Source organism: Microcaecilia unicolor, chromosome 5, assembly GCF_901765095.1.
Source record: "Microcaecilia unicolor chromosome 5, aMicUni1.1, whole genome shotgun sequence".
Taxonomy (NCBI): domain Eukaryota; kingdom Metazoa; phylum Chordata; class Amphibia; order Gymnophiona; family Siphonopidae; genus Microcaecilia; species Microcaecilia unicolor.
In genome coordinates, this window is record NC_044035.1 from 336,375,706 (window position 1) to 336,447,794 (window position 72,089).

Here is a 72,089-nt window from a genome sequence, read left to right on the forward strand (position 1 = left end):
TTTTCCCCATGAGTGTCTGCCCCGCCCTCGCGTCACAACGTGATGACGTCAAGGGCGTGGCTATGACACTCAGCGAATCGCATCGCCCAGCCCTACACCCCCCCACGTTGCCACCGCTACCACCCTCCACCACCCCCCCAACGTCGCCGCACCCAGTACTCAAGCCTCCACCACAGATCGCCGCCGCTCCCCCCCTCCCTCCGTCCGACATCAGCTGTGTTAAAAAGGAAGCGGGGCACCGCAGGCAGCCATCGCCTCTCCGCTCTGCATCCTCTACTCCTCTCACCTCACTGCCCCTGCAGTACAACCCCGGAGGACCGCACCGACATGACAGGTGAGAGCAGGAAAACCTTGCTAGCGCCCGTTTCACTTGTTTCAGAAACGGGCCTTTCTTACTAGTCAAACATATAAATGGCTAGTGTCGTACTCACTCGCAAATGCGCAGTAGAGACCCTCTCTGCCCCGCCCCCGCTTCAATACGTGATGACGGGGGCGGAACAGAGAGGGTCTCTACTGCGCATTTGCGAGGGACGAAATCGCCGTCGCTAACGCTCCCCCCACCCGGAGTCGCCGCCGCCGCCACCCACCCTCCACCCGGCTGGGCCCTCGCTCCGCTATTGAAACAGCGAGGGAACGCAGCACACAGCTCTGCTGAGCTGCCGTCCTTCCTTCTTCTTCTCTGCCTGTGTCCCGCCCTCGACGACGTTACATCACACGAGGGCGGGACACAGGCAGAGAAGAAGAAGGAAGGCCGAAGGCAGCTCAGCAGAGCAGAGCTGTGTGCTGCGTTCCCTCGCTGTTTCAATAGCGGAGCGAGGGCCCAGCCGGGTAGAGGTAGGTGGCGGCGACTCGGGGGGGGGGAGCTCGGTGGCGGGGGGGCCTTGCAGCGGCGACGGGAAGGGGCTTTCAACCCCCCCCCCCTTTCCTATACGAGCCCGTTTTTACGGGCTCAACGGCTAGTAATAAAATGAAACGAAACTGGGCTTCACATTTTCCCAACATAAGGAAACTTATTTATTTATTTATTTATTACATTTGTACCCCGCGCTTTCCCACATATAGCAGGTTCAATGCGGCTTACATACATAGTAACATAGTAACATAGTAGATGACGGCAGAAAAAGACCTGCACGGTCCATCCAGTCTGCCCAAGATAAACTCATGTGTATACCTTACCTTGATTTGTACCTGTCTTTCTCAGGGCACAGACCGTATAAGTCTGCCCAGCAGTTTTTCCCGCCTCCCAACCACCTGTCCCGCCTTCCATCACCGGCTCTGGCACAGACCGTATAAAAGTCTGCCCTCCCCTATCCTCGCCTCCCAACCACCAACCCCTCTTCCCCCCCACCTGCTCTGCCACCCAATTGTAGCTAAGCTTCTGAGGATCCATTCCTTCTGCACAGGATTCCTTTATGCCTATCCCACGCATGTTTGAATTCCGTTACCGTTTTCATGTCCACCACCTCTCGCGGGAGGGCATTCCAAGCGTTCACCACCCTCTCCGTGAAGAAATACTTCCTGACATCTTTCCTGAGTCTGCCCCCCTTCAATCTCATTTCATGTCCTCTCGTTCTACCACCTTCCCATCTCCGGAAATGATTTGTTTGCGGATTAATACCTTTCAAATATTTGAACGTCTGTATCATATCACCCCTGTTCCTCCTTTCCTCCAGGGTGTACATGTTCAGGTCAGCAAGTCTCTCTTCATACGTTTTGGAACGCAAATCCCATACCATCCTCGAAACTTTTCTTTGCACCGCTTCCATTTTTTTGACATCCTTCGCAAGGTACGGCCTCCAAAACTGAACACAGTACTCCAGGTGGGGCCTCACCAACGTCTTATACAGGGGCATTAAAACCTCCCTTCTTCTGCTGGTCACACCTCTCCCTATACAGCCTAGCAATCTTCTCGCTACAGCCACCGCCTTGTCACACTGTTTCGTCGCCTTCAGGTCCTCGGATACTATCACCCCAAGATCCCTCTCCCCGTCCGTGCCAATCAGACTCTCCCCACCTAACACATACGTCTCCCTTGGATTTCTACTCCCTATGTGCATCACTTTGCATTTCTTCGCATTGAATTTTAATTGCCAAACGTTAGACCATTCTTCTAGCTTCTTCAGATCTTTTTTTTTCTTTTTTTCTAGTAACTAGAATTACAGTGTTTTGAAGGAAATATACAAGTTGTAACAAACATAGTAATAATGGGAATTTAAGGATAAGTAGATTGAACATGGAGAGGTAAACAAGGAGGCGAGGTAAAAGGAAAGGAGATCGAGAACGTATGCAAAACACCTATATTTAGCGGCACAAAGTATTATTTACTGCATCTCAGAACTATCCCAGGTACATTATGCAGAATTAAAGATCCATGACAACCACAGAGATTAAAAAAAAACAAGTGTCGAAAATCGCTAGTTAACTGGTCAAAAGTAAACTTTGGCACCGATGGGATGGGTGATGCATTAATGAAGAACAAGGGCTCCACTGTTGGTCTTTAAAACCTGGCAGCATGAAAGAGCTTTCAGTGTGAGCTTGACACTAGAACATAGAAAACTTGCAAAAGCTTGTGACATATTCCCTATTTGAACAACATCTTCTCAGTGTGCAAAGAAACTCTAGAAATAGGGTGCTTCCATGTTGGCGTCCTGATGCCGTACAGTGAAGGCCTCTTCCATAGTGGCAGCTGGGCATCCAGATTCTATTACAGAATATTCATTAAGGGGCCCTTTTATTAAGCTGTGGTAGGTATAAATTTCTGCCTACGCATTTGCATGCCAGTGGATCTAGTTCTAGGAGCCTATTTTATAACGCCATATAGGCGCCTATCCTGCTTATTTTCGAAGGAGAAGGGCGGCCATCTTCCGACACAAATCGGGAGATGGCCGGCCTTCTCCTAAAGCCGGCCAAATCGGTATAATCGAAAGGCGATTTTGGCCGCCTTCAACTGCTTTCCGTCGCAGGGCCGTCCAAAGTTCAAGGGGGCGTAGGACGGGGGCGTGGTTAACAGATGGCTGGCCTCGGCCGATAATGGAAAAAAGGCCGGCCCTGACGAGCATTTGGCCGACTTTACTTGGTCCCTTTTTGTTCACGACCAAGCCTCGAAAAGGTGCCCGAACTGACCAGATGACCACCGGAGGGAATTGGGGATCACCTCCCCTTACTCCCCCAGTGGTCACCAACCCCCTCCCACCCAAAAAAAAAATTAATCCATTTTTTTGCCAGCCTCTATGCCAGCCTCAAATGTCATACCCAGCTCCATGACAGCAGGGGCATAACCCTAGTAGCGCTCTAGAAATGTTAAGTAGTAGTAGTAGTATGCAGGTCCCTGGAGCAGTTTTTAGTGGGTGCAGTGCACTTCAGGCAGGTGGACCCAGGCCCATTCCCGCCTACCTGTTACACTTTTGGTGGTAAATGTGAGCCCTCCAAAACCCCCCCAAAACCCACTCTACCCACATCTAGGTGCCCCCCTTCATCCCTAAGGGCTATGGTAGTGGTGTACAGTCGTGGGGAGTAGGTGTTGGGGGAGATTGGGGGGCTCAGCACCCAAGGTAAGGGAGCTATGCACCTGGGATCAATTTGTGAAGTCCACTGCAGTGCCCCCTAGGGTGCCCGGTTGGTGTCCTGGCATGTGAGAGGGACCAGTGCACTACAAAAGCTGGCTCCTCCCACAACCAAATGGCTTGGATTTGGCCAGGTTTGAGATGGCCGCCATTAGTTTCCATTATTGGGGAAAACCAATGGCGGCCATCTCTAATGCCGGCGATCTCTAAGCCCGGCCCAAATGTTGAGATTTGGCCGTCCCCGATCGTATTATCAAAACGAAAAATGGCTGGCCATCTTTTTCGATAATACGGTCGGGTACTCCACTTTGCGGGGCCGCCCCCGGAGATGGCTGCCCTTAGAGATGGCCGGCCCCATTCGATTATGCCCCTCGCACGTTGCCTATATAAAATATGATTAAATTGGGTGCCTTTTTTGGACTTCTCAAATAGGTATCCTGTTATAAAATTACCTCTACCTGAGCACACCTTTTTCTTTGTATTTATTTAAAATGCTAAAATAACAAAAAAAAAAACCCACCAATATAAAAATTAAAAACACTTCAAAAAAAGGAACTCTAAATACATGTCAGTCTCAGTCTATTTACGTTGTCAGGATATATATGTATATATCAAGCGTCATATTTTCACGTGTCATTTTCATGTTTTGATACACTTGTGGGAAAAATTATTTGGATCAGGAAATCTCACGTCATATTTATATACACACACAAAAATAAAACATAAATTATAAAACCATATAAGAAGCAGAAAAAGAAACTTATGAAAGAGTCAGAACAAACAAGAGCATGGGCTGAAGAGTCAGAACAAGGGGTTACCTTATACTAAAGCCAGCTGAAATATTTAACACATTTCATGCGCTGGGGAAGGTGCCAGCAGGATTGGCTTTTTGTATAAAGCTGGCTTTAGTCAGTCCTATGCTGAGATGAGACTGTGTGATTTACCGGACTGGGGTGTGAGAGAGAGAGAGAGAGAGAGTCCTGTGTCACTTCTTCCTAGAGCTTCAGAAGAATCATGGCACAAACTGGGCTTCTAATGTTCCTCTGCGTACTGATGCTCCTGGTGGATCAGACCAGGCCTCAGGCTTCCAGACTCAAACCCAAAAAAGATCGCAGATCCAAGGACCGAGGTAATCATTTTGATTTTTGCTTACAGATAACGAGAGGGCGTACAGAGATCTCAGCTCAGAATTAGGCAAGTAATTACTGGCCTGCTTGAAAAGCTATCACCTAGTTTTCTAGAAAGGGTGCTTCGGGAAATTGTAGTGAACAATTAAATTTCTGCAGCTGTGGAATTTGTGATTATCTGCAGTTTCCAGCTGATGGCCAAATATACAGGTATGAAACATTAATGAGATGGCGCATACTTTTCTTCTCTGCCACCTGCAGCGAGGTTCTGTTTTTATTTAAGTGTACTATCACAGCACTTATCATCATCCTGTCTCACCAGTGTGCTTTCTTGTGATACAATAGTGAACAAAGTGAATGAGGAGATTTAGTGCATGTCACTTCTTTTTTTTTAATTATTCCTTTATTATTTTAAATAAATTTACAAGCCATTTTCATACTTGAATAGGAAATTCAGATATAAGAGAAAAAGAAAAAAAAGTTACTTCATAAACATAAGCATAAACATGAAGCAAAAATAATATATCTTATTTAGTCCACCATTTAGGAGGGGCAGGAGCCGATATATACTCAGGAGAAAGAAAAATAGGAAAGCATTAAAGAAAGACTTAGCAGATTATCCACTGTATTATTAATAAATCCTCGTCCTAAAAACAACACTGTTAGAATTCAATCTACATCATGACAATTTCTTCTGATCTATAAATTGTTTCAAGTGAACAGGATTAAGGAAAACATATTTAACATCCAAATATTTTATGTTGCATTTGTATGGATAGTTTAAATTAAATGTGGCTCCCAGCACCAAAGTAGCTGATCTTAATGCTAAAAAGTCCTTTCTTCTGGTCTGTGTGGATTTAGTAACATCTGGGAATACCCGGATTTTCTCTCCATAAAAAGGGACTTGTCAGTTTCTCAGAGCCAATTTTCTGACCAAATCCAGATCTTGCTGAAATACGAATGAGACCAGAAGTGTTTGTCTATCCATTGTTGAAGATAAAGAAGTTTCTAAGAGTTCTGAAACATTCATATCTCTTTGAAGTTGTTGAGCAAGCGGTAAATCTTCACTTACTTTTTTTACAGGTAAATAATAGACTTTATTCAGAGGTGGAATATTGTCAGAGGTAAATTTTAAATTTTCCGTCAAATACCTTTTAAATATATCCAAAGGAGAGTATACTGGAGTACGAGGAAAATTTAACAATCGAAGGTTTAGTCTTCGATTGTAATTTTCAAAATATTCAAGTCTATTATGAATCTGAAGATTATCCTGAATCAATTTTGTAGTTATTTCTTTCATTTTCCTAGAATCATCATTTAGAAGATTTATTTTTTCATTTGTCTCAGTACACATAGTAGTAAATGCAACATTTAAGTTCTGAACATTTTCTGAAAGTGTGTCAATCTTGCCTGATGAAGTTTTCACAGTGTTGTCCAAACGCTGGAGTGCTTCCCATATCGCCTCCAGTGTCACCTTCGCAATTGGGGCCTTAGATATCATAGGCCTCTCTTGCTGGGCTACAATGCCCTTCAACTCCGTTGTCCGGGGAGCTCCAGCAGAAGCTCCGATTTGCTGGCCCAGTGGTTGATCTGTTTCCCCGACTTCCGGGGTCAGCATTCCACCCTCAAAATCAAGTACTGCTGGCTGCAAAGGCGGGAAGAGTATCGGGGGAGACAACGACGTGTCAATTCCCTGGCTATCGGCGTCTCCCAGTGCCGATAGATCAGCGGGACCTCCCGAAGCTTGCATAGTGGACTGTCGCGTGAGAAACCGTTCCATCGTCTGCTGGTCGGGCGTTGAAGTTAGGGACGACTGGGCACGCACCCTAACGGTCCCTTTTCTCTTAGTATGTGGCATTTCCAAAAGGTTTGAGGTAAGTTTTCCAAGAAGAAATCACTAAGAAAAATCGTAGCGTTCCAGCAGTGTTGGACTAGTTGCTGACGCGAACTGCTGGTGCTGCCGCCATCTTGCTCCAGCCCTCTTTTCCCAGTATCTAGTGCATGTCACTTCTAAATCAATCAGGCATCATAAGAACATAAAAACAGCCATACTGTGTAAGACCAGGGCTTTTTTTTGAGGGGGTACTTGGGGGTACTGAGTACCGGCACCTTTTTCCACTGTCTGCTAAAATTGACCCATGTTTCTCATATTTTAATGGAAGAGCTCAGGTTCTACATACAAATTCTGCCTTGTCATAGATTCTGTGTCTGGTTGCAGGGGGCCTGGCTATTGTGGGGTGGGTCCCTCAATGATCACTCTGTCCCTGAAGGGTGCCCTGGCATTTGAGTACTGGCACCTTTTTTGCTAGACAAAATGCACTGTGTAAGACAAACAGTCCATCCAGCCTAGTATCCTGCTTCCAAAAGTGGAAAATTCAGGTCACAAGTACCTGACAGAATCCCTAATAGTAGTAAGATTCATGCTACTGATCCCAGGGATAAGCAGTAGCTTTCCTCATGTTTATTTTAATAGCAGACTATGGACTTTTCCTCCAGGAACTTGTCCAAACCTTTTTTTTTTTAAACCAGATACACTAACTGCTGATACCACATCCTCTGGCAATGAGTTCCAGAGCTTAACTATTCATTGAGTGAAAAAAAATATTTCCTCCTGTTCATTTTAAAAGTAGTACCTTGCAACTTCCTTGAGTATCCCCTAGTCTTTGTACTTTTTGAAAGAGTAAAAAAATCAATTTACGTTTACCCATTCTACACCATTCAGTATTTTGTAGATCACTATCACATCTCCCCTCAGCCATCTCTTTTCGAAGCGGAAGAGTCCTAACCTCTTATGTCTTTCCTCATATGAGAGGAGTTCCACCCCCTTAATTATTTTGGTTGCCCTTCTTTGAAAGTTTTCTAATTCTGCTATATCGTTTATAAGATATGGTGACCAGAATTGCACACAACACTCAAGGTGTGGTCACACCATGGAGTGATACAGAGGCATTATAATATTCTTTGTCTTTATTTCTATCCCGTTCCTATTAATTCCTAGCATTCTGATTGATTTTTTGGCCGACGCCACACACTAGGCTGAAGATTTCAACGTATCGTTGCTGCCTCCTAGGGTTGAACTTAGCATCAAATAATTATGATACTACTACTACTACTTAACATTTCTAGAGCGCTACTAGGGTTACGCAGCGCTGTACAAATTAATAACTAAGGACGGTCCCTGCTCGGAAGAGCTTACAATCTAAAGGGCGAAATGTCAAGTTGGGTAGTCTAGATTTCCTGAGTAGAGGTGTTGTGATTAGGTGCCGAAGGCGACATTGAAGAGGTGGGTTTTGAGCAATGATTTGAAGATGGGTAGGGAGGGGGCCTGGCGTATGGGCTCAGGGAGTTTGTTCCAAGCATGGGGTGAGGCGAGGCAGAAAGGGCGGAGCCTAGAGTTGGCGGTGGTGGAGAAGGGTACTGAAAGGAGGGATTTGTCTTGAGAGCGGAGGTTACGGGTAGGAGTGTAAGGGGAGATGAGGGTAGAGAGGTAAGGAGGGGCTGCAGATCGAGTGCATTTGTAGGTTAGTAGGAGAAGCTTGAACTGTATGCGGTATCTGATCGGAAGCCAGTGAAGTGACTTGAAGAGAGGGGTGATATGAGTATATCGGTCAAGGCGGAAGATGAGACGTGCGGCAGAGTTCTGGATGGACTGAAGGGGGGATAGGTGGCTAAGTGGGAGGCCGGTGAGGAGTAGGTTGCAGTAGTCAAGGCGAGAGGTAATGAGAGAGTGGATGAGAGTTCGGGTGGTGTGCTCAGAGAGGAAGGGGCGAATTTTGCTAATGTTGTAGAGGAAGAAGCAACAGGTCTTGGCTATCTGCTGGATATGCGCAGAGAAGGAGAGGGAGGAGTCAAAGATGACGCTGAGGTTGCGGGCAGATGAGACGGGGATGATGAGGGTGTTATCAACTGAGATGGAGAGTGAAGGGAGAGGAGAAGTGGGTTTGGGTGGGAAAACAATAAGTTCAGTTTTGGCCATGTTCAGTTTCAGGTGGCGGTTGGACATCCAGGCAGCAATGTCGGATAAGCAGGCCGATACCTTTGCCTGGGTCTCCGCGGTGATGTCTGGTGTGGAAAGAAGCCCTAACTGTTTAACACAACCTAACATGGGAGCATTTACCGCTTTCACTTTAAATGACTATTCACTTTCCTCCACTGAGAGAGTTGGTCATTTAACTCTACTCTCTGTTTTCTATTCATCAACCAATTCATAATCCACAACAGAACACTGCCTTCTGTCTCATGGGTTTTTTAATTTTCTCAGGAGTATCTCATGAGGGACTTTGTCAAACACTTTCTGAAAATCTAGATACATTACATTAACTGGCTTATCTTTATCCACGTGTTTATTCACGCATTCAAAGAAATGAAGCAAATTGGTTGGCAAGGCAAGACTTCCCTTGACTGAATCCATGTTGACTCTGTCCCATTAAACCATGTTTGTTTATGTGTTCAGTGATTTTACTCTTTATAATAGTTTCCACTATTTTGCCCAGCACTAACATCAGGCTCACCTGTCTGTAAATTCGCAGACAACCCCAGAATCCCTTTTTAAAAATAGGTGTTACATTGGCCACCCTCCAATCTTCAGGTACTATGGATGATTTTAATAACAGGTTACAGATCAGTAACAGCAGATCTGCAGTTTTATATATTTCTTTGAATACTCTGAGGTGTATACCATCTGGTACAGGTGATTTACTACTCTTTAATTTGTTGATTTGTCTTAGTACATAAGTACTGCCATACTGAGACAGACTGGAGGTCCATCAAGCCCAGCATCCTGTTTCCAATAGTGACCAATCCAGGTTACAAGTACCTGGCACAATCCCAAAATAGTACAATTTATGCCGCTTATCCTAGAAATAAGCAGTGAATTTTCCCCAAGATAGTGGAATTAGAAAAGGTTCAAAGAAGAGAAACTAAAATGATAAAGGGGATGGAACTCCTCTCATATGAGGAATGGCTAAAGAGGTTAGGGTTCTTCAGCTTAGAAAAGAGACACATGAGGGGAGATATGATTGAGGTCTACAAAATCCTGAGTGATGTAAAGCAAGTAGAAGTACAAAGACTAGGGGACACTTGAGGAAGTTACATGGAAATACTTTTAAAACAAATAGGAGGAAATATTGTTTCACTCAATGAATAATTAAGCTGTGGAGGTAACAGCGGTTAGCGTATCTGGGTTTAAAAAAGGTTTGGACAAATTCCTGGAGGAAAAGTCCATAATCTGCTATTGAGACACACATGGGAAGCAACTGCTTGCCCTGGGATTTGTAGTATGGAGTATTGCCACGATTTGACTTGTGACCTGGCTTGGCTACTGTTTGGAAAACAGGATAGTGGGCTAGATGGACCATTGGTCTGACCCAGTATGGCTACTCTTATGTTCTTATAAAAAGGGGCATGGCCATGGGAGTGGCATGGCTGGGTCAGGGGCATTCACTAAATATGCATTCACTATTATAGAATTCAGAGGAGCTACACCTAATTTAGGCATGGGAATTTACTCCAAGGTTCAGCTGGTGCAAATCCTTGTGCCTAAAAGTTAGGCGATGATCCTGGTACTGCGTGCTATTCGATAAAAGACACCCAACTCTGAGCACTGTTTATATAATAGTGTTTAGTGCACGTTTTTGGGATGCCATTTACAGATTTTAGTCCGGAGGAGTGGCCTAGTGGTTAGAGCACTGGTCTTGCAATCTAGAGGTGGCTGATTCAAGTCCCACCATTGCTCCTTGTGATCTTGGGCAAGTCACTTGACCCTTCATTGCCTCAGGTACAAACTTAGATTGTGAGCCCTCCTGGGACAGAGAAATATCCAGAGTACCTGAATGTAATTCACCTTGAGCTGCTAGTGAAAAAGGTGTGAGCAAAATCTAAATAAATAGTGTGTTAAAAAAAAAAGGCCTACCACAAAATGTGATAAAGAGTTGTGCAGTAATTTGACAGTTTGCACACACTAATCATGCATTAGTTTTTAAAATATTTTTGGAAGGGGCGTGGCATGGCCAAGGAAAGGGCGTGGAAGCATTATATAACTAGCGCATTATGAGTAGCATACCCTAACTGGATAATGCAGGGTTAACGCATGAGTACTTAGCACCTCCTATATAGGAGGCAGCAAGTGTTCCTGTGTTAATTGTTTGCAAGTTCTATATGCTGATGGAAAAAATTGCATGGAACTTGCAAAACAAATATATTTTAAAAGGCTACTTAGCATATAGGAAACTCCTGTGTTTAAACACATTAAGGGGCCCTTTTACTAAGCTGCGATCGGCTCTGCACAAATGCAGCGTGCACCCAAATGAGACTGCCGCCAGGCCAGCGCACCCTCCTGGTGGTAATTTCAGATTTGGTGCGCACCCATAACGTGTGGATGAATTATTTATTACATTCTTCCTACGCGCACCAGTTCCGGTGGTAACCGGCACTTGGCGTGCGCCGACCGCTCACCACGCATGTAGCTTTTACCGCTAGATCAATGGGTGGCATTAAGGGCTCAGGCCGGTTTTAGGCGTGCACTGGTTTCATTTTTACCACTGGCCCTTTTCCCATCCCATTTTTTAAAAAAACATTTTTTTGTAGATGCGGTAAAAACTGGCTCGGCGCGCACGGAGAACAGACAGAGAAAGAGTGAGGAAATACAAGTTGAAGCTAAGTTTCGCTCCTTCCTGTCCTTTTCATTTTCTAGTGCTGGTCCTTTTTGATATATTTTGTATTATTTTGTTCTGTTTGTTTTGCATTTTCTTTAGTGTGTAGTGTTCCTTAGGGTTAGATGTATATGGATTTTCATTAAGGTCTTTTCACACTTCATTTTTGAATTTATTGGTAAAGAAAGTAAAATATTAATAACAAATTTTTGAAAGGGTCATGTAACGAGGAGTCTCGGTGATGTATAGAGCTAGATAGTGAGCCGTTGTTACAGCTAGACTCACTGTAAAATGAAGCTCGGCTGTGGTGACAGCCTATACCGAAGTCTCCTCGTGTTTCCCTTTTTTTTATTCAAAATGTCTTATTGGGTGATTTAAAAGTATGTGATTCCTTTCTGGATTTCCCTGTACATCTCGTTTCTAGGGATTGATTCTTTTTTGCATTATTCATATTCGGCATTTGTATTCAGCTGAATAATATTTTTCATTATTTGACTGAATAGTAAGAAATGCTTAGTGGGCTTTATTATGATTTTATTTTCTATATTCAAACTGGTTTTGAAAATTTGTATTTTTATTTCTCACCGAAAGATAATTCAGGACATTAGTCATTACAAATTACTTCTTATGAGCAATGCTGAACTCTTCATAAAGGAAGACAGAATCTGTATATTAAGTAAATCTTTCTAAAATTCTTTTGAACTAGTGCTTTTTTTTCAGATTGCTTTTATGATGTTCCAAAACCACCGAATATTAGATGAAATAATAGGGAACTGTCCCTTCTTATCAAAATGAAAAATGTATTTGGTGCTCCTGTGCTGCCTCGAGAATGATGTACTTTCTACTATAGAACCGTATCAATCATTTTTTTTCTTTTACTGCATTTTTCATCCTGCAGCTCTTCCTGCTGCTTTGGGTTTCTGGCTCAATTGAAAACAATCTCTACTAGGCAACAGTGTCATGTGCCTCTGTTCACAGCTACCTGTGGGGTTTACTTATTTTATAACCAATATCCACAGGAGAATGTAGTAAAATCAGTTAGCTTAGCGGGGTTTAAAAAAAGGTTTAGATGACTTCCTAAAGGAAAAGTCAATAGACCATTATTAAAATGGACTTGGGGAAAATCCAGTGCTTATTTCTAGGATAAGCAGCATAAAATGTATTGTACTGTTTTGGGATCTTGCCAGGTATTTGTGACCTGAACTGGCCACTGTTGGAAACAGGATGCTGGGCTTGATGGACCTTCGGTCCATCCCAATATGGCAATACTTATGTACTTATATAGTCCAGCTACTGCAATAGTGACCCATGCAGACCTCACTAGCTATAGAACAAGATAACCCTTGAAAGTTTATCAAAAATACATTATTAGCAGTGGCGTTCCGACCCTATCTGACACCCGGGGCGGATCGCCAATGCGCCCCCCCCCCCGGCGAAATGACACCTTTCCCCCCCCCCGGGTGCACGCCACTGGGGGGGGGTGCCGCGGTGCGCGCCTGTTGCCCTGTCTCCAAGAACGTTCGCAATTCGCATGTGTTCACTGCTCCCTCTGAGTCTGCCCCGGAACAGGAAGTAACCTGTTCCGGGGCAGACTCGGAGGGAGCAGTGAACACATGCAAATTGCAAACTTTCTCGGACTGAGACAGGGCAACAGGCGCGCACCGTGGCACCCCCCCCCCCCAGTGGCGTGCACCCGGGGCAGACCGCCCCCACCGCCCCCCCTTGGTACGCCAGTGATTGTTAGCTAATAAATATCACCCACAACTTGGTTGTTAACCCTATTTTTCACAGGTACAAAAGCTAAAAATTTTACCAAATAACTAAACCTGACTTTATCCAATACTGCAAATCTTACTCTTTCTTATCCTAATTTTGGACAAGAAAGTAGTGATATTCAAGTTTTAAAATATTTTGTGTAATGCTTTTATTATTCTTCCTCATTATAGATTTTACCTATGGAAACATCAATTTTAACCTATTTCATAAAATAACTCTTTCTTGCTCAATCCGAACTGGGATACGGCACCGTCAGTCCTCATTCATATCTCCGTGGGGAATTTTCCATATGTAATAGACCCTCCCTCCCTCCCACTGTTCCTAGTCTGGTCATTGTAGTAACAAGTCCCAAAGCCGAGAGCTGTGTACCAGGATGCCTTCCACATCCCTGTAGTACTGGTCCAAAATATGCCCACTAGGTGTCACCCTTTTTTCATTCTTCTTTACTAAAGGTTTTGAAAAAGAACAAGGCAAATAACAAATTAATACAATACGCAAATACCAGGGAGGAAGGACCCAATGTAAAACTACTACTACTACTACTTATCATTATCATTTCTAAAAGAAATGAAGCAATCCATCTTGAGTCGAAATTTGAAAAAAATAAGCATGTAGATTTGTTAGGTTTGCTCAAGAACTGGTTGCCAAATCTTGAGTAGCTTCAATTTTCTGATACTTTCTACAGCTGTCACTGGTTCATATTTATGGACCGTGCATCCAGTGTCACCCTTAACATTAACAATGACTGTGATTTCCACCCCCCCCCCCCCCCCCCCCCACCTCCACAGACCAGGTCAGCTTATATAGACTACTAGTAAGAAATGCCCGTTTCTGTCAAAAATGAAACGGGCGCTAGCAGGGTAATCCCCCCCCCCCCCCGTCCTCCCTCCCTCCCGAGTTGCAGACACCCCCTCCATGCCTCCGTTCCGAGTTGCACACCTCTCCTCTTCGTCCCTTCGTCCCTCAGTGACGTGGTTGCGAGGGCCGCCCCGCCCTCAACGTCATCGCGTTTTGACGCGAGGGCGGAGCTACAGTGACTGGAGCCTGCAGGCCAAACCGGATATCTCAGGCGCCTCAAGTTTCCGGCTTGAGGCTTCAAAGTGCCTTTTATATATATAGATAGGGTCCTTTTATGAAAGAGTGCTAATTCGCCTGTTAACTCAATGCTGTGATATATGATACGTGGAGGGGCATAATCAAACGGGGCACGCAAGTTTTCATGAGGGCGTCCTCGCAAGACGGCCCCGTAAAGGGGCGGGGCAACCCGTATTATCAAAACAAGATGGGCGTCCATCTTTCGTTTCGATAATACGGTCGGGGACGCCCGAATCATGAAATTTAGGTCGACCTTAGAGATGGTCGTCCTTAGGTCGTTTTTGAGATGGTCGTCCCCGGTTTTCGGCGATAATGGAAAGCGAGGATGCCCATCTCAAAAACGACCAAATCCAAGCCATTTGGTCGTGGGAGGAGCCAGCATTTGTAGTGCACTGGTCCCCCTGACATGCCAGGACACCAACCGGGTCACCTATGGGGCACTGCAGTGGACTTCAGAAAAAGGTCCCAGGTGCATAGCTCCCTTACCTTGGGTGCTGAGCCCCCCCAACCCCCCCCAACCCCACTCCCTACAAATGTACACCACTACCATGGCCCTTAGGGATGAAGGAGGGCACCTACATGTGGGTACAGTGGGTTTGTGGTGGGTTTTGGAGGGCTCACATTTACCACAACAAGTGTAACAGGTAGGGGGGATGGGCCTGGGTCTGCCTGCCTGAAGTACACTGCACCCACTACAACTGCTCCAGGTACCTGCATACTGCTGCGATGGACCTCAGTATGGCATTTGAGGCTGGCATAGAGGCTGGCAAAAAAGTATTTTTAAAGATTTTTTTTGAGGGTGGGAGGGAGTTAGTGACCACTGAGGGAGTAAGGAGAGGTCATCCTTGATTCCCTCCGGTGGTCATCTGGTCAGTTGGGGCACCTTTTTGATGCTTGGTCGTGAAAAAAAATGGACCAAGTAAAGTCGCCCAAGTGGACGCCCTTCTTTTTTCCATTATCGGCCGAAGACGCCCATCTCCTAAGCACGCCCCAGTCCTGCCTTCGCTACACTGCTGGCACGCCCCCGTGAACTTTGGTCATCCCCACGACGGAAAGCAGTCGAGGGCAGCCGAAATCGGCTTTCGCTTATGCCGATTTGGGTGACCTTGCGAAAAGGACGCCCATCTCCCGATTTGTGTCGGAAGATGGGTGCCCTTCTCTTTTGAAAATTCACCTGATAATGGTCAGACTACTACTACTACTACTTAACATTTCTAAAGAGCTACTAGGGTTACGCAGCGCTGTACAATTAAACAAAGAAGGACAGTCCCTGCTGAAAAGAGCTTACAGTTTAAAGGACACAAAAATACAGTCAGTCAAATTGGGGCAGTCTAGATTTCCTGAATGGAGGTATCATGGTTAGGTGCCGAAGGCGACATTGAAGAAGTGGGCTTTGAGCAAGGAGGGGCGTATAGGCTCAGGGAGTTTATTCCAAGCATAGGGTGAGGCCTGGAGTTGGCGGTGGTGGAGAAGGGCACTGAGAGGGGGGATTTGTCCTGTGAGCGGAGGTTATGGGTAGGAGTGTAAGGGGAGATGAGGGTAGAGAGGTAATGAGGGGCTGCAGATCGAGTGCATTTGTAGGTTAGTAGGAGAAGCTTGGACTGTATGTGGTACCTGATCGGGAGCCAGTGAAGTGACTTGAGGAGAAGGGTGATATGAGCATATCGGTCAAGGCGGAAGATAAGACACGCAGCAGAGTTCTGAACAGATTGAAGGGGGGATAGATGGCTAAGTGGGAGGCCAGTGAGGAGTAGGTTGCAGTAGTCAAGGCGAGAGGTAACGAGAGAGTGGATGAGAGTTCGGGTGGTGTGCTCAGAGAGGAAAGGGCGAATTTTGCTGATGTTAAAGAGAAAGAAGCGACAGGTCTTGGCTATCTGCTGGATATGTGCAGAGAAGGAGAGGGAGGAGTCGAAGATGACTCCGAGGTTGCGGGCAGATGAGACTATGGGCAAAGAATGGGTATAAACTTCACAATGTAGAGAACGCACGATACCGTAATGAGCACTGTCATCGGTGCAGATAGTGTATATGCACCTAACCCCTCCGAAATAGAAGACAGTAAGTACATTTGCACTATCTACAATACACTTATTGAACAGTAATGCATTTTTCTGTTTAGTAACACCGGGGACATGCTAGGAATGCCCACAACAGTAAGTGCATAGGTATTGCATTTACCACATGGTAATCTGGGCACTTACGCCTGGATTCTATAAATGGTGCCCAAATTTGGGCACCCAAAATTGCATGCCATCCTGAAATTCGCACAGAAATATATTTGTCAGTGAACAATTAAAATCAGTAATTGACTGTTGACAATCAAATATTGATGTTAATTGGCTCTTATTTGGATTTGCGCATGGATCTGGCTGCACACAATTCTATACAGAGCTGCACCCAAATCTTCTCATGTGCAACCCAAGAGGGGTGTGGCCACGGGAGGGGCATGGGTGGGTCAGGGGCGTTCCAAAGAATTGCATGCAGTGAGACAGAGCCGGTGGTAGGAGGCGGGGCTGGTGGTTGGGAGGTGGTTGGGAGGCGGGGCTGGTGGTTGGGAGGCGGGGATAGTGCTGGGCAGACTTATACGGTCTGTGCCAGAGCCGGTGGTGGGAGGCGGGACTGGTGGTTGGGAGGCAGGGATAATGCTGGGCAGACTTATACGGTCTTTACCAGAGCCGGTGTTGGGAGGCGGGGCTGGTGGTTGGGAGGTGGGGATAGTACTGGGCAGACTTATACGGTCTGTCTGTGCCCTGAAGAGCCCCAGAAAACAACAAGGCAACCGATCTGCAAAACCCAATGTGCAAAGCAAACTAGCAGATCAGTATAATATCAAAAAAAACTTTATTGAAGATACCGTGTATGAGACAAATGCCCGACACAGGCCGTGTTTCGCCAAACGACAGGGCTGCGTCAGGGGCTAGTCTGTATCTTTCTTGAATTAGAGCGGTATCAAATAATCTATCAGGACAAGGATATAAGAAATTTTCTTCATAAAAAACCAGCATGAGCAGCTCAAACTAGCATATCCTGCGTGACGCCAGATAGTCAATAGTCAGACAGCAGACTATTTATTGACTATCTGGCATCATGCAGGATATGCTAGTTTGAGCTGCTCATGCTGGTTTTTTATTATACTGATCTGCTAGTTTGTTTTCCGTGTGCCCTGAAGAGGACACTTACAAATCAAGGTAGGGTATACACAAAAAGTAGCACATATGAGTTTATCTTGTTGGGCAGACTGGATGGACCTTGCAGGTCCTTTTCTGCTGTCATCTACTATGTTACCACGTTACAGAACCTGGGGACTGCGTGCCCAAGTTGCATGCCAGGATTTGCACCAGGTTTCAGTTGTTGCATGTGTCAAGGCCTCTTAAAGCGTAATATCTTTGAAGTATAACCTCAGCACACACCTGAAACCTCTTTATTTTCTGAAATGTACTCTATTGAATAAATGTAGCTAGTTTGATCACAGTTGGTAGTTCCTTAGAAGTTATTGCCCCAAGGCAAGAGATCTCGTAGTTCTGACAGCTGTATCAGTGGATGGAGATAGAAATTTGAAGAAAGGAAGCTTTTTTTGCAGAGGTGGGAGAGTGATTAGATAAATGAAGGCAGTTCAGAGATGGGATTTGTGCAATATCTTGAGAGAAAGAATGGGCAAGGTAGAAAGGTGAGTTCACTGCAGGGGGATAGCAGGACAAGTGCTGTCTGAACCTCATGGGCCAGAGAGGCCGCGAAGAACACCCACACATCCAGGGGAGAGAGAGAAACAGGGTTGCCAGGTGGAAAAATTTTTTCCAGCCTAAAGGAGCCCAAAATCCAGCCCAAAACCCGCCCAAACTCAAACCCCGCCCCTGACACCCCCGCCCCCGCGTCATCACCCCCGCCCCCCGCCGTCATCAACCCCGCCCCCGCCGTCATCGGCCCCGCCTCCCCCGTCATCGGCCCCGCCTCCCCGTCACTAACCCCGCCTCCCCCGTCACTAACCCCGCCTCCCACGTCACTAGCCCCGCCCAGAAACGTCATTAACCCCGCCCACCACGGCCGAAAAAAGCCGGCGAAAAAACCGCAAAAGCCGGCGAAAAAACCGCCCCGAAGCCAAAAAGGAGCCCAAAAAACCGCAACCCGCCGCGGGCAAAAATTTCCCGCGGCGGGTCGCGGAAAACCGCCCAATTGGGCGGTAAAACCGCCCACCTGGCAACACTGGAGAGAAAGAAGACCCAATAAGGACAGAGCCTGAGATCAGGTAGCAGAGGTGGTCACAGAGGGCAGCCTTGATTGGAGAGAAAAGTCATAACCTAGCTGACCTATCAGGACAGAGATAGTAAGAATAATCAGGAAATGACTGTAGGTAGACAAAGGAGCCAAGCTTGGCTGAGAAAGGGAGGTCTTTGTAGGAGAATAGACCACTAATAGCAAGCTTTATACAAACAAGCAGAGGTGACTGCATTACATGTGGGACTACGTTACGCACAATGCATTGCTCATATATCTTTGCAGTGAGTGACTGCAGCAGTAAAACTCCTTAGAAGTGAGAACAACAGTGGGGCTAGGTTGAGCGGGGCTAGGTGGGAGCAGGGGGCCCCATCAAACTGGTCTGCACAGGGCCCCGCAATTGCTAAGACCAGCCCTGCCTGGAAGGGAAAATTTTCAACCAAGGACTTCTCATTTTGCCCCTGATTCTCTTCCTCCTTCTTACACTGGGCATGAGTGGACACTAGGCCTTCCAGCCCTGTTAAGTGCTTCTTAAAATAAACCCAGTCCCTCCCCAGAACTAAATTGTATGGAAGCCTAGGAAGGTCTGTCACCTGCACATTTCCCTGCTATGGAAGCCCCAATATATGTACTTAATTCTAACGGTACCCTGGTAACTATTCTCCCCATCTTTTATGCAACTCCTCAACATCTCCCATAATTTCTAGGACATCGAGCAATGGTTAGCGCCAGAGTCTAATAAAGCATTGACAAGAACTCCTTCAATTTTCACCTCTTGGGAGTAAACAGCTGCCTCTGTTCCCTCCTTATCCCCCAGGAAACCCATTTTCACATAACAACCTTTCATCAAATGAATCCCTTTTCCACATTTATAGCACTTCACCCCCCCCCCCCCCCCCCCACCTTAGCCTTTCTCCTGCGCAGGGGGTTCATCAGCTGTCCCACCTGGGAACAAGCTTCTTTTGGAACAAAGGGGTTGAATTGGGCAATCTGGGCCTTGAAATACAACTCAATACACATGATAGAGGCCTCTACTGAGCTAATCCCTTCCTTAATTAACCAAGTTCTCACTTCCCCAGAGATAGCAAAAAGGAACTGTTCAGTGACTGCTTCTTCCACTACTTGGGTCCAGCCACTTGTTGGCCAAATCTTTCAGCCTCTGGGCAATAGCTCGAGGGCACTCCTGCTTGCCTAGAACCATGTCTCTAAACGTTCTCCTGTAGGAATGTTTAGTAAGGCTTAAATGGTCCTTGATGGCAGCCTTAAGTGTTGAATAGTCCGAAGCTTGGGCTGAAGGCAAAGCCCTATAAGCTGCTAACGTTTCTCCAGTTAAGGTGATGGCCAGGTATATAGCCCACTACTCAGGTGGCCAGACAGCTGTTCCTGTCACCCTTTCAAAAGTCGCTAAAAAGTCATCAACATCATCTTTTACTCCCATCTTGCCTAAAGTAAAGGGATCCAAAACCATTAAGAAGGTTATTGGAAAATGCGTACATTTATAGCCACGCTAAAAGTGGCCTCAACATGTGAGAAACCCACGCTCTAGTAATAGCAAAGGCAACTTTTTAGTGCAGCTTAGTAAAATGGCCCCTAAAATTCATTTTATAAGCAAATTTTTGAAAAATTGGACCCTGTTTAAAAAGAAAAACAGGTGGTACTAACTCTCTTGTCGTTTTTCTTTTAAGAAAAGGATGGTGATTTGAAGACTCAGATTGACAAACTCTGGAGAGAAGTCAACTCCCTGAAGGAAATACAAGCTTTGCAGACAGGTAAGCATACCCGATTAGGTTTTACCTGTAAATCCCTTGTACTTTGGAACAGGGGCGTAGCCAGACACCCAATTTAGGGTGGGCCTGGGCCCAGGATGGGTGGGCAGAATAACTTTGTCCTGCCCCACAAGTAATTTGGTCTCTCTCTCTCTCTCGCCTGCATGCCATTTGGTCTCTCAAACATCCTCTCTCCCTCGCATGCAGCAGCTAATATACACTGCTCATGTTGGCCCCACAGCCTTCCCTCTGATGCAACTTCCTGTTTCCGCATAGGTGGGAATACATCAGAGGGAAGGCTGTGGGGCTGGTGCGAATAGTATGTACCAGTCGCTGCTCGCTGCAGGCGAAGATATGCTATTTACAAGGTATGCAGGAGGGACAGTTGTTGGGAGTTTTTGGCTGGTGAGGCTTAAGGATCCCTGCCAGGCCCACCCTTGGCTACGCCACTGCTTTGGAACATGCAGAAAATTCACTTTTTTTAAGTAGTTTGGGAAACATCACATCCTGTAACCACATTGAAACCTTTAACTGAATCCAGTATGTTTTAAGTCACTGGGAATCGTTCTTGCCCTTGGCACACTGGACTCCCTTCCCCCGGTTTACCTTCTTTTCCCATTTTCTAAAAGGCGCCCTGCAGCCGGCACTGGCCTCTTCTCTACTTTGGCCCACCTCTGAGGAAAGTGGAAGTTACATCAGAGAGGTGGGCCACAGTAAAGCAGTGGAGTAGTAGTCAAGGGTGGGCCCAGGTGAGCACACTTATGATGTGGCTGGCAGGGATCTCCAAACCTCACTAGCCGAAAACGCCTCAAAACTGTCCCTCCTGCTTACCTTGTAAATAGCAGATCTTCACCTGCAGCGAGCAGCGACTGATACATACTGTTCGCACCGGCCCCACAGCCTTCCCTCTGATGTATTCCCGCCTATGCGGAAACAGGAAGTTACATCAGAGGGAAGGTTGTGGGGCCAACATGAGCAGCGTGTATTAGTTGCTGCTCGCTGCAAGTGAAAATGTGCTGCTTAAAAGGTATGTGGGGGAGGGGGGATGTTTGAGAGACCATACGGCATGCAGGCAAGAGAGGGAGAGACCAAATCACTTGTGGGACACTTCTTTTGTCCCCTCTCTAGTCCCACCCAAAATACAGCCAGACCATACCCCCTTCCCATATGGATGTGCTGCAGTTTTAGACATGTCTATCCCAGCTTTATAAAATCGGGATTTATATGTCCATTCAATGTGATTTTTAAATACCAGTTTTTGGATGTCTAGAATAAGAATACAGCTTCTAAAGTAATGGCCGTAGTTTATGCACCAGTGTGTGTGTGTATATCAAACATATAAACGGCGAGTGACCATACTCACTCGCAAATGCGCAGTAGAGACTTCCCTCTCTGTCCCGCCCCCGCGTTAATGAGTGATGACGGGGGCGGGACAGAGAGGGAAACTGTGCGAAGCCGCCAAGGTCGCTACCGCTTCCCCCCCCCCCCCCGAGGTCGCCGCTACCGCTCCCCCCACCCGGAGTCGCTGCCGCCACCCCTCCACCCGGCCCGGGCCCTCTCTTCGCTACTGAACTTACATCCATTCGCCGGAACGCAGCACGCACATCAGCTGAGCTGCCATCGGCCTTCCTTCCCTGCCCGTGTCCCGCCCTCGCTGACATTACGTCACACGAGGGCGGGACACAGGCAGAGAAGGAAGGCCGACGGCAGCTCAGCTGATGTGCATACTGCGTTCCGGCAAATGGATGTAAGTTCAGTAGCGAAGAGAGGGCCCAGGCCGGGTGGAGGGATGGCGGTGGCGACTCCGGGGGTGGGGTGAACAGTAGCGGCGACCTCGCGGTGGGGGGGAGCCAGCGTCGACCTCCGAAAACCCCAATACCAGCCTGTTTTTACAGGCTCAATGGCTAGTATATATATATATATATATATATATATATATATATATATATATATATATATATACAAAAAGAGAGGTATGCCCTACTGCGATAAACAACTTAATAAAAAAAAGAGCAGAGGGTGTATGAGCTTACCAATTCAGATGGTACAACATCAAAAGTGTAAGAAATATATAATCATGAGGAAATAAATAAAATAATTTTAAAAAATAGTTAATTTTGTTGACATTTTCCTAGAGACAAATCTTAAAATTAACCAGTTGTCTAATCTATCAAGGAGCTTTTTGAAAATTGACCTAATACTATCAATTAAAGAAATTAGATATAACCATCTATCTATACATATAGTGTGTGTCTCTATATGTATTACAAATGAACTTCTATTAATTGCAAGCAGCATATGGGATGTCTTTCAGGATTTTATCTTCAGGACCGATAAATGGCTTGTGTTCTTCAAGATATGTGCTCTTTGTCTCACTGTACTTTCTTTAAAAAATTGTAAAAGAACATTATTCAGGGTAAAAGGAAATGTATCTGAAAATAAAGTACCAAATAAACAACCATCTTATGTCTAGAGACAAAGTTTTGTTCACTAAGTAAAGAAAAAAATTACTTATGACCACTTGGAGAACTTTAACTTTTTTTTTTTGTCTATTAGATTGTAAGCTCTTTGAGCAGGGACTGTCTTTCTTCTATGTTTGTGCAGCGCTGCGTATGCCTTGTAGCGCTATAGAAATGCTAAATAGTAGTAGTAGTAGTACAAAAAAAAGACCAAGCACAAAAAAACAGCACAAAGGGCTTTTAAAAACAAAAGGGAACACAATTTTTTTTCATTAAAAAAATCCTTTAATAGTGAACTTTGATTGAAGAAAGACCCGACACGGGCCGTGTTTCGGTGCCACCTGCGTCAGGGGTCACACCAATGACAAAGCGGGATTCAATAGACCAATTTCAAAAGGCTGATGCTTTCCAAAATTCTGTGTGATATATTCCTCCGAGTAAAATGTAGTGCGAAGCTCACACAGCAGCAGCATAAATCGTAAATAATATCTGAAAATAGAGTGCCAAATAAACAACCATCTTATGTCTAGAGACAAAGTTTTGTTAACTATGTAAAGAAAAAAATAATTTATGACCACTTGGAGAGCTTGCCACATAACTGGTGAATACAGAAATTTCCTGTTTTGCAACCTTGCACTTGCTTGCTAAAGGTTAAGTGAACTGATAGATAATTCATTTTGCTTTAGCTCTTACATGCCCTGCGTATGAAAAGACCTTTAGATCTCTGCATCTGGAGTTGGGCCAAGTCTACACCTATTTCCTGATCCCTCAGACAGTATTGCCTCGGTATGCAAATATCCTGTTTACTGAAGCAGTCCTAAATGTATTAATAAAAACTTCTATGTAAGATATTAAAATATGTCAAAGACAGCATATGAGGTCCTTTGGAGCAATAGTGTTACAGACAGAGAAGTTAAGGTTGAGTCTGCTGCCCGCTGGAACAAACGAAGACTTTGCAAAGCAAAGGGCTCGAACTCTAGAGAGTAGTATGTTGACTGCCACTAAAAGAGAAACGCTTGCTGGTGGAAGATGTGATGCTAAGAGTTCTGTCATGAAAGAAACGTTAGCTTAGTTACAGACGGCACCTTATTTTCTTGATTCAATCATCTGGGGAGGCAGGGGGGGAATTTCAGCATTAGGTATATCACTCTGTATTTCTTTCCCTCCTTACATTAAGAGTGGAGGAGTGGCCTAGTGGTTAGAGCACCAGTCTCGCATTCCAGAAGTGGCAGGTTCAAATCCCACTGCTGCTCCTTGTGATCTAGTGCAAATCACTTAACCCTCCATTGTCTCAGGTGCCAACTCAGATTGTGAGCCCTTCTGGGACCAAGAAATATCCAGAGTACCTGAATGTGACTCACCTTGAGCTACTACTGAAAAAGGTGTGAGCAAAAAAAAAAATTAAGATGGAAAAAACAATGTTAAGTTTCATTAAAAAATTAAACCTTTTTTGTTTGAGAAGTAATAATTATAGGGCCCTTTTAACAAGCTACTACTACTACTATTTAGCATTTTTATAGCGCTACAAAGCGTACGCAGCGCTGCACAAACATAGAAGAAAGAGCTTACAATCTAATAGACAAAAATAAAGCAAGCAAATCAATTAATGTGTAAAGGAAAGAGGAGAGGAGGGTAGGTGGAGGCGAGTGGTTACAAGTCAAAAGCAATGTTAAAGAGGTGGGCTTTCAATCTAGATTTAAAGATGGTCAAGGATGGGGCAAGACGTAGGGGCTCAGGAAGTCTATTCCAGGCGCAGGGTGCAGCGAGACAGAAGGAGCGAAGTCTGGAGTTGGCAGTAGTGGAGAAGGGAAAAGATAAGAAGGATTTATCCATGGAGCGGAGTGCACGGGAAGGACGAGTGTGGAGAGATACTGGGGAGCAGCAGAGTGAGTACATTTATAGGTTAGTAGAAGAAGTTTGAACAGGATGCGAAAACGGATAGGGAGCCAGTGAAGGGTCTTGAGGAGAGGGGTAGTATGAGTAAAGCAACCCTGGCGGAAGACGAGACGGGCAGCAGAGTTTTGAACCGACTGGAGAGGGGAGAGGTGACTAAGTGGGAGGCCAGCAAGAAGCAGATTGCAGTAGTCTAAACGAGAGGTAAGGGTGTGGTGAGGGTTTTGGTAGAGTGCTCGGAAAGAAAGGGACGGATTTTACGAATGTTGTAAAGCTGTGGTAAAAGAAGCTCTGCGATGGCATCAGTGCATGGATTTGCCACATGCTGAGACCCCTTTTACTGCAACAGGTTTTTTTTTTTAAGGAAATAGCTATGCGATAAATGCAAACTTGCCATACAGCCATTTCGTAGGGGAGCCCTTACCTCTTCCTATTTAGGAGGCGGTACAGGCTCCTGCACTAACCAGGCGGCAACCAGGAAGCATATGCCACTGTCCGATTACTGCCGAGTAAACGCCCAGTGGGAAAAATTAAAATATTTACGGTCGCACTGGAAAGGGTGTGCGGTGGGAGCGACAGTACCGCCAGCTCCCACGGTGGGCCAGCAGTATTGCCAGATTAGCGTGCACCAATGCTGTGTTAGCGTTACTGCGTCGTTGTAAAAGGGTCACCACGTTAGTTATTATTTTCTAGTTGCCTTGTTTAATATTTTTAGTGTTTTTTTTATTATTTTCACATCATTATATGTATTGTAAGGTCTCCACCACTGGGAGACTCTTGGAAAAGTCTCCTGCACCGGGAGACTCTTGAATCCCTCGGCCCTTTAGCTGAGTTGTGTGCTGTAATCCACTGCTAAAGAGCACACGGCAATCCACAAGGTCAGATCATTATACTTTATTGTAATCCCTTTGTGTCAACTGCTCCTCCAAAGGTCATTCTCAAGAAGCATTGCAGTTCAACAGCATAGCATTCAAAACAAAACAAAACAAAACAAAACAAAAAACCCCAAAAGGTTCCAAAATCTCAGCAGTTCATATAAAGCAGTTATGTAAAGCAATTTTTCAAACAAAGCAGCTCAAAAAGGGCTCAAACTCCCAGCAGTTCATGTATAGCAGGTATGTGAAGTAATTCTCCAAACATGGTAGCTCCAGAAAGGGTTCAACCCCTCCCCAGCAGTTCATGTCAGCAGTAAGGCAAAACCATTCCCCAAACACTGCAGTTCAGAAAGGGTTCAAACTCCCAGCAGTTCATGTGTAGCAGTTATGCAAAGTAATTCTCCAAACACGGTAGATCAAAAAGGGTTTAAACTCCCAGCAGTTCATGTATAGCATGTATGCGAAGTAATTCTCCAAACATAGTAGCTCCAGAAAGGGTTCAACCCCTCCCCAGCAGTTCATGTCAGCAGTTAGGCAAAACCATTCCCCAAACACTGCAGTTCAGAAAGGGTTCAAACTCCCAGCAGTCCATGTATAGCAGTTATGCAAAGTAATTCTCCAAACACGGTAGATCAAAAAGGGTTAAAACTTCCCAGCAGTTCATGTAAGCAGTTATGCCCAAAACCACCACTCCTCCTCTCTCCCTTTCAAAAGAAATCAACCTAGGGAGAGTGGCAAGGGTCCCTCCCCAACCAGGCCAGCATTATACCCTGACCACCACCCGCATGACCCTTCCGTGGTAAACCTTTTCTCTCAGCTCCCCTCGTAGGATAGCCGCCTTTTCCCTTCTTCTACCAGGCTCTCCTCCCGAGCAGCCCTCTCCTGTTTCACCTCCTTTCCTTCCAGTTTAGTCAGAGCAGCAATCTCCATCGGCTCCTCTTGCTCTAGTTCTTCCTCCTTTTCTTCCCCTTGCCAGTCCATAGGTTCCTCCCCACACCCATTGCTCAGCTGCTCTCCATTTGCTTGATTGGGCAGGTTCAGAACTCCTTCCCTCATCCTGGCTCTCTGGGACAGGTTTTTCCAACTCCCTTCTCTTGCCCTTCTTCTGACCTCCTCTGGGGGCTGTTGGGGATTGTAGTCTCTGTTTCTACCATGGGGCCTTCTCAGGGGCTGCTGGGAATTGTAGTCTTTTCCTTTTCTCCAATCCCCCAGGGGAAAAGACTCCTTCCTTTCTCTACCCAGTCTCCCTCCCTCTCGAGCCTCCTCGTTCCTCCATGTGCCTTCATTCTCCCTCTCACCCTCATATTCCTCACAGTATTGATTGTTTATTTCAAAGCTTGAATTTCATTGTATTCTTTATGGCCTGTGTTTACAAAGGCGCCTGACGGTAGCTACCAACCCCAGCGTGTGCCATTTCCAGTGCTACAAAAATAGTTTTGATTTTTTTTGTAGCACTGATGCATACTTGGCGGCAATCAGGCAGCAACGTGTGCTGCCTGGCTACCGCCGAGTTAAAGCGGGAGCCCTTACTGCCACCTCAATGAGTGGCAGTAAGTTCTCCCCCCTGAAATGGCCATGCAACAAGTGATTCACTTACCGCACAGCCATTTCTTGTCCTCCGAAAAAGACAGCCTTTTGCCTGCATCAAAAACACACGCTGATGCTAGGGCAGGCCCCCTTTTACCAGAGCTTAGTAAATAGGCCCCTTAGTGCATGCTAATTCCATTAGCACACATTAAGCTTTAGTAAAAGGACCCCAACGTTTATTTATTTGTTTGTTTGTTTGTTTTTTATGAAAATGCAGCTGAAGAGTCAATAGTGTAGTACCTCAATGGCTTATTTGCACAAGTAAAATTGTCCTGACTGTAAGGAATCGATGCATAGAGCCTACCAGGCCAGCAACATGTTTTTAAAACCATTTCCAGATGGTTTAGCGAACATGTTATTCCATTTCCAGATGGTTTAGCAAACATGTTATTCAACGAGAGATGCACAATGGGGTTCTGAGGGCTTTTTACCATGTAGGGGAGCAAACAATGGGAATCCTATGCTAATCTATTTAAATAAGCTATTAAGCATTCAAACATGTATTCAAAGCGTTGCACAGCCATTATCCAAGCGATGCACGAAGCAACTCCTACCTTTACCATGGAAACTTTAACGGGAGGCCTGGAGCTGTCGGTCCTGACAGTTCTTCATTGTTGCAAGTACTCTACAGCCGCTCCAGGGTCTTCTGCCACTCCCGCAGGAGGAGAAGAACCCGCAGAGAGATAAGACACGCTGGAGCAGAGAGATCGCTGACCACAGCAGTGAAGTGTGGGAATGGAGGAGGGAACACTTTTTCCTCACGCCCTCTCTCTCGGTGGTGGGGATGCAGGGAAGACGCCGGAGCCCCAACATGGCAGTCTGCTCGCCAGCCGCTGCTCCAGCCCTGGAAGCATACCCCACAGTAGTTTTGAGAATAAAAAAAAAAAAGCTACACTAGCTTTCATACCCAAAGCTTCTATGCATGAATGAAAGTCATATACAAGCGCTGCCCTGAGAATATGCAGAACAGCCACGCTTATCGATTGGCTGTTCTGCTCATTCTCAGCTGGCTGACTGGCTTCCCTCCTATCGAGCTGCTTGTTGAATTTGGGAGGAGCTCATTTGCATGCAACTTGCTTTGGGACTTGCTCTGTATTTCCAAATTGGTAATTTTTACCGAGGTGGAAATACTGGGCGGTTCTTTCCTGGGACCTTTGTGCATTTCTCTATAAGAGCGCCCTGAGCTAAAAGCAATACAAAAATTAAAACTATTCAACATTTTAAAAATATTATTTTGGATAATAGTTCTGTTGTACATTTATATACCTTTGCTTCTTTATTTGGGTAACCAGTTGTCATCTATCCACAGTCTGCCTCCGGGGCACTAAATTCCACAAGAAGTGCTACCTGGCATTCGATGAGTCCAAGCACTTCCATGAAGCAAACGAAGACTGCATCACCAAGGGAGGGACACTGGCTATTCCCAGAGACAGTGATGAAAATCAGGCTCTTCGTGACTATGGCAAGAAGAGTGTCCCAGGGGCAGCAGAATTCTGGTTAGGTATCAATGATATGGTTAATGAAGGGAAATTTGTTGATGTCAATGGGGTTGCCATAAACTTCTTCAACTGGGACCGATCCCAGCCCAATGGAGGCAAACGTGAAAACTGTGCCCTGTTTTCCCAGTCATCTCAAGGCAAATGGGTGGATGAAGCCTGTCGTAGTATGAAAAAATACATTTGTGAGTTTCTTATTCCATAAGAGGGTATGTTCAAAGGTTGCAATCATGGCTGTTGGTAGGTTCTGCAATATTTTATATTTCTGTATCAAAAACAAATGTCATAATATACTGTAACACATCCCAAGAATAAAATGGGAGAAATATTCAGCCCATGACAGTCAGCGTTTTTTAATAAACTGGCCAACACAGGCTTTTCAATATTCGGATATTCAGTGCTGAGTCATATCCAGATATCGGCACTGAATTTTCAGGTGTATTGTGGCCTCTGGTATTTATCCTGGTACTGGCAATATTCAGCATGGTACCCTGATAACTACCTGAATAAAATTAAGATGGCCTTTTTATTGTCCTAACTTTATCCAGATACTTACCTGTTAGCAGCAAGGAGATTTAATAAGACAGGAGATGGCATGAGCCTATCTGACCCACAAGCCTGCCGCCATACTGAGTGACCCAAAACATTTGCAGATGCTATTGAAAAACAGTAGCCAAACTTGTAATGTTTATATTCTTTTACAAAACCTCATTGGTTTTGCATTCTTTCTGTTAGGAGAGGAGTTTGAGGGGTTGGGGATTTTTCAAGGGGGTTGTTTTGGGTACACCAATATGGCAGCTGCTGGGGAAAAACAGCTTCAACTTTTTGATGTCATGCCGTCTTCTGTCTTATTAAGCCTCCTTGGTTAGCAGACTGAATATTGCTACTGAGTAACTCCTGGCTCTAGACATTTAATAGAACTATCCGGTTATAGCCCAGTATAGCTATATCCCAGTCTGGGTTTGCCCTGATCTGCTCAATTATAGGGAGAAGTTCTCAATATGGGTTATCATTAGTTAGGACGTGTTATTTTACTGTTGACTTGAGTTATTACTTACTAGCAGGCTCATTTTCTAAAGAGAAGGACGCCCATCTTTCAACACAAATCGGAAGATGGGTGTCGTCTCACAGGGTCGCCCAAATCGGTATAATCAAAAGCCGATTTTGGGCGTCCCCAACTGCTTTCCGTCGCGGGAATGACCAAAGATCATGGGGGTGTGTCAGAGGCGTAGCTAAGGCGGAACTTGGGCGTGCCTAATACAGGGACGTCCTCGACCCATAATGGAAAAGAAAAGGGCGTCCCTGACAAGCACTTCGACAACTTTACCTGGTTCTGTTTTTTTTACAGCCAAGGCACAAAAAGGTGCCCAAACTGACCAGATGACCACCGGAGAGAATTGGGGATGACCTCCCCTTACTCCACCAGTGGTTACTAACCCCTTCCCACCCTCAAAAAAAATCTTTAAAAATATTTTGTGCCAGCCTCTATGCCAGCCTTAAATGTCATACTCAGGTCCATCACAGCAGTATGCAGGTACCTGGAGCAGTTTTAGTGGGTGCAGTCCACTTCAGGCAGGCGGACCCAGGCCCATCCCCCCCCTACCTGTTACACTTATGATGGTAAATGTGAGCCCTCCAAAACCCACCAGAAACCCACTGTACCCACATCTAGGTGTTCCCCTTCACCCGTAAGGGCTATGGTAGTAGTGTACAGTTGTGGGTAGTGGGTTTTGGGGGGGATTTGTGGGGCTCAGCACACAAGGTAAGGGAGCTATGTACCCGGGAGCAATTTATGAAGTCCACTGCAGTGCCCCCTAGGGTGCCCGGTTGGTGTCCTGGCATGTCAGGGGGACCAGTGCACTATGAATGCTGACTCCTCCCACAACCAAAGGGCTTGCATTTGGTCGTTTCTGAGATGGGCGTCCTTGGTTTCCATTATCACTGAAAATTAGAAATGACCAAGTCTAGGAACGACCATCTCTAAGGACGACCTAAATTTCAGGATTTGGGCGTCCCCGACCGTATTATCGAAACAAAAGATGGACATCCATCTTGTTTCGATAATATGGGTTTCTCCGCCCCTCCATTGGGACATTTTGCAAGGACATCCTCAGCAAAACTTGGGCGTGCCTTTCGATTATGCCCCTCTAGGACACATTGCATAAAATGGGACCTGTGCTAAAACAGCATGAGTTACTGGTAAAATAACCAAGCTTAATGGTAGTTCATGTTGATAACTTTCTCCCTAAATGCACCTAATGAATTCACATTACTAATAAATATCTATATTTACATGTGTAATATAATAAAGGAATAAAAATAACTATAATTAAACACATATATGCCATAGCAAATTATATATATATACTAGTAAAAAAAGCCCGTTTCTCATTGAAATGAAACGGGCGCTAGCAAGGTAATCACCTTCTGCCATTAATGTTTTTAAGGGACGTTCCAGCATCCCCCCTCCCAATTCCAGGGTCCCCCCTTCTCTCTCTCCCTCCCTCCCTCCCAGTTCCAGGGTCCCTCCCTCCCAGTTCCAGGTTTCCCCCTCCCTTCTTCCCAATTCCAGGGTCGTCATTCCTCCCTCCGAGTTCCAGGGTTGTCGTCCCTCCCTTCCAGTTCCAGGCCCCCTCCTTCCGAATTTTAAAAGTCATCATGACTTACCTCGACGGGGTTACGGCGGCTGACAGCAGCGGTAAAAAGCATGCAGGCTTGGCACTTACTTCAGTTTTCCTTTTTCTGTCTCTCAGCTCTGGTCCCGTCCTCATTTCCTGTTTCCGCAAGGGCAGGACCAGAGCTGAGAGACAGAGAAGGGAAAACTGAAGTAAGTGCTGAGCCTGCACACTTTTTACCACGCGAGGTAAGTCAGGATGACTTTTAAAATTCGGAGGGAGGGGGCCTGGAACTGGGAGGGAGGGACGACGACCCTGGAACTGGGAGGGAGAGGGGACACTGGAATTGGGAGGGAGGGAGGGGGGATGCTCGAACTGGGAGGGAGGGGGGACGGAAGATGACCCTGGAACTCAGAGGGAGGGAACGAACTTCCGGTGGGTGAATATTATATGCAGCCTTCCCTTCCCTCCGAGGGCGGGGCACTGAGAGAGAGTGCAAGGCCTGTGGTTGGTCCCTTCTCCTTCTGATGTCGCGTTTCCCTGGCAACTATACAGAGTTCCCTCGAGGGCAGGGCAATTATGAACCCTACAAACACTACACGGCATCACTGCCATGGAGTCAGCTTCAGAACGTTGGAGGTGCAAATTATTATATTAGATTTTGCATCAGGTATACTTTATTATATAGAAATCTATATATAGGATATATAGGTATATATATATAGGGCTGAAAAAGTAACAAAACACTTAACTGAACAGTGATCAGTTGGAGCCACTAGCCACTACCCGGATAGGTGCCCTAACTGGGCCCTGTACATGAATTTCTACTGGCCGGTATTCAGTTTTTTTAAATGCTGACCATCACCAGTTAGATTATCTCCAAATATTCAGTGCAGAACCATGTCTGAGCACTGGCACTGAACATAGGGGGCTAAATCTGGCCACCGGAGCTTTTGTGGGTCCCAGTCAATATTCAGTCAGGGACTGGATAAGATAGTTATGCAGGCCCTGGCAGAGTATCGGCTGAGACCAGCATAAAAAGTAGAATTTCCCCCCAATCCTCTCTCCCACCCTCCCTGATGAGGTCCATAGGCCCCTTCCCAACTCCCCAGATGTCATGCATAGCCCCCTCACACCCCCCCCCCCCCCGCCAACAGGTCAACACCCCCTCCTATCCTCACCCCCCACCACCCAGTAAGGATAGGTCCCCCTACACCTACCTGACCATCCTGGTGACCCAGTGGGGCGATGAAGCATGAGCAAACCCCCCCTTGCTTCTGTCCCTAAAGGCAGCTTCCTAAGAATGGCTGCCACAACCTCTTGCAGCAGCCTTGTTGCCGATATTCAGTGCCAGAGCCCACAGAACTAGGGGGGTGAATTAAGGGCAGTTTTTGAGCTGCCCTAAATTCACCTTCTTAACTATACAGGTGCCAGCACTAAATAATACAGTACCTGCATTACCCCCAGTGCCACCCCCTACCTGCCCACTTTTTTGTTGGGCAGTCTGTGGTGATATTCAGTGGCACTGTCCAGTTAAGTGCCGTGAAATATCGACACTTAAGTGGAGGTAAGCGATTTAACCGGGCAAGAGTTTAAATCACTTTGAATATTGGCCGGGTAATTTTCAGTAGTGCTATGTCATGGATAGTGCACCTAAAACTTCTTGCTGACCACCTCGGCACTCCTTAAATAGTAACTGGGTGGAGTGATGACAGAACATGGGCCTTGCGCCTAACTCTACAGATGGTCATTAATATTTAGCCATCATCTGTATACCTATGTGGATAAAGATATCACAGCAAGGTTCTAGGTCAGTTCCCACCTGGAGACTCCCCACCCACCAATTCCCACCTGGACAATTCCCACTGAACCAACTCCCACCACACCAGGGAGGACAATTCCCACCTATGACCCAAAAAACACACTAGGACAAATAAACTCCACCCCTTTTCTCTTCCACATCATTTTGGTAGCCAGTACACCCTCACCCCCCCCCCCCCCCCCACAACATTATCTTTTACACATCCCTTTCCCCTTCCAGACATGCAGTTCATGCCACCCACAACCCCAAAACTAGATTTCAACCTAATTCAGCCCCTCAAAATGACACACTGGTTACGATTTATAACAAATTACTACTCTACTTATGAGAAATTATTCCGTTATTATAGAACATGAGAGTAGCCATACTGGGTCAGACCAATGGTCCACCTAGCCCAGTATCCTGTTTTCCAAGCAGTGGCCAAACCAGGTCACAAGTACCTGGCAGAAACCCAATTATTTATTTATTTCAATTTTGCTCACACCTTTTTCAGTAGTAGCTCAAGGTGAGTTACATTCAGGTACATTGGGTATTTCTCTGTCCCAGGACAGGTTTGTACCTAAGGCAATGGAGGGTTAAGTGACTTGCCCAAGATCAGAAGGAGCAGTAGTGGGATTTGAATTGACCACCTCTGCATTGCACGACCGGTACTCTAACCACTAGGCCACTCCTCCACTCCAATTAGTAGTGATATTGCATGTAGAACCCCCAAAGAATAGCAAGATTCCGGAATCCCAAAGAGTCACAAGTACCTGGCAGAAACCCAAATCGTGGCAACACTCAATACTACAAATCCCAGGGCAAGCAGTTGCTTCCCATGTATGTCCGTGCACATCCGTATGCTGCTCTAACCTCGTTTCAGACGCCGTAAAAAAACAAAACAAAATGCACCACCAGGACTTATGGGACCCGATACAAGAAAGAAGCTACAGGCTAGGGAGGGTGAGAAATGTCCGGGAGGGGGGTGTCCTTGGTGGGAATTGTCCCCTCAAGTGGGAATTGTCCCGGGGAGGATTGTCCTAGATGGGAATTGTCCCGGGGGAATTGGTGGATGGGAACTGTCTGGGTGTGTGAACTCGCCTGATACCCACAGCAAAAAGGTTGTCTAACCTGAACCACATAACATAGTAACATAGTAGATGACGGCAGAAAAAGACCTGCATGGTCCATCCAGTCTGCCCAACAAGATAAACTCATATGTGATACTTTTTGTGTATACCTTACCTTGATTTGTATCTGTCATTTTCAGGGCACAGACCTTATAAGTCTGCCCAGCACTATCCCCGCCTCCCACCACCGGCTCTAGCACCCAATCTCGGCTAAGCTCCTTAGGATCCATTCCTTCTGAACAGGATTCCTTTATGTTTATCCCACGCATGTTTGAATTCCGTTACCGTTTTCCTCTCCACCACCTCCCGTGGGAGGGCATTCCAAGCACCCACCACTCTCTCCGTGAAAAAATATTTCCTGACATTTTTCTTGAGTCTGCCCCCCTTCAATCTCATTTCATGCCCTCTAGTTCTACCTCCTTCCCATCTCCGGAAAAGGTTCATTTGCGGATTAATATTTGAACGTCTGTATCATATCACCCCTGTTTCTCCTTTCCTCCAAGGTATACATGTTCATAAGAACACAGACAGTGGCTGAATATGGCTGCTATCTGTAAAGCTAGTGCCGGTCACCACCAAATACCTATATTCAGCATTACTGCTTCAGAAAAGAGCGGCACTGAATTTACATGGATAGTTTAAAAGCTGTGGCCGGCAATCATTGTTTTGCAGCATGTATGGTTTCAATATGTAGAGGGAAAGTTACTAAACTGTGGTCAAATTTCACATTTTGCCACAGCTTAGTTTACCACAGGAGTTACTAAGCTGCAGTAACTTGGTTTTGCCGGTTAGTAATTCCAATAGTAAATGAATAATGCAACATGCCATCCACCTCGCAAGCTGCTCTCAGGGAGTCTTTCTTAAGAGGACCAGTGCCTGTAAAAGATGCGTAGGCTTCCATCCCCCTCAATCTAGATACACAAGGCCTGCCGGAAGACTTCTCCCAAATTACTTCCCCAAAGTCACCCCGTGGAACCTTTCCCCCTCCCCCAACCGCCTAAAAAAGATCCCCTTGTGTGACAGCTTGACCTTGTCTTCCTTTAGAATTCAAGCAGTGCCATCTTTATTTTGTTACATTTGCACCCTGTGCTTTCCCACTCATGGCAGGCTCAATGTGGCAATGGAGGGTTAAGTGACTTGCCCAGAGTCACAAGGAGCTGCCTGTGCTGGGAATTGAACTCAGTTGCTCAGGACCAAAGTCCACCACCCTAACCACTAGGCCACTCCTCCACTCCTTAAACCCTGTGCCAGAGAGAGCAGAAATGTTTAGGAATCACTCCTGATCCATTACTCTAAACCACCAGGGAATTCTTGGGGTAGGCCCAGGGGGACTATGAGGGTGGGGGGAGAGTCTTCTTCAGAGGATATCCTCTTCGGAGGGTTGGGGGGAAAGGTCAATGGGGTGGCATTGGAGGTCTGTGGGCACGTCTTCTACTAGGGTTGGGGGTCTTAACTGGGGGGGGTACGTTTTTCAAGCACTTCCTTCTTTAGAAAGGCTCTCCATGAGTATTGGCCCACATATTAGTGGCATGATGCTCCTGGAATAACACAGTTTGCAAGTTTAACACAAACTGCGTTAGTCAGTTTTCCTATTAATGAGATATTTTGCATGCATTTCCACGCTTTGAATTTCATTATTATGTTCCCTTTAACTAACATATGTTACAGTAAAATGACACATGATTTTTGCCACTTAATCCAGATTAACAGGCCAATATAATGTGTTGCTTCCTTAATGCACATTAATAACTACCCTCCCCTCATGTTATCCTAATGAATCATTGGTATGTATATTATTTTAATAATAAATATCCATTAGCAGTAGTAGTATTTTCAATGGTGACTTTATTATCATGAGTAATATCAGAACACTATTAAATTGTGATAGGAGGAATCCTCTTACAAAGCAGGGCTGGGATCAGTGGCAAGATTTTTCATCAGAGGAAGGGTATCGCAGCAGGAGCTGTTTTACCGGAAGAGATGAAAACACAATACCGCAATAAGGGGTCCTTTTACTAAGGTGTGCTGAAAAACGGCCCGCGGTAGTGTAGGCGCGGGTTTTGGGCGCGCGCAGATCCATTTCTCAGCGCGCCTGTAAAAAAAGGCCTTTTTTGATTTTTGCCGAAAATGGACGTACGGCAAAATTAAAATTGACGCGCAGCCTTTTTGGGTCTGAGACCTTACCGCCAGCAGCCCAGCAGCCCTTCCCACCCCCAGTGCGCCGTCACATCTGGCGTTGCCTGGTTACTGTTGGGTTAGCTTGGGAGCCCTTACCGCCACCTCGGCGTACGTCAAAAACATGTGCTGATGCCTACATAGGTCGCCTTTTGCCACAGCTTGGTAAAAAGGGCCCTAAATTAATATTCTGTAAAGGGCATTCTCTTAGTAAAGCCAAACGGACCTGTCTTCATATATCTATGACTGGATCAGGCTATGAGGTCTGTAAGGAAGTTCACGTATGCTCGAAAAATAAGTTAAGTGCCTATCTGTAATCTAGGAATTATGTCCATCATAATGTATACAGTAATACCTCGGTTTTTGTCGACTTCAGTTATCGTCGGTTTCGGTTTTCGTCGATTTTTTCCGCAAAAAAATTTGTCTCGGATTTCGTCGGCGTGCCCACGTGACCTCGCTGCTAATTTTGCGAAAACCGGAAAGGGCAACCCACGCATTCTCCTGCTCAGTGTGGTGTTGTTTCTCGTTGTGTGAGCATCACCCCGCGCGTCTAGCCAAACAATTCTATATGGAAATAATTGCCTCGGTTTTTGTCAGTTTCAGATTTCGCCAATTGTTTTTGGATGGATTATTGATGAAAACCGAGGTATCACTGTATTGCACTTCTGCATAGCCCCTTCAGGATCCCCAATATTTCATAGGCAAAAGGCAGTAAGTTCGCTGGAGAGGAATCAAATAAAACACCTTTTTTTTTTTCATTTTTCCACAAATCAGCCAGAATGGACTTATTTCCTTCTGCTATTGCAGGGCAATATAAATCTTTGCTACTGTGTAGGATCCTAAGTGGCCCCACTTAAAAGCAAATCTAACATGAATTACTGGTCTAATCTGAAGACAATAAGTATATTGTGGCTGGAAAATCAGGTTGACATTATTCTGGCACAGATACAGATCATAGAAAAATCAAGTAAATTCACCAACTGGACTTCGTTTTCACTCCCACTCTCTAATTGAGTACGCCATGCTTAATCAGTCATCAGATTAACTGAACTGTGCTTATTGATTTGAAGAATGCTCAGCTTGTTCACTTTTTAATACCTTTTTACATTTCCATTTACCTTTTAATGTATTTTTAAAGCCATGTGCATGGGTAAAACAATGTTTTTGCCTCCAGAAAATGACTAGTTGAAAATTACCCACCCTGGGCTGGATTCAGTAAATGACACCCAGTTAGGCACCGGAAAGATCGGTGATAAACTCATATTATATAAAGGGCGATATGTGCCAAACGCCCTTATAAAATGGCGCTTAATGCCAATTCCCATTCCCAGCCTTAGGCACCCGAATTTACACCTGTTGAAATCCAGTATAAATGCTTCCACCTAATTTTCAGGAGTTGCGTGCGGATTTCAACTTAAACTCAACTCAACTAAAATTCAACACAGAAAAAACACACTGTCTCATCCTCTCATCCCAATACAATACGAACAAACCCACAAACATAAACACCCCAGATTATACCCTCCCTATCTCAGACAGCCTGAAAATTCTCGGTGTTACAATCGACCATAACCTCACACTAGAGAACCAAGTGAAATCTACAACAAAGAAAATGTTCCACTCACTGTGGAAACTCAAACACGTGAAACTCAAACGAGGGAAACATTTCGCAACTTGATACAATCAATGGTATTAAGTCATGTAGACTACTGCAATGGAATTTATGCGGGATGCAAAGAACAAATTATAAAGAAACTTCAGACCGCTCAAAACACGGCAGCCAGGCTTATATTTGGAAAAACACGATTTGAAAGCGCCAAACCCCTCCGAGAAAAACTGCACTGGCTCCCAATCAAAGAACGTATTGCTTTCAAAATCTGCACCCTGGTTCATAAAATTATCTACGGCGAAGCCCCGGGATACATGACAGACCTCATAGACCTACCAACCAGAAACACAACAGGATCAACACGAACATACCTAAATCTCCACTACCCAAACTGCAAAGGACTCAAGTACAAATCAACCTATGCATCCAGCTTTTCCTACATAAGCACACAACTATGGAACGCATTACCAAAAGCCGTGAAAACAACTTATGATCACCTAAACTTCCGGAAATCATTAAAAACTAACCTGTTCAAAAAGGCATACCCTACCGACCCAACTTAAATGCCTGTACCCTGCAACACAACGAAACCAAAGCTCGTAATGGACATATAATAACTCTTCCTCTCTACGATTCTCTTCCTCTCTACAATTCCCTAACGTGTCTGTACACACGAACCTTATTCTACCACAACATTACTGTATTTGTTCACACTGGAATTGGCGAACGCCTTTACGGTATTATGTAAGCCACATTGAGCCTGCAAATAGGTGGGAAAATGTGGGATACAAATGTAACAAATAAAAAAAAATAAAAATAAAATATATTCCATAACATCGTGCCTAACTTCTAGGCTTAAGCCCCTCGCATGGCCACGCTCCTGTCGAGTTGCGCTCTAGAAACTTTATGCACCAATGTTACAGAATAGCGACTAGGGCAGATGCACTTGCAAATTTATTTATTTATTTCATCATTTATATCCCACGTTTTCCAATTGATCTTGTTTCAATGTGGCTTACAAACAAAATACAGTAACTACATTTGATGAAATGATCTGTGTCGGTGACAGGAAAGAGAGATGGAATGCAGATTAATGGCGAAAATCAAGTTAACAAGGAACTATCCGCTCGGATATTTAAAACAAAAAGGCCGCTAAAACGTAACTTAAGCGTCTATCCGGCGTTATTCAGTGCCGGATAGCTAGCTATTTGACGCTGAATTTCGATGGGTAGCAGCTTAAAGATAGCCGGTTATATCGCGTGATATAACCGGCTATTCCCCGATTTTTAAAACCCAATCAGCCAAGTTTGGTGGCCATATTTGGCCACCACAGTAGCTAGAATAACTTTGGTCGGTCTCACTTTAGGCGGCCAGTGCTGAATATCAGCGTGGCCGGTTAAAATCAGACCGTCCAAAGTTAAACCGGATATTCAATGCCAGTCACCAGAAACAGACCAGCATTGAATATTCTGGTTTAGCATCGACCACGGGAGACAGCTCGGCTATCTCCCGTGCTCTGAATATCGGGGCCTAGCTGATTAACATGTCTAGTTTGGAGTAGCCCTGAGTCTTCGTAGAAGAACTTTTTGAAGAAGAACGCTGCTTTAAGTTGTTTTCGGAACATCAAGCAGTTGCAAATTGTTGCCAATTAATTCCAGTTGTTCATTGTTAACATCTTGATAACTAAGGGACCCTTTTGCTAAGGCACATAAGGTGCCTATATGCGTCCAGCCTGCATCAAATTGGAACTACTGCCTGGCTACCGCATGCCCCGGGCGGTAATTCCATTTTTAGAAACATGACGGCAGATAAAGGCCATATGGCCCATCCAGTCTGCCCATCCTCTGTAACCCCTAATTCTTCCTGTTCCTAAGCAATCCCACATGCTTATCCCATGTCTTTTTAAATTCTGGAACAGTCCTCGACTCCACCACCTCCACCAGGAGGCCATTCAACGCCTCCACCACCCTTTCTGTGAAATAATACTTCCTTAGGTTACTCCTAAGCAGTGCAATTTTTCTAGCAAAAAAGGTGCCGGTACTCAAATGCCCAGGCCACCCTTCAGGGGTGGGGTGATCACCGAGGGACCCACCCCACAATAGCCAGGCCCCCTGCAACCAGTCACAGAATCTATGACAAAGACAGAATTGGTGTCTTGAGCCTGAGCTCTTTCATTAAAACTTGTGGTTCATGGGTCAATTTTAGGAGACACTGGAAAAGGTGCCGGTACTCAGTACCCCTGAGTACTCCCTCAAAAAAAGCCCTGCTCCTAAGCCTATTCCCTTTGTCATATAGCTCCGTCATTCCAGAGCTCTCTTTCATTTGAAAAAGGCTCTCTTCCTGTACATAAATGCCCTTGAGATATTTAAACATTTCTATCATGTCTCCTCTCTCCCTCCTCTCTTCCAGCATATACATGTTTGACATGCTTTCTACCACGTGGCGCTTACCCGGCGGTAATCGGCAGTTTACATGTGCTGATGCTTACCACCTGGTTAGCACGTGAGACCTTACTGCTAAGTCAACGGGTGACGGTAAGGTCTCAGGCCTAAAATGGACACGCTGGTTTTAATTTTGCCGCACGCCTATTTTCAACTGCAAAAAAAAAAGCTTTTTTTCCCAGGCGTGCTGAAAAATGGACCTGTGCGCATCCAAAACATGCACCACCAGCACAGGCCACTTTTCAACGTGTCTTAGTAAAACAGCCCCTAATTAATTTGCGAGCATATCTGCCCTGAGCACCCAATTTTGGGTGCCCAGCTTTTACCCACCTATATCCAGGTGTGGAACAATGTACCTTATTTTACCACTTTCAGTGGAAGCATTCCTGGAAAGGGAGGTTGGGGGCAATGTTTCCTCTAAGGCGTGGCCTGGTGTGTGCAAATTTAGCAACAAGTTTCAAAAACCAACAATTTCTGAGCACCAGCATTAGCAACGCATTTCGGTATATAGCACACAAAAAAACATTTTTGTGAGCAACCATGTAAAATCTGTGAACAATGCTCATAAAGTGTTTGAGCAATCGCTCATGCACTCCGCTTAAAGGAAACATTGGTTGGGGGTTAGGAGAGGGACTGCAGCAATGCACCACACTGCTATGAAAACGAATCGGAGGAAATTTTTCTTCACTCAACGTGTAATTAAATTCTGGAATTCGTTGCCAGAGAATGTGGTAGAGGCGGTTAGCTTAGCAGAGTTTAAAAAAGGTTTGGCCGGCTTCCTAAAGGAAAAGTCCATAGACCATTATTAAATTGGACTTGGGAAAAATCCACTATTTCTGGGATAAGCAGTATAAAATTTTAGTACTTTTTTGGGATCTGGCCAGGTATTTGTGACCTGGATTGGCCACTGTTGGAAACAGGATGCTGGGCTTGATGGACCTTTGGTCTGTCCCAGTATGGCAATACTTATGTACTTACTGTATATAAAAGTACCGTATTTTTCGGACTATAAGACACACTTTTTTTCCCCCCAAATTTGGGAGGAAAATGGGGGGTGCGTCTTATAGTCCGAAGGTAGCGAGTTCCGAGTTCGGGATCGCCCTCCCCCCGAGTTCGGGATCGCCCTCCCCTACTCACGTCACGCGATGTTCCCTGGTGGTCTAGTGACGTCGGGGCAGGAAAGAGCCCCCTCTTTCCTGCCCAGCGCGCTGCTCTCCGTCCTCCTGTATGCTGCCTGACGGTCTCGGCGAGATTCAAAATGGCTGCCGAGAAGTGAAGTCTCGGCACCATTTTGAATCTCGCTGAGACCGTCAGGCAGCATACAGGAGGACGGAGAGCAGCACGCTGGGCAGGAAAGAGGGGGCTCTTTCCTGCCCCGACGTCACTAGACCACCAGGGAACATCGCGTGACGTGAGTAGGGGAGGGCAATCCCGAATTCGGACAAGACGCACCAAAGCACCTAGGTTTTAGAGGAGGGAAAAAGGAAAAAAAAATTTTTTCCTATTTCCCTCCTCTAAAACCTAGGTGCGTCTTATGGTCCGATGCGTCTTATAGTCCGAAAAATACGGTACATGTGGTGATTTGATTGGAAAATGTACCCACACAAGAATGAAGGAGCCGGCCAAACATTTTTTAAACTCCGCTAAGCTGACCGCCTTTACCACATTCTCTGGCAATGAATTCCAGAGTTTAATTACACGTTGAGTGACGAAACATTTTCTTCTATTCGTTTTAAATTTACTACATTGTAGCTTCATCGCATGCCCCCTAGTCCTAGTATTTTTGGAAAGCATGAACAGGCGCTTCACATCTACCCGTTCAACTCCACTCATTATTTTATAGACCTCTATCATATCTCCCCTCAGCCGCCTTTTCTCCAAGCTGAAGAGCCCTAGCCGCTTTATCCTTTCCTCATAGGGAAGTCGTCCCATCCCCTTTATCATTTTCGTCGCCTTTCTCTGCACCTTTTCTAATTCCACTATATCTTTTTTGAGATGCGGTGACCAGAATTGAACACAATATTCGAGGTGCGGCCGCACCATGGAGCGATACAAAGGCATTATAACATCCTCATTTTTGTTTTCCATTCCTTTCCTAATAATACCTACCGTGTTTCCCCGAAAATAGGACATCCTCCGAAAGTAAGACCTAGTAGAGGTCTTGCTTAAATTTGAAAATATAAGGCATCCCCCGAAAATAAGACCTAGCAGGGGAGGCCTTATTTTTCGGGGAAACATCGGGGTCACCCCCCCACCCGAGATCGCCGGCTCCCCCCCTCGATCAGCGGCTCCCCCCGCCCTCAGTCACTCCCGGAACCAACCTCTTAACCGCTTCCTTTCACCTTCGCACTCGCCGCAAGCAGCAGGGCTGGCCACTCCTTCCTTCCATGTCCCGCCCTCGTCTGACGTTACGTTACGTCAGGCGAGGGCGGGACACGGAAGGAAGGAGTGGCCTGCCCTGCTGCTTGCGGCGAGTGCGAAGATGAATGGTGAAAGGAAGCATTTAAGAGGTTAGTTACTTCCGGGAGCGACTGAGGTCAGGGGGAGCCACCGATCGAGGAGGGGAGCCGGCGATCTCGGGGGTGGGGAGTGACCCCGATGTTTCCCCGAAAAATAAGGCCTCCCCTGAAAATAAGACCTAGCAGGTCTTGGGGAGCAAAATTTAATATAAGACAGTGTCTTATTTTCGGGGAGACACGGTAACATTCTATTTGCTTTCTTAGCCACAGCAGCACACTGAGCAGAAGGTTTCAACATATCATCAACAACAACACCTAGATCCCTTTCTTGGTCCGTGACCCCTAACGTGGAACCTTGCATTACGTAGCTATAATTCGGGTTAATCTTTCCCACATGCATTACTTTGCACTTGCTCACATTAAACGTCATCTGCCATTTAGATGCCCAGTCTACCAGTCTCGTAAGATCCTCTTGTAATTTTTCACAATCCTCCCGAGATTTAAAGACTTTGAATAACTTTGTGTCATCGGCAAATGTAATTACCTCACTAGTTACTCCCATCTCTAGGTCATTTAGAAATATGTTAAATAGCAGCGGTCCCAGCACAGAGCCCTGGGGAACCCCACTAACTACCCTACTCCATTGACAATACTGACCATTTAACCAGGGGTGTGCTGGTAAATTTTTAACAACAGGCTCTTTCTCCGGACGTAGCCAGCTCTGCAGTTGGAAGGGCCAGGGGTGGCCGGGGGGGGGGGGAGCAACACTTGCCTCTCTCTCCTCCCTCCCTTCATGCGGGCACACTAGGCCTACCTTTGCTGGCAGCCAATAAATGGACTGCCACCACTCCAAACGTCTTGCTCTGAGCAGCATGCTGGAACTTCTCTCACATGCTCGAGAACTCCCAGCCTGCTGCCCAGAGCTGGAAACAAGGAGCGGGGAGCAGCAGCAGTCTATTTACTTGGCTGGCAGTGCTCAACATCCCCACCAGCAAAGTAAAAGAGAATTCAGCAGGAGGCCCAAGCCCACATTTTGGGAGCCAGTTGTTAAAGTAGCCATGGAGGGCCCTACTTTAACAACCGACTCCCAAAATTCTTAAAAACTTAACAACCGGCTCTTGCGATCCTGTGAGAGCCTGCTCCAGCACACCACTGCATTTAACCCTTCTCTCTCTGTTTTCTATCTTGTAACCAGTTTTTAATCCACAATAGAACACTACCTCCTATCCCAGGGCTCTCCAATTTCCTCTGGAGTCTTTCATGAGGTACTGGATAAACAGGCACAGTGGAGGTGAAGTGACTTGCCTGATTTTTGGTCAGTGTTTCATTTCAGTAGCAGCCTCTGCATTTTAAAATATTCCAAGAAAATCAGCACTAGCCACTATTGAGACAGCATAGCTAAAAATCCGGCAAATCACTTCACCTCCCTGTGCCTGTTTATCCAGATGTAAATATTTCTTTGATTGCTAGAAGGTTTTATGGGTGCAAAACAATGTCCAAGAGAACTCAAGTGGGAGTGGTCACTATGGAAACCATTTTCTTGATCTCGGTGTTTCAGTTATATCTAGATCACTGCATGTTTGGTTTTCACAGCCGACCTGGAAAGAACCCATGGTAAAATTACAAGATAGAAAAACCAGATTTCAGCAAATGTGGCACTTAGAAAAATATATATATATTTCTCAGAATTCTGAAAGTGTGAATGATAATTTGTTCCTTCAAATATTTTTCACCACTTGCCTATCTCCCTTAGTCATATGGTTGTGAATTTACCAAAGTAAAATGTTGCCTTGCCGGTGTCGCAGCATCAGAAAACAAACCTAGCTGCTGACGCTGGTGTTTGAATAGATAAATGCAAAGGAGAGAAACCAACCTCAGCATGACATTTCCAGTCATGCATATAAATCTGTGACATTCAACATTCAAAAACTGCATGAGCATAGCAAGACATTCTCAAGGATTCTCATAAATGCTTTTATATGAAAACAACTTTACTTGACATTATATGGGGATTACAGAGTGAAGTGTGTATTCCCTAGAGTCATTGGGGGGGGGGGGGGGGGGGGAGCATGTGGGATGTTCCTGGGTGAGAGGAGGGCCCAGCCCAAGAGGAGTGTGCTATCTGCAAGAAAGTATGAGGCTATCCAGCCCTTTATATATGGGTTGAAGCCAATAGGCGGAGTCACAAGTACACCCAAAACAATAGCAAATGCTATTGAAAGGAATAGAAAAAGATTATTAGAATAACGGACTGCCCATGCATGGTCCATCTGTAAAAAATCAAAAACTGTTCCACTTGGATAGGCAGTGCCTTAAAAGGTGGAGGACAAAATATTTTTTAAACTTATTTGACAACTTTTTATTTGAAAGCGTCCCATATGTAGATATAGATATCATGAAATCAAAATGGAATATCACTGAAACAGCTTCAAAGGTTATCGTAGCTGGTGGAAACAGCACTAATAAAGGCTGTATTTTATGCTCATTTTTCTACACTGTTCTATACACTACAGTAATATACGGTCATATTTCAGTGAGGATATCCTGTTTACTGATGGGTTCATTTTAACTGTTGTTGTAATGTGACTTTGGAAGCCTGGTGTTATAAAGATTGGAAGTAAAATTAAACTCTCCTTTCATTGGGGCACATGGAATCACATCTTCACCTCATCTCTTTTGTACAAATAGATTATTCTGTTTTGAGCATGTTTCAGGGTCAAGTGGTTTTCATAAGTCAAAATAATAAAAATAAATATTTTCTTTCATGCAGATCTCTCATTTGTTTAAACATAACTAAATGGGCTATGAGCCCCTAATGCAGTCCATTGATTTTCTTATTTTTTGTCCTTATGATGACTTATACTCAAAACTCTGCTGCCCGTCTCATCTTCCGCCAGGGTCGCTTTACTCATACTACCCCTCTCCTCAAGACCCTTCACTGGCTCCCTATCCGTTTTCGCATCCTGTTCAAACTTCTTCTACTAACCTATAAATGTACTCACTCTGCTGCTCCCCAGTATCTCTCCACACTCGTCCTTCCCTACACCCCTTCCCGTGCACTCCGCTCCATGGATAAATCCTTCTTATCTGTTCCCTTCTCCACTACTGCCAACTCCAGACTTCGCGCCTTCTGTCTCGCTGCACCCTACGCCTGGAATAAACTTTCTGAGCCCCTACGTCTTGCCCCATCCTTGGCCACCTTTAAATCTAGACTGAAAGCCCACCTCTTTAACATTGCTTTTGACTCGTAACCACTTGTAACCACTCGCCTCCACCTACCCTCCTCTCTTCCTTCCCATTCACATTAATTGATTTGATTTGCTTACTTTATTTATTTTTTGTCTATTAGATTGTAAGCTCTTTGAGCAGGAACTGTCTTTCTTCTATGTTTGTGCAGCGCTGCGTACGCCTTGTAGCGCTATAGAAATGCTAAATAGTAGTAGTAGTAGTAGTAGTTATACTGTGCCAAAACTGGAAATACAGTGAGACAGAATAATAGAATTCAGTAACATCCAAAACTTATTAATTAGCATTATAATTGTGTTCGCATTTGGGTAATAGCTCATAAAATGCTGTTGAAAAATGACTTGAAGAAGAAATAAATATATATCACAGAACTGGAAAATGTTGGCACACTTTGACAGACTCTGGACTTCTGCATGAAGGTAGCTCTGCCCTCATTATTGAATATCTCTCTTTTAAATAGTGGTAATAAACAATATTAAGTGCATTTTTATAATATACCACTGCATTCCACTAAACAAAAGGAGCAAGTTCCCACAAACCATCTTTCTCTTTTGAGATATGCACAGGAAAAAAAAAGATTTTAAATGCTCCCAGGTTTCAACCTAATTCATGTTTAATGTGGGATATAAATGTCATAAACAAGTAAATAGATAGATAGATAGATAGATAGATAGATAGATAGATAGATAGATAGATAGATAGATAGATACTCTGAATGTTGAGCACCTGATTCTAACATGATGTCTATTTCAGTGGCCCTTTACCAGAAGAAAAAAATCTTTGCACAAATATAACATATGCTAGGGTGTCCCTATAACCAGCCCCTCCAAATGACACACTGATTACAATTTATAACAAACTAGCCATTGAGCCCGTTAAAACGGGCTAGTATGGGGTTTTTCCAAGCCCCCCCCCCCCAAGGTCGCCGCTATCGGTCCCCCCCCCCCCCCCCGGAGTCGCCGCCGCCACCCCTCCACCCAGCCCCGGCCCTCTCTTCACTATCGAATGTACATCTCTGAAAACGCAGCAGGGCAGATCAGCTGAGCTGCCATCGGCCTTCCTTCTCTGCCTGTGTCCTGCCCTTTGTGTGACGTAACGTCGGCGAGGGCGGGACACAGGCAGGGAAGGAAGGCCGACGGGAGCTCAGCTGATCTGCCTGCTGCGTGTCGGCGATGTAAGTTCAATACCGAAGAAGAGAGTGCTCGGGCCGGGTGGAGGGGGGGCGGCAGCGGTGGCGACTCCGGGTGGGGGAGCGGTAGCGGCGACCTCGGGGGGGAGCGGTAGCAACGTCGGTGGTTCCCTCCCCCCCCTTCGCGCATTTTCTCTCTCTGTCCCGCCCCCGTCATCACGTATTGATGCGGGGGCAGGACAGAGAGGGAAGTCTCTACTGCGCATTTGCGGGTGAGTACGGTCACTTGCCATTTATTTGATTACTACTCTACATATGAAACATTATTCCATTATTATACTTCCTCTGTGTACATCCGTATGCTGCACAAGATGGTATGTTTGAAAATATAAGTGAGATTAAATAAAAATGCTACCAACAATAAAGAACGGCAACGTGGATGCAGCAGCTCATAGGTCTGTTTGCTTTGTTTTGAGTGTACGCAAAATGGCGGCTGTGCGGAGAAGAAGAAACACAGACTAACCTAAGTGGCTTCAATTTTTTGCCGTCATGCCAATCCTGTTCTCAATCAAACCTCCTTGGTCATGTGATAAGTTGCAGAGAGAAATAATTCTAGTTTATGATTGACAGTTAGGGTGGAGTTTGAAGGTAATAAATGTTCCTGTTCCTTGAAGCACATGGTCTTGGTTGCGTTCACCCCCACCAAGACCCTTGGAGGAGAGGGGATATCCTAGAAAGGCAGAATAAACTAGGGTTGGACTTAAAGAGGAATTCCTGCACCTAAAAGCAGAAAGGTAAGAGGGTGAGAGGAGCTCCAGGTGGGTAAGGGGAACGCAGCCTGGGAGCAGGAGTTGGAGCAGAGGAAGCCTGTACAAGGCCAGGGTGTAGCCCTGAGAGGTACATTGCTGGAAAGAGGACAGACTGGGAAGTTTAATCCTGAGGGAGGTGGATTGTGATCAGCGATATCAGGAGTAGCCTTGGATTATGAAGCCCTAAGGGATGTGTGATGGACAGGAGGAGTTGTTTAACTGTACATAATTCCAGATTGAAGTAGAAACATTAAATAGCGAATTAGATTTTACCAAGAAATCTTGTCTGGATTAAAACCAAAGAAACCTCTTAAACCAAATGCTGACTGCACATAAAGAGTTTGAAGTGTGGATTAACTGTGGTTGCAGAAGTCGGTAAATGTTTGCATAAAAAAGACAATCTTTCAGTGTGCTGAGTATCCTTTTGAGAGGAGAGAGTGAGTGAGGAGCCGACTCCAGGATTGGTGAAGATGCCAAGAATAAAGCCCAGCTTAATATCCTACAGCCTACTAGTATAAGGCCCGCCTGCCCTCTGTCGCTCCCTGGCATTGAACTTAAGTGCCTCACCTTCGAAAGCGCAGCAAGCAGCGGCAGACCACTCCTTCCTTCCGTGTCCCGCCCTCGCCTGATGTAACTTCCGCGAGGGCGGGACACGGAAGGAAGGAGTGGTCTGCCACTGCTTGCTGCGCTTTCGAAGGTGAGGCGCTTAAGGTCAGTACAGAGGGCCCGGGGGTGGAGGGGGGCCCGGCGACCTCGGGTGGGGGGGGCCCCGGAGGCGGCCTTGTCCCGGGCCTGGCCCAGTCTCTTGGCGGCCCTGCCAGTCACCTTCATTTATTGATTGATTGATTGGGATTTATGAAGGGATTCACCCAAGGCGGTGTACAGCAGGTACAGTTTAACATAAAACTTACAATTTTGTCGACACTCTAACAATAGTAAAATAATCAAGAATAAACATAGATATAATAAATGAGGCAAACTTGAAAACAGTAAATTGAAACCTAATAATAGAACTACCGTGAAACAGAATCTTTGCTTCTGCCAACTAGCATGGCACAGTCCAGGCATATTAGGTGTCCTAGATTTTGGTGGAACACTTTCCCTTTTAGTTCTTATTTCGTGAATGTCTTAAGTCTTCCATTTGCAAACAGCATTATTTATTTTTGTTACATTTGTACCCCGCGCTTTCCCACTCATGGCAGGCTCAATGCAGCTTACATGGGGCAATGGAGGGTTAAGTGACTTGCCCAGAGTCACAAGGAGCTGCCTGTGCCTGAAGTGGAAATCGAACTCAGTTCCCCAGGATCACGTCCACCACCCTAACCACTAGGCCACTCCTCCACTGTTACTACTATTTGAGATTCTACATGGAATGTTTGAGATTCTACATGGAATGTTGCTATTCCACTAGCAACATTCCATATAGAAGTCGGCCCTTGCAGATCACCAAGGTGGCTGCGCAGGCTTCTGCGAGTCTGATGTCCTGCACGTATGTGCAGGACGTCAGACTCACAGAAACAGAAGCCTGCGCAGCCTTCTACATGGAATGTTGCTAGTGGAATAGCAACATTCCATGTAGAATCTCCAATAGTATCTATTTTATTTTTGTTACATTTGTACCCCGCACTTTCCCACTCATGGCAGGCTCAATGCAGCTTACATGGGGCAATGGAGGGTTAAGTGACTTGCCCAGAGTCACAAGGAGCTGCCTGTGCCGGGAATCGAACTCAGTTCCTCAGGACCAAAGTCCACCACCCTAACCACTAGGCCACTCCTCCACATTATCCGTACCACAGAAGTACATCCGAAGGTCATGTCAACAATTCAAGACTCCTTTGTCATATGTAAGATCTAGAAGTATTATACATGTAGCAGACAAAATCCATTTTTTGTTGTCTACAACAAATTAAAGTGGGAGAATGATAACACTGACTGTTCACCTACGACACAATGCAACCAAAGACCGTAACGAACATTACCTGACTCTTCTTCCCCCTTTCCCTCTCTAAGTTCCCCCCAACTGTACCTACCATACATGTACCTCATGCTACTACAATATCACTTTGTATTCATTCATACCATGTATTTGTTCAGACCGTGATCGGTAACGCCGTTAGCAGTTATATGTAAGCCACATTGAGCCTGCAAAAGGTGGGAAAATGTGGGATACAAATGTAACAAATAATAATAATAATTAATTGTGATTTTATGGAATAAGTGTGTTGTATGTTTATGTGTGTGCTTGTCACGTCGGGTCTCTGAATAGAGTAGGTTTAGAAATTAGAGGAAATAAATTAATAGGCTGTCATTTTTGTGTCCCTCTAAGACATAAGTCACTTAGCAGGCCCTTTTACTAAGCCGCATAAGCGTCTACGCGCGCCCAATGCATGTCAAAATGGAGTTACTGTCCAGCTACCGTGTGGCTCTTGTGGTAATTTCAGTTTTGGCGCGCGCCCGAAAATAATTTTCTGCCGCGCGTATCAGACGCTTTTGGCTTTTGGTGCACGTAGGTCATTACTGCCCGGTACCGCGTGAGACTTTACCGCTAGATCAGTTGCTGGCAGTAAGGTCTCAGACCCAAAATGGATGCGCAACAATTTTTCATTTTGCCACACGTCCATTCTTTTTGGCACAAAATTTTAAAAAGTCTTTTTTTTTTACAGGCACGCTGAAAAATGATTCTGCACACGCCCAAAACCTGCGCCTACACTACTGCAGGCCATTTTTCAGTGCACCTTAGTAAAAGGACCCCATCATAACTTTGGGACCTTTTTGCTAAATTAATATGCACCACAGATTTGTATGTTCTGTATAGGGCAACCGAAATTGTGCCTCGATCCCTCCACATATCTGGTTATTTTGCTATTACAAAACATAACCAGTTATGTGCTGGCTTTGAACCCATCGATTTTTTTCTATGTTTATTTTTCTACAATGGATGTTTATTCTGCACTCATCCAGTGCATTTCTCCTGTATTTCAGAACAGGCTCAACGTGGCCACGTTTCGCCCTCAAGCTGCATCAGGGGTACAAACTATAAAAAACACAAGTATAAAAACATATATAGCCATACATAATAACAGTATCATAAGCATGATTTAACAAATAAAAAGCAATTATTTTAAAAATTGATTCAACATATATAAAGCAATCATTTAAAAATTCTAAAAAACATGTATAGACATACATGATATCATCTGTAAGACAAATATTTATAATCTTCATTAAAATCATAAAATATCACATGTAAAATTTCATCAGCACATCTACAATTACTCACATCACATTTATAGCTCTCAATAAAGAAATGTTAAGATAATACAGTTAGAATCAAAGCAATTCAATGGAGAGGGGAAGACATTTCTTTATACATACCTATCAAAAGTGTATATAAATATATCATGTATGTCTATATATGTTTTTTTAGAATTTTTAAATGATTGCTTTATATATGTTGAATCAATTTTTAAAATAATTGCTTTTTATTTGTTGAATCATGCTTATGATATTGTTATTATGTATGGCTATATATGTTTTTATACTTGTGTTTTTTTTATAGTTTGTACCCCTGACGCAGCCTGAGGGCGAAACATGGCCACGTCGGGTATTGTTCCAATAAATGCATTTGATTCCACTGCTTTGTTGTTTTTTTTTATCTACTGTTTTGTTTCAGAACAGGCTCTACATCGGCGGATTCTGTTTTAAAATACTAGTGAAAGTTGAGACACACTAACCTGCACATCTCAATTCTGACTTCTAGGATCTGTCTAAACTGCGGCTGTAAATAAAGATTCACTTTACTAAAACGGCACCTCATTGTGGGTTTGAGATGAAGAGGGAGTAAAGGGTTAACTCTTGCACATTTCTTCAAAATAAAAGAAATCAACATGAGCAAGCTTTCTGGATTGATTTACAGCAGCGGTGCAAACGCTTTCGAATTTAATTCACTCATTTGGATCTATTCTTGCTGTTCACTCAGGTCAGCCTAACATCTTTAACCAAGAACAAATTGACTAGAAAGCTGAAACAAAGCCTTATATGACCTGTCAGCTCTCACTGAATAATATATGTCCTACTTGAAGCAACATCATCTCACAACATGTTTCTAAAAAGAGGTTAGGAAAAGAAAGATTTGCATAAGTAACACCTACTGCTATTTTTCCGTGTTCCAAAAACAAACTGCTGATTAGAAGGGAATGGAAATGAATCACGTTATACTTTTATCTATTTGTACACAAATAGTAAAACAAAACATTGCCAATAAATATAAAAATAATATCTATCATAAGTCAAAATCAATAAAACAGCATACAATGTACAATTAAAATAAACACATTTCCACCCTCCCTTAGGTGTTACATACTATAACTGCCAACTAAATCTCCCCAGAAGTACAACAGCAAGAGCTCACCCTCAAAAGGTGGGACTTTGAGCTCTAAATCTGAGAAAATAGTTCTTAATTCAATGTGTAATTAAACTCTGGAATTCGTTGCCAGAGAATGCGGTAAAGGCGGTTAGCTTAGCGGAGTTTAAAAAAAGGTTTGGACGGCTTCCTAAAGGAAAAGTCCATAGAACGTTATTAATGGACTTGGAGAAAATCCACTATTTCTGGGATAAGCAGTATAAAATGTTTTGTACTATTTGGGGATCTTGCCAGGTATTTGTGACCTGGATTGGCCACTGTTGGAAACAGGATGCTGGGCTTGATGGACCTTTGGTCTTTCCCAGTATGGCAATACTTATGTACTTATGGTCCTGTAGAAGAAGAAATTTGAGCAACAAATGCCAGAGAATTAGAGCAAACACCTAGTCTTAGCTAAATAACATGTTTTCACTGTGGGGATAAGCAACAGGAAGTCCTTCCTTGATCTAAGATGGCATCCCAACACAAACCTCTTTAATTTTTCCATCAGATATTCTAGAACAAGCCCGCTGAGGACTACTTTTACTAAGTCGCTATACAGAAAGTACCGCCGGGCTTCCGTAGCAACCCAGCAGTACTTCCCACTCATAGCTCACTGTCATTTATTTTTGTAGCACCGGAGTGTACCCAGTGGTATGGTTACTGCCGGGTTAACACAGGAGCCCTTACCGCCACCTCAATGGGTGGCAGTAAGGGCTCTCCCTCCTCCCCGAAATGGCCGTGCGGCAAGTGCTTTACTTGCCACATGGCCATTTCATGCAGGAAGACGAGACTTTCCTTTTACCAGCTGCAGTAAAAGGGGGCCTCGGCGTGTGTGTAAAATACGTGCTGACACCAGCGCCAGCCCCCTTTTGCCGCAGCTTAGCAAAAGGGGCCCTGAATGTCCCCAATTGCAAAGGACTTAAATATAGATCAATATATGCATCTAGCTTCTCCTCTATCTGCACGTGGAGGAGTGGCCTAGTGGTTAGGGTGGTGGACTTTGGTCCTGAGGAACTGAGTTTGATTCCCGGCACAGGCAGCTCCTTGTGACTCTGGGCAAGACACTTAACCCTCCATTGCCTGCCGCATTGAGCCTGCCATGAGTGGGGAAAGTGTGGGGTACAAATGTAACTAAAAATAAAACTATGGAATGCACTGCTGAATGCCATAAAAACAACCCATGATCTGACAGCCTTCTGGAAATTACTAAAGACTAACCTGTTCAAAGAGACTTATCAAAAGGATCCATCATAAATGACCCGATATTATAACTATCAGAACAAGTTAACATTGAATTCTTTTAGTTGGTTACTTTAATCACATTGTCATTACTGAACGTTATACATTACCCTCGATCTCAAATACCTGAAATGAATTGTATATCTATTTACTTCTAATTTACTTTATATTTCTTGTACTTTAATTGCAATAATATTCTGTACTCATTCCGGAAATGGCGATCGCCACTACGGCATAATGTAAGCCAGATTGAGCCTGCAAAGAGATGGGAAAATGTGGGATACAAATGCAGCAAATAAATAAATAAATAAAAATAAATTATCTTTATGTGCAGCCAAAAGAAGTTGTATAGTATTTTATGGTCGTTTATTTTTTTTCCCAGGAATTAATCAGTGGTTATATGAAGAACAAAAGCAATAGAAAATCAATGGAAAAATATAGTTTTCTATGCAAATGTCCAAGTTCTTTTCATGGATAGATGATACATTTTCCATCAAATTAATTTTTTACTTTGGTATACCTTATACTAAATCCATGTACACGTGCAGGGGCATTTTCAACATCATGTCCAAGTTCAGTTGTAGACGTCTTGCTGAAAACGTCTATAATTCTCATCCTGAATAAGTACATAAGTACCGCCATACTGGGAAAAGACCAAGGGTCCTTCAAGCCCAGCATCCTGTCTCCGACAGCGGCCAATCCAGGCTTCAAGAACCCGGCAACCCCCCCCCCCCCCCCCAAAAAAATAATAATGTTCAATGGACGTTTCCCCTCAGGAATCTGTCCAAATCCCCTTTAAATTCCGTAATGCCAGCTGCTGTCACTACATTTTCCGGCAATGAGTTCCAGAGTCTAACTACACACTGAGTAAAGAAAAACTTTCTCCTGTTTGTTTTAAATCTACCATATTCTAGCTTCATCTTGTGTCCCCTGGTTCTATTGTTGTTTGAAAGTGTAAACAAATGCTTCACATCTGTCCGCTCTACTCCGCTCATTATCTTGTAGACTTCTATCATATCACCCCTCAGCCGCATTTTCTCTAAGCTGAAGAGCCCTAACCTTCTCAGCCTTTCCTCATAGGGAAGTCGTTCCATTCCCTTTATCATTTTCGTCGCCCTGGGCGTATTCTGATTTGATTGATAATTGGCTGTTAAGGAATTATCGACACTAATTGGAACTAATTAGAATTTATGCACACTACTCATTATTTTATAGACCTCTATCATATCACCCCTCAGCCGCCTTTTCTCCAAGCTGAACATAGAATTTGTTTTGAAAATTGCTATTTTCCAGATTTTTTGAGTGCAGTGCATATTTTTTTAAATACCATTAAAAAAAATATCCTAGAGACAAAAGCACAAAAACAAGCCATAGGGATGGCTGTTTGGCACCATTGCTAGTAAACTGGCCCATATAACAGAGTGGAGGAGTGGCCTAGTGGTTAAAGCACCAGTCTTGATATCCAGAGATGGCCAGTTCAAATTCCATTGCTGCTCCTTGTGATCTTGGGCAAGTCACTTAACCCTCCATTGCCTCAGGTACAAACTTAGATTGTGAGCCCTCCTGGGACAGAGAAATATCCAGAGTACCCGAATGTTACTCACCTTGAGCTACTATTGAAAAAGATGTGAGCAAAATCTAAATAAATGTATGGAATGTTGCTACTATTGAAGATTCTACATGGAATGTTGATGTTCCACTAGTAACATTCCATGTAGAGGCCTGCTCTTCCAACGCGGCCGCGCAGGCTTCTGTTTCTGTGAGTCTGACGTCCTGCACGTACACTCTTACATCTCCCTTTTCTGAACACCTGTATTCCTACCACTCACCTTCCCCACTGTTTTCTTCAATTCCCGTTTGGCACTCCTGCCATCCCCTGGCTGCCTCGCCTGGGTGCCATGTGGTTCGAAGAGCTTAAGAACTGTGAGGTGCTAAGAGTCAGCAGCCTCTGCCCCACCTGTAAATGTTGCTTTTCCTCTGCCAAACCAGTAAGTCTCTATGCTGGGCATGGGGCTCCGCTCATAGTGTTTTATAGGCAGCTACTGTAGGTAATGAAATGAGGGTGAAGACTGGTTTAAACTGAAAACAAAGATCCATAAATATACAGGATACATAAGCCCTAATATTGCAACCCTCCCTCTTCAAGAAAATACTCAAAATGTTTCTCTTCACTGAAACCTTTGGCTCCTCTGCAGACTGATAGGTCTACGCTTCTACTATGGTTCCTCCTTCTCAGGGGCGTAGCCAGACCTCACGGTGGGAGGGGGCCAGAGCCCGAGGTTGGGGGCACATTTTGAGTGCTGCCCTGCCGTCCCCCCCCCCCACCACCTCGCGTCCTTGCCCCCCCCCCACTGCCTTGCCTCCCCATCGCCTCACCTCACCTCCTCGCCCCTCCCCCACCGCCTCGCCGCACCTCACCTCACAAATAAATGGCCTTGCTGGTGGGGGTCCCCAACCCTTGCCAGCCGAAGCCTTCTTCAGCGCTGGTCTCTGGCACAGCTGCGTTCGCTCCCTGCCCCCTGCTCTTCTTTCTTCTTGTTCCTCCTGGAGCATCAGTGTGCAAAGGAGAAACAAGAAGAGCAGGGGTGGGCAGCGAACATGGCTGCGCCGGAGACCGGCGCTGAAGAAGGCTTCGGCTGGTGGATCTGCCAAGTAATTTTAGGTGGGCACAAGGTTTGCCTAAGGTGCCCAGTAATCTCGCACCAGCTCTGAGGACAAGTACAGGGGTATTAGGCTTCTTAAACAAACTTCGAACCAACTTAAATGCCTGAACCAAGCAACACAACAAAACCAAAGATCGCAATGGACATAAACTAACTCCTCCTCTCTATGATCCCTAACACTAACACGTCTATCACACATGATCCTTACTCTACCCAACATCACTCTGTATTTGTTCATACCGGAATTGGTGAACGCCTTTACGGTACTATGTAAGCCACATTGAGCCTGCAAATAGGTGGGAAAATGTGGGATACAAATGTAACAAATAAATAAATTAACTTTCAAGTCTGTAGTTCCACCCCTTTATGATTTTGATCATTAAACTCAACAATCATGATCACCCATGAATCACCTCTCCCAGGGCCAGAATTGAACTTACTAGGGCCTAGGGAAGAAATATAAGACGTGACACCAAAGCCTACCAGCAGGCTGTATGGACTGGGGTCTCCTGTAGCCTGGGGCCCAGGGCATTTTCCCTGTCTATACCTCCCCAACCCCAGCCCTGACCTCTCCCAGAACAATCCTGTGACAGCCAAAATTGGACATCATCCCCGGATTCTAATCTATATATGGCCCCTAGAATTGCTTGCCCAAATTTGTATGCGTGCCCCAGATGAACACGAAAATTAATTAACAAGCCAATTAACATCAATAATTGGGTGCTAACAGCCAATTATCAACGTTAATTGGCACTTATTAAAATTTGCATGCGCATCTGGCTGCGTGATATTCTATAAGGGATGGTGCTTAACTCTACTAGCACATGACTCAAAAGGGGTGTGGCCATGGATGTTTCGAGGAAATTCCGAGAAACTGCATGTGGAATTATAGAATACCACCTCGGCATGCCTTACTAGGTTTCAGCAGGTGTGCCTAAAGTTAGGTGTGGGAATCGGCGCTAGGCGTGATTCTATAAAGGGTCTGCGTCCTTTACAGAGTTGCGCTTCGCACCAATTTTATTCACCACCGAATTTTGAGCGCCGTTTCCTGAATCCAGCCCCGTAAGTATAACTTTTAAGCTCTCAGCTGAAAAACGATGCTCCTAAGATTAGCTGAAAGTAGGGCACAAATTTAGGAGCGCAGCGTTTTTTGAATCTTGAGCCCTATATATCCCTGAGTTGATGATTTTAAACAAGAACGCTTTCTTATACAGGCATGACTTCCAGATGCCAAAATCTGTGTCTTCTGCAAAACAAATCTGCTTGCTCCATCTGCTGCCTACAAAGGTTAAAAATGAAAACAGCTGATGTCTGACTGAACATAAATAAACATGGACTCGCATCTCTCCCTCGCCTATTGCGTGTTGGAAATGTAACCATTTCTGCACAAACATAAAATAAATGCATTAGCCAGCACCAGCACAGAAAGATGATGCTGACAGAGCAGGGGCTAATTAGTGTTTTAACCAAAGTACGGATATTTGACTATGATAACACTAGCAGCAGCACAGCAAACAGACCCAGTCATTGCGCTGTCTGATAACGTTTCCTTTCATCGCATCATGTTGCACCAGTCAAGCAGCACTAATGGAACTGGATTTGGTTTTTAAAAAAAAGGTCACTGGATAATGAAAGTCAACATGACAATCCCATGCTCAATGAATATTAAGAACCTTTCTGGGATGATGATGAGAGGCATGTGGGCTTGCTTGTGTGTGTGTGTGTGTGTGTGTGTGTGTGTGTGTGTACATGTATGACTTTGTAAAATAAGGCTGTGAAACTCTACTTTTACACAAGAAAACGAAGAAGGAAGAAAGGTCCCCTACAGAAGGAATGCCAAAGGAAGTAGGAGTGGACCAATAAAAATGAATCGTGGAACCTCAATAAAACGTAAAGTTTATTATGATAAAAAAAGACTATAAGTCTATATAAAACAACCCCCCCCCCCAAACACGGTGGAAATTCAGAACATAGACTTGGACTCAACACAGTTCCGGGTTTCTGTGCAAAGTGCCTGCATCAGGAGTCAACAGTGATCTGAATGATTTAAAACACAAGTGACTGTGATTGGAAGTTAGGTAATATTTAAAGGGAAATAATTGGCGTAGCCACAGGTGGGCCTGGGTGGGCCAGGGCCCATCCACTTAGTGCTCAGGCCCACCCAACAGTAGCACACGTTTAGCGGTAGCTGGTGGAGATCCCAAGCTCTGCCAGCTGAACACATCCCCCTGATGGTAACAAAAATGCTGCTCTCCACGATACTAGTACCTGCGAATGCTCAGTTTTCAGCACGTGCCTGCTGTAGATTGCCAAGGTGTAGCGAAGCATTTGCCCACCAGCTCAGATATTTTTTTGGTGGGGGTGGGGAGAACACTTGGTGCCCACCCACTTCTTGCCTAGGCCCACCCAAAATCTGCTGTCTAGCTACGCCCCTGGTATAAATACTTTCTCTGCTTCAAACTCTGAGAAAATACAGTGTGTAACATCCAAGCCCCTTCTACAGTCAGTGGCGGTCCTACCATTAGGCCAACTGAAGCAGGGGCCTCAGGCGGCACTCTCCAGGGAACGACACCCTCCCCTTCCTTCCTCAACCCGCTTCCCATGTTTATCTTATTATTTTTTTCTTTTCCAAAAGGTGGCAGTGGCAATGATTTCCATAGGCTGCCCTGACGCCAGTACCGGCCTCTTCTCCCTACTGTAGCCCACCTCTTGATGTAACTTCCTGTTTCCTCAGAGGCAGGACGCAGCCGCCTTTTAGAAAAAAAAATAAGGTAAACGCGAGGAAGAGGGTTGAGGAGGGAAGGGGGGTAGAAGCTAGACCCGGCGGGGGCAGCGGTGGTGGGGGTGGGAGCAGGGGCAGCAGCGGCAGCATCTCATCTCTGCCTCGGATGGCAGATTGCCTTGGGCCATCCCTGCCTACAGTTGTATGCTCTGGAACTTAACCCTCCATTGCCCGCCGCATTGAGCCTGCCATGAGTGGGAAAGCGCGGGGTACAAATGTAACAAAAAAACAAAAAAAAATTTGAGTGCACAACTTAAAGAATCTCAAGGGCAGTTACACATATAACTGGCAATTAGTGCACATTAGCACAAACTAACACCAATTATAGCCAATAATTACTTGTTAATAAGTACATAAGTAATGCCACACTGGGAAAAAACCAAGGGTCCATTGAGCCCAGTATCCTGTCCACGACAGCGGCCAATCCAGGCCAAGGGCACCTGGCGAGCTTCCCAAACGTACAAACATTCTATACATGTTATTCCTGGAATTGTGGATTTTAGTGGTTTATGGACTTGTCCTTTAGGAAACTGTCTAACCCCTTTTTAAACTCTGTCAAGCTAACCGCCTTCACCACGTTCTCCGGCAACAAATTCCAGAGTTTAATTATGCGTTGGGTGAAGAAAGATTTTCTCCGATTTATTTTAAATTTACTACACTGTAGTTTCATCGCATGCCCCCTAGTCCTAGTATTTTTGGAAAGCGTGAACAGACACTTCACATCCACCTGTTCCACTCCACTCATTATTTTATATACCTCTATCATGTCTCCCCTCAGCCGTCTCTTCTCCAAGCTGAAAAGCCCTAGCCTCCTTAGTCTTTCTTCATAGGGAAGTCGTCCCATCCCCGCTATCATTTTAGGTGCCCTTCGCTGCACCTTTTCCAATTCTACTATATCTTTCTTGAGATGCGGCAACCAGAATTGAACACAAGGTGTGGTCGCACCATGGAGCGATATAACGGCATTATAACATCCTCACACCTGTTTTCCATACCTTTCCTAATAATACCCAACATTCTATTCGCTTTCCTAACTGCAGCAGCACACTGAGCAGAAGGTTTCAGTGTATTATTTGAAACTAGTAAAAAAGGCCCATTTCGAAACACAATGAAACGGGCGCTAGCAAGGGAAATTCCCACCCATCCTCCCTCCCTGCCGAGTTCCATGCCCCCCCACCCTCCCTCCCAACCCCCCCTCTGTCTCTCCGTTTCTCCCTCCCTCCCGAGTTGCAGACCCCCTCCCTCCCAGTTCAAGGCCCCCTTCACGCCCCTCTCACGGAGTTGAACCCCCCCTTGGCGTTACTGCCTGCCCCCCCCGTGGCGCGACCCTCTGGACACCACCCTTTTCTCCGGAAAACCTCCCCTGAAGCCTCTGCGTACCTCTGCTGACGGAGGCGAACTTCTCTTCTTGGCTGCGGGGCGTTCCTTGTTGAATGAGCATCTGTTGAAGTTTCTGTTTGTGCGTCTGATGTCAGACACACGCACAGAGACTTGGACAGATACTCCTTCATCAAGCCACGCCCCGCTAGCGAGAAGTTCGTCTCCGTCAGCAGAGGTAGGCGAAGGCTTCGGGGGAGGTTTTTCGGAGGAAAGGGTGGTGTCTAGAGGGTCATGGCAGGGGGGTCCAGGGGGCAGTAACGCGTAGGGGGTGTGTTGCAATCGGAGGGAGGGGGGAGTGTGTAACTCGTTGTTAGGGGAGCGTGTTTCTGTACTCCTCCCTTTCCGTTGCGTTCATTTTGTTCACCGAAATTGTTCCGCCCTCAACGTCATCACGTTTGACGTGAGGGCGTGACAGAGAGACATGGTCAGTTTAGAGGCTTCACCACCACGAACTAACGAACCCTTCACGGAAGTGGGTGGAGCTTGGGCTTCATTAGAACATTGGGATTGCGAATTATGTCCGGATGGGGCGTGGCTGAGGGCGGGTGTATGAGTGAGAGTGAGAGTGAGTGGTGCTGACAGGCTACAACAGTACAGGGCTTCAGTGTTTCCCTGCCACACAGTGAGCTTCAGAATTGGAGATGAGAATTGGAGGTGAGAATTATTTATATAGATTAGAATCTAATTATTAAATTAATATATGCACACAACTGACCTTATTCTATAAATTGCATGCACAAATTTATGCTCTAGTCGCCAATTTGTCCATGTAACTTTATAGAATTAGGGGATATGTGCTCAATGATCTACAATGAAGATCAATTAGTCTAACTGGTTGCGATCTAACCAATCAAAATGATTCCCAAACCAAGTTAAAGTGAACTTGCTTATCATCATCACCCTCCAGGTATGGTCAGTCGATTTATGAGAACTTTCTTTATAAGAATAGTCTGATAATAATGTTCAGTGTTCAGTGGAATCATTGGTGTAGATTGCCTTCGCACTGTGTGGGGGGTTGGGGGGGGGGGAAACACAGGATAAGGAACTCTTATTTGCAGTGGGAGAGGGGGACCAGTTTAGCATTAGCATGTGCAACATTTGGGGTGCAACAACTCCCCGTGTCTACACCAAACTATGCCTATGAGTGGAAAGAAAGAGGCCGACCCCAAAAGGGGAGGACGCACACAAACGGGCCAAAGGACAGCGAAGGCTAGGGAGAGGGGGGAGGGGGGTTAGGTGAGAGTAGAAACAAAGGAACAGCTACAGGGAAGCAGGCGAGGAAAGAGTTAAGGAAGAGGAGGGGAGGGGGAAAGAGGGAGAGAAGGCAGGAAGGATACAAGGAGGAAGTCATTTTGCGGACCAGCAAGCAGAAGAACAGCAGCACTTTACATCCATAATCTTTGTGTGGCCTCCACTCAGCCTAAAAGGCAGATTTCAGATAGTACGTAGAGAGGGGAATTCACACATCCAAGTGAGGACGTGGAGGATTCCCGTAGTATTTTACAAGACGTTCTGCCAAATGTAGAGCCTCTTGTAAAATAGGAGCAGGACTGTATGTGAAAGTCCCTCCGTGAACAGAGAGCACAACAATTTTAGAAACCTGTACATAAGGAAAACAGACTTTGAAATCTCCCTACATATATGTGGCAGCAGCTCACTGTTCCTGCTATAGAGGGCTCCAGTACCTGCATAGATGCCCCCCCCACCACCCCCACCCCCACCCCCACCAAAGCAGGGGCATATCTGGACTCTGGCGGTAGGGGGGGCCAGAGCCAGAGGTAGGGGGCACATTTTAGCCCCCCCCCCAGCGCCACCGATCTCCTCCTCCGCCATTTCCGGACCCCCTCGCCACTGCCAGACCCCCCTCACCACCGACACACTCCACCCCCTCCCGCCGCCGCTAACCCTCCCCCTGCCAGCCGAGGTCCTCTCTTCCATGCAGGCTGCAAGTTGCAATGCTTCCTGTTCTTCTGAGTCTGACGTACAACGCGCAGGATGTCAGACTCAGAAGAACAGGAAGCGTTGCAACTTGCATCCTGCACGGAAGAGAGGACTTCGGCTGGCGGGGGCTTGGGGTCCCCCGCCAGCAAAGATCGGCGACGGGTTGGTGGCGGGACTGCGGGAGGGAGGGGGAGGTGGAGAGGGTCGATGGTAGGGGGGTCCAGGGCGAAATCTGCTGGGGCCCAGGCCCCTGTGGCCCCACGCAGATACGCCCCTGCACCAAAGCATCCAAACATCCTCTAGAGGCAACTTCCTGAGGCATCAGTCCCTGTAGTATCATCCTCCTGTGACAACCCTCACTTGTAGCATCATCCTTCCATAGCATTCCCCCCTCAAAGCACCACATCCCCCCAGGAATCCCCCATAACAAGGCATTCCCCCCCCCCCTCCCAAGGCATCATGCTTCACTGCAGCATTCACTGCAGCATTATCCTATTAAGATAAACTCCCCAGTGGTATCACCTTCCTCTAAATCCTCCCAGTACACCCCCCCCCCCCATTCCCCACCCCATGATGCTAAGGATTTCAGCTATAGCTCATCAGCATTATTTTGAACCCTGAACCACAATGAGCAGGAACAAATGGCAATTGCTCCTACTCCTGCTACACACCAGGGACCTTCAGTAAGGCCTGGGATGGCAGTAAAAGGTGGGGAAGATACCAGGGACGCCACAGGAGAGTAATGCCATGGGGGGGGGGGGATCAGTCTGGAGGGGTGGGGTTGCCACTTAAGGCTAATGCTGCCAGAGTCTTGTGATGCTGTGAGGAAGATGATACGTTGAGTACTGCCATGGGGACACTATGGGGGTCTGATGCCTTTGGGGCCTAGGGGAACATTATCAAGGAGGTGATCTATAGGGGGGGGGGGGTGAAGAACAGGTCTCAGTATTTACCTGCCCACTTTCAGCAGGCATGGATTCATGCTGTACATGCAGGCGTGCATTTTCTTGTTTTTACGTACACAAGCAGGCTTATTTTCGAAAGAGAAGGTCGCCCATCTTTCGACACAAATCGGGAGATGGGCGTCCTTCTCCAAGGGTCACCCGAATTGTCATAATCGAAAGCCGATTTTGGGCGTCCCCAACTTCTTTCCATCACGGGGACGACCAAAGTTCCCGGGGGCGTGTCGGAGGCGTAGCGAAGGCAGGTCTTGGGCGTGCCTAACACATGGGCGTCCTCAACCCATAATCGAAAAAAAAACGGGCATCCCTGATGAGCACTTGGACGACTTTACTTGGTCCCTTCTTTCTTACGACCAAGCCACGAAAAGGTGCCCGAACTGGCCAGATGACCACCGGAGGGAATCAGGGATGACATCCCCTTACTCCCCCAATGGTCACTAACCCCCTACCACCCTCAAAAACTTTTTTTAAATATTTTTTGCCAGCCTCTATGCCAGCCTCAAATGTCATACCCAGCTCCGTGACAGCAGTATGCAGGTCCCTGGAGCAGTTTTAGTGGGTGCAGTGTATTTCATACAGGCGGACCCAGGCCCATCCCCCCCTACCTGTTACACTTGTGGTGGTAAATGTGAGCCCTCCAAAACCCACCACAAACCCACTGTACCCACATGTAGGTGCCCCCCTTCACTCATAAGGGCTATGGTAGTGGTGTACAGTTGTGGGTAGTGGGTTTGGGGGGGTGGGGGGCTCAGCACACACGGTAAGGGAGCTGTTCACCTGGGAGCAATTTCTGAAGTCCACTACAGTGCCCACTAGGGTGCCCGGTTGGTGTCCTGGCATGTCAGAGGGACCAGTGCACTACAAATGCTGGCTCCTCCCATGACCAAAGGGCTTGGATTTGGTCGTTTCTGAGATGGGCGTCCTCAGTTTCCATTATCGCTGAAAATCAGAAACGACCAAGTCTAAGGACGACCATCTCTAGGGATGACTTAAATGTTAAGATTTGGGCATCCCCGACCGTATTATCGAAACGAAAGATGGACGCCCATCCTGTTTCGATAATACGGGTTTCCCCGCCCTTTCGCCGGGACGTCCTGCGAGGACATCCTCAGGAAAACTTGGGCGCCCCTTTCAATTATGCCCCTCAAGGAGTCCCTTTGTAAGATTTTTTTTATTTATTTATTTGTGGCATTTATACCCCGCTCTTTCCTGCTCAATAGCAGGTTCAGTGCGGCTTACAAAGTATGATACAAAGTATCACAGAGATAATACAAAATATGGAACAAAGTATAACAGAGATGACATAATTACATAGGGTAGGACATTAGTAAGAGATATGGGGAAAGAATTGGAGTATGGGTAATACTAGTGGTGTGGAATTAGGTTTGAGAGTTAGGATGGGTCATTTGGATGAGGAATCCACCCCAAAGTAGTAAGCCTCACCCTGTATAAATAGCCCCCATTCTGAACAAGAGTATTTACATGTGCATCATGCCACTCTGCATGTGTAATGCTGCTATTTACATGTGAGGAAGCTTCTAAAATAAGGGGCTTAAACCAGTGGCGTTCCGACCCTAGCTGACACCCGGGGCGGATCGCCGATGCCCCCCCCCCCCCCGGGTGCAGGAAGTAACGTGTTCTGGGGCAGACTCAGAGGGAGCAGTGAACACATGCGAATTGCAAAATCGGACTAAAACAGGGCAACAGGCGCACGCCACGGCACCCCCCCCCCCCACACCGGCATGCACCCGGGGCGGACCGCCCCCACCGCCCCCCCCCCCCCTTGGCACGCCACTGGCTTAAACATGCAGATCAAGATGATTGACCAAGGAGCGGCCTAGTGGTTAGAGCACCAGTCTTGCAATCCAGAAGTGGTCAGTTCAAATCCCCCTGTTGCTCCTTGTGATCTTGGGCAAGTCACTTAACCCTCCATTGCCTCAGGTACAAACTTAGATTGTGAGCCCTCCTGGGACAGAGAAATATCCAGTGTACCTGAATGTAAGTCACCTTGAGCTACTACTGAAAAAGGTGTGAGCAAATCTAATTAAATGTATTTATATACTTTTATTTATTTCAGCATTTCTACCCCACATTTTCTGGATGGCTGGCTCTTTCAAAGTGCGATTTTGCAAAGATCAAGTGAGTGGCGGTGTTTTGTGCCATTTGAAGTTTTTTTTTTTTTACAATAGGATCTTTGCAGCCAGCATAGACACCATTAAGTAGTCAATGTGTGCAAGGGTTAGGGTTTATACAAGCATTCGGAAGACTTCTCTTGGAAGGTAGCTTCTGATGCGCCTCAATTTCCACAATGTGTGGACTATTTTGGTCATAGTATTCTTTGCTTGTGCTTCCAAGGACAGGCTTGTCTGCTATCCGGTAGGTGGTCCCATTGACGTTGATACTGAAGAAGACCTCCATGCAGTAACTGGACGTGAATCTTCTCCCTGTTGAGTTTGAGTTTGAGTTTGAATGCTATGGTCTAGGATTCCAGAATATTCAGTCCTTGAGTTATCAGGGTGTTTATTCACCCAATTGTTGGCACAAATTAGCTCATTACTCAAACTGCACGTGTACATTGGGCAACCACCCAAATCTGCTTGCACAATTTTGAGTGGCATATATAGAATCCAAGAGTATATGCACAAATTAGTGCACACCAACTGCAAATCCACTATGGTAATATTTGACACACTTGCGTGAGAGCTGTTAACAAGCTAATTTGCATGTTAAGTGATAAATTCTGTATGGGTCTCTAAAAGTTAAACACCAAAATCTGCAGAGCTTGCCTGTCCTTCACTATTGGAACAGCACCACCCACTGGCAGGACTGTAGGTGAAGGACTCCCACTCAGCTTAGAGGGGACAGTACATATGAGTATTACTGTACCCTTATCTAAAGTAGGGGAGCAAGAGAAAGACAAAAAAAAATAGCAGGAATTCAATGGAAAGAAAAAAATACCTAGTGAGAATCAAAATATTACATTCAGGCAGAAATAAAGGTCCGCAAACAAGGAGTAGATGAGACTTTCTTATTGGACTAACCTAATATAGCTTTGACAAAATTTCAAGAGTTATCCTCTTCACCAAATCGGTGATCCCTCATTGTGTTCCAGACTCGTCATTTGAAGCCTACATTGTGTGATAATAACTCATTTACAAAACACCTTCTATTGAAACGGTATCTCAGCAAACTTTATAAGTTTATATTTCTGATATACACATGCTGTCACCATGACCTGCAAAAATATTTACAGAGCAGTATGCAGACTTAATTAAAGCTCCCAGCCAGCGTATGCCAATGTGTACACCTCAGCAGCATGGTCAGGGGAAATAAATGTTATCTTCCACATTATTTCAAAGCCCTCTGTTGGTTGCCAGGGCCCACTGCAGATTCAGAAAGGTCCTTGAGCCAAAGCTTGACATTCATGTCGCACTCAGTAAAATTCGTTTTCTTAAGTAATCAGCTCTGGGTGTTTGCATAGACTACCAGATCCGCATTCATAATCAAGCAACAGTTTAACTACTGTTTGCACCAGGCAGGGAGCTCTCAGTCTGCTTTATCAGCAGGAGTTTGGATGACTGTGGAATACGTCTCCCAGACAGTGATCTGTTCCTGAGTATAGATTACTTTTAGGTCACTCGACTGCCCTGAATACTTATATTTCTGTGTGGCAAAATCAGAAGCAGAGTTATACCACCTTAGGATGTAGACATGTTATGCTGTTCTTTTTTTTTTTTTTTTGGGGGGGGGGGGGGATAGTTATCTCAGCAATGTCATCATTCAGGGCACAGGAACATATGAACATCAGATAAGCCATGCTACGTCAGACCATGGTCCATTGACCCCAGCATCTGTCACAAGTCCACAATAGAATGTACGCTTTCTCTGAGACAGGAAATAACTCCTGTACTTGAATGAAAAGAGATGAGTGACATGTGGGAAATTAAATAAATTAATAATTAACTCTGCACTACAGTAAAGTCTAAAGGCAATCGGAAGGAAAAGTCTATCGGCTGTGTATCTGTGCTGATAGTTCCAAGAGTGTATCCATTTTCCTTCTGCTGCATCAGGCTCTCCCTGCACACTTCAGCTTGTAATGACTTTTGCACTTCTAAAAAAATCATTCACGGTGAGTCCCCGGTATATATGTCAGAGCTCATAGACTTACCAACCAGGAACACAGAAAGGTCAACACGCACATTCCTGAATCTCCACTACCCCAGTTGCAAAGGACTTAAATTTAAATCAACATATGCATCCAGCTTTTCCTACATTAGCACGCAACTATGGAATGCATTACCAAATGCCATAAAACAACGCACGACATAACAATCTTCCGAAAATGACTAAAAACCAACTTGTTCGAAAAGGCATACCACAATGATCCATCCTAAATACCAGACAACGAAATTCTTACAGAACTAGACAAAACCGAACTCTCTATACCTGACTGCTTCAGTCACTCTGTCACTAACGAACATTAGCGCACTACCACCTTATTTCTCATGCCGGAAATGAACTGATTATCTAATTTATTCTATAATTTAGTCTACCATTTATGAACTTAATGCAATACCACTTTGTATTTCTCATTCCGGAAATGGCGATCGCCACTACAGCATACGGCCTTCCCTCACTGTGTCCCGCCCTCCTCTGAGGTAACTTCCTATTTCCGCGAGGGCGGGACACAGTGAGGGAAGGCCCAACGATGAGGAGATTTGCTTCTTTTACAAGCAGGGCAGACGAGAGACGCGGCCTGTGATGCCGCTTCACAAATTTTTTTTTAAGGCAGGGTGGTGGCAGGAGAAGAGGGCTGTCATCTGTCGACGGAGCTGGTAGGCAGGTCGGGTCGGGGGGCTCAGATGGGAGAAGGGGGAGGGTTCTCAGATGGGAGAAGGGGACTGGGGTGGGTAGGGGGTTCTCAGGTGGGAGAAGGGGGCTGGAACTGGGGTCTAAGGAGCCATGAGGGAAAATGGGGGCCATGCCTGGGGCTGGTGGGAGAATGGGCCTGGGGCTGAAAAGGGGGGCCCTAATGCAAAGCATGTGGATGAAAGGGGCTAGAACTAGGGGCTGAAAAGGAGGGTAGGTGGGATAAGGAGGCTAGTACTGGGACTGGAGGCTGAAAAGGGGCAGGTGCTGAAACTGTGGGGACTGGGGGCTGAAAAGGAGACAGGGAAAGGTGGCTGGGGCTGAAGCTCGGGACTCGTGAGAGAAAGGGCTGGGGTTGAAACTGGGGGCTGAAAAGGGGACAGGGAGAAGTGGCTGGGGGCTGAAGCTCGGGACTGGTGAGAGAAAGGGGCTGGGTTTGAAACTGGGGGCTGAAAAGGGGACAGGGAGAAGTGGCTGGGGGCTGAAGCTCAGGAATGGTGGGAGAAAAGGGCTGGGGCTGAAACTGGGGGCTGAAAAGGGGGGTCAGATGGGAGATGTGGGCTGGGGCTAGAACTAGGGGTTAGGTGGGATAAGGGGGCTGGAACTGGGGGCTGAAAAAAAGGGGCAGAGAGAGGGGACAGATCCTGGATGGAAGGGGGAGCGAGAGGGAGGGCAGACCCTGAATGGATGGGAGAGGGAGGGCAAATGGTGGATTGAAAGGGCAGACAGTGGATGGAAGGGATAGAAAGGGCAGACAGTGAATGGAAGGGGGAGAGAGAGGGCAGACAGGGGCAGAGGGTGGATGGAAGGGGCAGAGATAGAGGGCAGATGTGGATGGAAGGTGCAGGGAGAGAGGGCAGACATTGGATGGAGGGAACAGCAGAGGGCAGACACTGGATGGCAGAGAGAGAACAAAGACAGATGCTGGATGGAAGGAAGACAGTGAAAAGAAGATGAGGAAAGCAGAAACCAGAGACAACAAACTGTAAATAAAATATATATTTTTATTTTTTTGCTTTAGGATAAAGTCGTATTGTAGCTGTGTTAATAAATGTTTATAATAGTGCTCACTGTAGTGTTTAAGATGCTTTCCTTTTCCTTGTGTGACTCGTAGAAATGACTGCTTATGGTATGGTAGAATTGTTTTATAGGTCCTGAGTGTTTTGTATTCTCGGCATGCCTAGTACTGGATTTTGGAGGGGGGTGTTAAAAAATGAACAGCCCCGGGTGTCAACTACCCTAGCTACGCCACTGCCCCAAGGACTCATGGTTTGGATTTAAATTGTATTTTTAAAGGAGGAAAAATTAACAATAATTTGCCCATTCTCATATAGCCATGCTACAAATATCACTTGTCTGAAAAAACACAGATGCAGCAGTAAAAACCCCAAACCACATTGTGGAATCAATTGGAGTCATCTTTTCAGTCTACTTTTACTTGTCATTTGGGACAAAGGATTTGCATCCAAGTGACAATGGTAATGGTAACAGTGCCTGCAGTCCATCAACTTCTTATAGGACATTTCTAGACCGTAATATGATGCGGGAGAAACTGTTTCTCCCCTATCATATTTAAATACAAACATTAAAAATCAATTTCAGTCTGATAGCAATGCAGACTAATGATCTTGATAAGTAATTAGGAATATATTTCTCTTTCCATTGCAAACTTGCACTGCCAGGGTTTGCAAATGGAATAAATTGGCAGGCATCGCATTTATATGTAAATAAAATGTTGTCAAATTTATCATAATTACAAAGTACATGAACACCATGGGTGCTACTTAAAGACACTGTATGAAAAAGGCATAAACTAAATCCAGCTCCCAAAAAAAATCATGTGTATGGAAAGATTGCAAAGGGGTCTATTTCCTAAATTACATTAGTTGTTTAACACTAGTACATAAGTGATGCCACACTGGGAAAAGACCAAAGGCCCATCGAGCCCAGCATCCTGTCTCCGACAGTAGCCAATCCAGGTCAAGGACACCTGGCAGCTTCCCAAACGTACAAACATTCTATACATGTTATTCCCGAAATTGTGGATTTTTCCCAAGTCCATTTAGCAGCGGTCTATGGACTTGTCCTTTAGGAAACCGTCCAAACCCTTTTTAAACTCTGCCAAGCTAACCGCCTTCACCACGTTCTCCGGCAACGAATTCCAGAGTTTAATTACGCGTTGGGTGATGAAAACGTTTCTCCGATTTGTTTTAAATTTACTACACTGTAGTTTCATCGCATGCCCCCCTAGTCCTAGTATTTTTGGAAAGCGTGAACAGACGCTTCACATCCACCTGTTCCACTCCACTCATTATTAAGGAAATAAATCAAAACAAAATAAAACAAAGGGCCCTGTTTACTAAGCCACGCTGTAGGCACGCAAACCTTTTAGCGAGCGCTAACACTAGAGACACCTATAGGAATATAATGGGTGTCTCTAGCGTTAGCGAGCACTAAAAGGTTAGCACGCCTACAGCACGGCTTAGTAAACTGGGCCCAAAGGAAAAAAAAAAGATATTCTTTTGCTTTGATTGCATTTGCTCTTTGCTGCCCTTTAGAAGGGTTGGGCTGGCCCTGGGGAATGTGCTTGACAGTTAATGTGGGTTGTTACGGTGTGTTAACTGTTAACACAGTAGAAAATGCAGAACATAGTAACATAGCAAATGACGGCAGATAAAGACCTGAACGGTCCATCCAGTCTGCCCAACAAGATAAACTCATTGTACTTGGTATGTGATACTTTATATGTATACCTGAGTTTGATTTGTCCTTGCCTTTCTCAGGGCACAGACCGTAGAAGTCTACCCAGCACTGTTCTTGTACTAAAAGTTCTGAAGATTCTGGAATCCTAAAGAGTTACAAGATTCTGGATTCCCAATTAGTAGCAACATTCCATGTAGAACCCCAAAGAGTAACGTGGAGGGGCATAATCGAACAGAAACGCCTATCTCCATGGGCGTTTATCTCCGAGAACGGGTCCGTGAAGGGGCGGACCCAAGCGTATTTTCGAAAAAATTAGACGTCCATGTTTTATTCGCCAAGTTATGAGCTGGGCGTTTTTGCTTTTCAGCGATAATGGACAATGAAATCGCCCAGCTCAAAAACGAATAAATCCAAGGCATTTGTTCGTGGGAGGGGCCAGGAGTCGTAGTGCACTGGTCCCCCTAACATGCCAGGACACCAACCAGGCACCCTAGGGGGCACTTTTACAAAAACAGAACAAAAGGTAAAAGAGCTCCCAGGTGCATAGCACCCTTCCCTTGTGTGTAGAGCCCCCCAAATCCCCCTCAAAACCCACTGCCCACAAGTCTACACCATTACTATAGCCCTAAGGAGTGAAGGGGGGCACCTACATGTGGGTACAGTGGGTTCGGGGGGGGGGGTTGGACGACTAAGCATTAAGCAGCACAATTGTAACAGGTAGGGGGGGATGGGCCTGGGTCCACCTGCCTGAAGTCCACTGCACCCCCTAACAACTGCTCCAGGGACCTACATACTGCTGCCAGGGAGGTGGGTATGACATTTGAGGGTCAAAATAAAAAGTTGTGAAACATCATTTTTTGAGGTGGGAGGGGGTTTATGACCACTGGGGGAGTCAGGGGAGGTCATCCCCGATTCCCTCCAGTGGTCATCTGGTCATTTAGGGCACTTTTTGGGGCCTTATTCGTGAAAAAAACAGGGTCCAGGAAAAGTGCCCTAAATTCTAGCTAAAAACGCATACTTTTGTCCCATTATCTGTGAAATGCGCCCATCTCTGTTCGGCAGATAACCACGCCCCAGTTCCGCCTTCGCCACACCTCTGACACGCCCCCATAAACTTTGTCCGCATCCGCGACGGAGTGCAGTTGAAAACGCCCAAAAATCGGCTTTCGATTATACCGCTTTATTCGTTTTGTGAGATAAACGTCCATCTCCCGATTTAGGTCGGAACTTGG

General features: G+C 45.6%; 1 protein-coding gene across 1 annotated transcript; it reads left to right on the forward strand.

Annotated features, from left to right (window-relative positions):
* Positions 1-4,502: 4,502 nt before the first annotated feature.
* Positions 4,503-28,831, forward strand: CLEC3A (C-type lectin domain family 3 member A). Its single transcript, XM_030202647.1, has 3 exons — positions 4,503-4,692; positions 20,109-20,192; positions 28,313-28,831. Exons 1-3 carry the CDS (start codon positions 4,578-4,580, stop codon positions 28,702-28,704), a joined length of 591 nt encoding a protein of 196 aa, XP_030058507.1. The 5' UTR covers positions 4,503-4,577; the 3' UTR covers positions 28,705-28,831.
* Positions 28,832-72,089: the final 43,258 nt, after the last annotated feature.

Coding starts and splice junctions, on each gene's coding strand:
- CLEC3A (XM_030202647.1), top strand. CDS start 4,578: ATGGCACAAACTGGGCTTCTAATGTTCCTCTGCGTACTGATGCTCCTG. Junction 4,693..20,108: donor TCGCAGATCCAAGGACCGAG/GTAATCATTTTG, acceptor TTTTCTTTTAAG/AAAAGGATGGTGATTTGAAG. Junction 20,193..28,312: donor AATACAAGCTTTGCAGACAG/GTAAGCATACCC, acceptor ATCTATCCACAG/TCTGCCTCCGGGGCACTAAA.